Genomic DNA, 51,752 nt, shown 5'->3' on the forward strand with positions numbered 1-51,752 from the left:
AACTATTAATGTCATACTCAGGTGAGACTGCTGCCACACCTGCTCCTGCAGCAGTTTTAAGCCTCTGTCTATTAATTTCACTGAACAGACCGGTTACTGGGCTTGTCAAAATTACAGATTAGTATTAATACAAACGAGCCAACCTGTGCAATAAATAAGTGAGTATATATCATTCCCTTATTCGTTGTTTTAGACAGATAAGTCAAATGTATTCTTAAAATGTTGATTTTAACTATACATTTGCCATTTATATAAAAAGATTATGAGCTGCAAGAGATATTTTTCTGTTTCAGCAATACATTTCAGTCTTTTTTCTGAGTCTAGTGATATTACATCTACATTATAATCTGCAGATCACAGTGGATCTATAAAGGCACAAAACCTTCATATATTGAGTTTCTGATAGAAAACAACAGTGATTTATGTTTGCATGATGTATTTATCCATAGAAATAATGGTGTCACATCACAACAGCAAGAATTGCTTTTAATGGGAAAAAAAATTAACAGTATACTTAAAACATGATGTCAAACTGTCTCTGCAAACTATACCAACAGGATGATGTGTCAACCTTTGCATATATGCTTTGACTGTTTGTGGCTTTACTCACAGACTTGCATTCATTATGGCTTTACAGTAACTACAGCCGTACACTGTCAATGGCTAGAGCTTTACAGCTAAAACATTGTTTGCTTCGCTAAGCCTTTAGAAAAGAGTCATGACAAATGCATATATCTGTAAATTAAACTTTAGATAAATGTACATTAAATCTTCAAAAGGTTTTGAGGGATTTCAAAAATAATGCTGTGCAAATTTCATGTAGTGTGAGGTAGGAAGTATATCCACAGTTTGCTGTGGAAACACCAGGTGCCATTCTTTAAATAATCGTAACCAATTTAAAAAAAGAAAAAGAAAAAATGAAAGCAAAATCAGTGGCATATTTTGCTCTTGTCAGAAACATATGGAAGGACAATTTGACAAACAGACAAAAAACAAACTAAAAACCAGCAAAAAACAACTTAAAAATAAAAAACACAAAGAAAGAACAATACGGTATCCTCAACAGCACCAAAGAATAAAACAGTCAAATGTGGGTTATTTAACATTAGGTCTCTCTCTTCCAAGTCTCTGTTAGTATATGACTTAATAATTGATCAACAAATCGATTGATTCTGCCTTACAGAAACATGGTTGCAGCAGGATGATCGTGTTAGTTTAAATGAATCAACACCCCCGAGTCATTCTGACTACCAGCTTTGGTTGTGGTTGGAGTAGCTGTTGTCGTTGTTGGAGCAGCAGTTGTCGTTGTTGGTGCCACCGTTGTTGTGGTTGGAGCAGCTGTTGTTGTGGTTGGAGCAGCAGTTGTGGTTGTTGTTGCCACCGTTGTTGTGGTTGGAGCAGCTGTGGTTGTGGTTGGAGCAGCTGTTGTTGTGGTTGGAGCAGCAGTTGTGGTTGTTGGTGCCACCGTTGTTGTGGTTTGAGCAGTTGTTGTTGTGGTTGGTGCTGCAGTGGTTGTGGTTGGAGCAGCTGTTGTTGTGGTTGGAGCAGCAGTTGTTGTTGTTGGTGCCACCGTTGTTGTGGTTGGAGCAGCTGTGGTTGTGGTTGGAGCAGCTGTTGTCGTTGTTGGAGCAGCAGTTGTGGTTGTTGGTGCCACCATTGTTGTGGTTGGTGCTGCAGTGGTTTTGGTTGGAACAGCGGTGGTTGTGGTTGGAGCAGCTGTTGTTGTTGTTGGTGCAGCTGTTGTCGTTGTTGGAGCAGCAGACGTTGTTGTTGGAGCAGCTGTGGTGGTGGTTGGTGCCACAGTGGTTGTAGTTGGAGCGGCTGTTGTTGTTGTTGGAGCAGCTGTGGTTGTGGTTGGTGCTTCAGTTGTTGTGGGTAAAGTACAGGTTGGTCCACTTTTTATGGTACCAACACTCTGCATGAAAGGTAGAGAACCCAGGCTTGAAGCAGCTGCACACAGGTTGCTGGATGCACAGCCGTAAGCTGGAAAATCTTTGGTACCATCGTTCACTGTAGATGAAAAATCCCAGTTTCAACAATTTCACATATTTTTAGACATACATGACTGTGTAGTCGCCTTTGAAAATCAAGACATACTTCTATAAAAATATAATATTAATGGGAATAAGTTCGAAAAGTTTTCGAGGCATCATTTCAGTAAACTATTTCCATTTAGCAAACATAAATATCTTGTACATAAAAAGTAATCTAACATCTTTTTAAATCTGTTCTGTTTGCTGACAATGCTGAAACTTGAAATCTTACTGTAGTGACTTTTGGGTGTACTCTAAGACCTGAGTTGTGTGTTCAACATTTCTAATGTATAATACCATACCCACCAGTAAACAATTTTTAATTAGACACACGAACAGAGCCTGATTTTCAGTCAGTTGTTTCGTGACTTTCACATTGAAGTTATTGAAAACATGTACTCACAATGTCAGAACCCAAAGTGATTTCCTTTTAATGAACAGTGTTCCTACACTCGGTGTTCTATTATCACATATGTTTTTTTTTTCCATTTAAAGCAGGTAACTGATTTTTCCATCATCAAGAAATCAAAGTGCTCCTCTTGATGTTTTCATGTGTATTTTCTTTACTTTGCCCTTTTTGTGATGGACATTTATCTCTTTGTTTTCAGCTCTTGTTTTATACAAATGATTAGTCATGACAATAACTGACAGATTAATCACTACCTCCATGCTACAAATATTGATTTTTTTTTTAAAGTTTTGGGAATACTTCTTAACTAATATATTTATGTGTTGTGGACAAATATGTATCATTTCCTACACTGATTATCAAATCTTCATCTTTAACGATTTAAAGTACAAAATCACATTCATTACAAATATGGATAAAATGCTTGGTAATGGTTTTCCTGACTGATTGAAAAAAAAGAATGTTTGTTGAATTTATTTTATGCAAAAACAAAATTTAAAGATGCTTTTTGTTGAAGTATGCATGAAGAAGACTCACTCATTGATTGAAAGCATTGGTCCTCCACTCCCTGACATTGCAATGGTGTGTTGCACTGAGAGGTGGAACAAGAGTTACATTGTAGGCCGTTACTTGACTGAGGAGTAGGGGCTGAAACAGAAAAGAACATAATTTCACTTTAGAACAGAATATTTTGGCAGATATCAGAATATTGTTTCTTATCCCTTTCTTTCATGTCTGTTCGGTTATGTGTCTTTAACTTAACTGATTTCTACTTACCAGCCAGAGTTGCTGAGTTGCAGTTATTCGTTTTGCAGCACGTGGCAGTTGCAAGAGCACTTTGAACACCCAGGTCAACTGAAAATGTCTGAGAGCAGGTAGTTGGACACAGGGAGGAAGATGCACATGCCTTGTAGATTTGTGTTGCCGTAGTTCCAGATGAGGTAGCTGCAAAGTAATTTTAATATTTTTAATGATAAATTTTATTAATGTTGATGGAAAGCACACATAGCTTCACAGGTATTTGAAATTTACTGAACTGTATGAAATAATATGAAGAAAAGATTACCTAAAATAGTAGCTGTAACACACATGGTCTCTGAAGAACATGTTTTTGCTACTGTGGTTGAACACGTCTGATCTGTGCAGGTTTGACACTGAAGGGCTCCAGCTGCAATCAGGAGAGAAACAATGAAAGGACTGAAGTTAAAATGAAAGATTACAGGTTTTTAAATAACCCACTATACTAGTATTATTAAAGAGTCTTTATCTCTTCTATTTTTTAAGCTGTTGCACAGATTGATGAAATGCTGTTAATCCCTTTAACATCTGTATAAATATATTTTTTAATAAAGTGACATGAAACACTACATTAGTGTTTATTTAAGGTTAATGAAATAAGGATCATTTAAATCACGGAGGCCTGCTCCAACAACTGTCAACCATTTAACAGTTTCTGAGTCTATATTTAAAATATTATAATTTTTATGGCATTGTTAGCACCAACTAGTGCAGTCCTTCTTAAAGTGTGGGGCCCGCCCCCTGGGGGGCGCAGAGCCATTGCAGGGGAGCGGAATGAAAAGGGGGGGGAACAAAACGCTTGGACGCTGCTAACACGGGGCGCCTACAGAAACGCAAAGCAGGGGATGCAGCGTCGCTGAATATGTTTCCAAACCAACTTCATTCTAAGCCAAAGACTAGAAAATATGGTGAAGCATATCTTCCCTTTGGCTTCACCTGCACAAGTGCCAAGGTAGGTCTCCCCTGCAGAATTGATTTTCCCTTCGTAGGGAGCAGGGCTGGGCTGTTTAAATCACGGACAAACAGGATCCCACAGTTGTTTATGTTTTTAAACCCATTTTGCACAGTGAGGCATTTTTTGAAAAATGTATTGATAGGAATGTTGAATATTATTACACATGAAAAAAAAACAACTACACATAAAATAATCACACTGTGACGCCTCTGCCTTTCTAAATGCAGGGACAGTAACTGCGTGTGTATATGTAAGCGGCACATACCTTTGATGTTGAGTGACTAACTCTGTATTCCTCGTCCACACGTAAACGCAAAAAAGGGTTTAAAACATCTCCGTTTTCGGTGATTTGAAACGCAGTTTATGTGTGGACGAAACAGCTGCGTTTTCAAAAATACCCGTGTAGGTGTGGACATAGCCTAAAAGAGTTAGTAGTTTATTTTATTACTACCTGTAATTTATTGCAGATTACTTGTATTTGTTTTAACTGTTTACTAAATGTTTGAGGTGTGAAATAAACCGCAATGGAGCAAAATATGAGTGTGTGTGGTTGGAGGATGTGTTAGTGCGCGTGCGTGCGCGCGTACACGCGCGAGAAGGGGGCGGGGGGCGCGAACATTTTTCTTGTAAAACAAAGGGGGGCCTAGCAAAAAACGTTTGGGAACCACTGAACTAGTGTAAGAAAAGAATGTTGATTACAGTTCAGCATTTAACTCAATAGTGCCCAGCAGATGGTTCACAAAGCTGAGGGATGTAGGACTCAACAGCCGTCTGTGTGCATGGGTGCTGGACTTCCTCACTTGCAGAACTCACGTGGTGAGGGTGGATAGATGCGTCTGTAACAGCGTCACCATTAACAGGGGTGTTTCCTCTCGCCACTGCTCTACTCCCTCTATACTTCAGACTGTGTGGCCACCCATGGCTCCAACACCATTGTGATGTTTGCTGACGACACCGTGGTGTTGGGCGCCATCTCCAACAACGATGAGGAGGCCTACATTGACGAAGTGAAGAATCTGGCATCATGGTGCCAGGATAACCACCTCCAGCTGAATGTCAGCAAGACCAAGGAGCTAGTGGTGGACTTCAGAAGGAGTCAGCACAGAGACTAAAAGCCCATTATCATCAATGGACCTCCAGTGGAGAGGGTGCAGTCCTTCAAGTATCTCGGTATCCACATTTCATCAGACCTGACATGGTCTGCCCACATTCAGGTCTAGACCAAAAAGGCTAGGCAGCGCCTGTACCACCTCTGACAACTGAGAAAGTTCAGGGTCTCGCCAGTGATCCTCAGGACTTTCTATGCAGGCGCTGTGGAGAGCATCCTCACACAGAACATCACATCCTGGTTTGGGAACAGCTGTGTTAAGGACCAAAAAGCTCTTAAGAGAGTGATCCGTACAGCAGAATGCTGCTGCAGGATTGCCCCTCCCCCCTTAGGGGAGATGCTGGACTAGAGCAGGTCAGATACTGAAGGACCCATCCCATCCGGGCAACAAACTGTTCCAAGGTTCCATATCATCCGGGCAAGGACAGAGAGACTCAAGAGGAGCTTCTAGTCCCAAGCCATCCGGGCCCTAAACCTTAACAAACTGAACTAAGATTTTCAACAAAGTACTAATCCTAATATCCATCATTATGTCCTTCACGTATATTTGGTAATCACTTTTCCTTATTTCTAGTATGAAGTAGACCTAATCCACTCAGTAAAATAATTTGAACAAAATGAAATATTTCCACATCAGTTTGCCAAACAGATTCAGAAACAGATTTTATAAACTAAAAGTCTGGCATATCTTTCTTAAAGGCTCCTGTTTTTGTTTGTTTGTTTGTTTTATTTTAATTGGGTCTAACACATGCAATAATCTATATTCCCTACGGATATGCTGACAGATATTTGATTTCCTGTCAATACTTTGGAAAGAAACTTAGTTATGTTTGTGGTTCGATCCACCACAAACATAACTAAGTGATCCTCTTGTAAAGTGTTTGGATGTTTTTTGGAAAAGACATTTAATATATGTATAAAATAAATTTTAACAATTTTATTTTTTGTTTGTTTGTTTGTTGTTTGTTTTCTTTTACTGTTAAATTCGAAGTGTTTTAGTGTTAGATTTGAAATGCTTAAATCAAATCCTGAATGATAAGAAAAAGTGTAGTTACCTGTGCTGGATATTCCCAAGAGAAGGATCAGAGCAGTCACCTTCATAGTGATGAACAGGTCAGTTCTACAGATTAGTTTCCCTGGACTGATACTAAACCTCAGGAGCACTGCTACACTTTATATACTGAACAGGTGAATTCAGGATTGGGTGTGTTTAAATTTTTAAAGCATGAACATTTAGAAAAATCATTTGTCAAAGGGTGTGGTACACTATCACACCCTTTGTTCAATTGTACATTGATACAAAAAGGGTATGCAGCAGCGTCCTCATTTTCTCTTTTGCTATGTAACATTATTTTAGTTACATATTCATGCATGTCTTGCATTTCGTTACTTACTAAATTAATGTGACTCCATTAATACTGGTCAGAGTTGATAAAACCTGGTAGAGTATGGAATGAATAGCCATGGTGAGATAATTCCTACCTCATACTACATGAAGTATTGCAATGCATTAATGCATTGTTTTTTAAAATCCCTCAAAACCTTTTGAAGATTTAATGTACATTTACCTACAGTTTAATGTATATGTATTCCTCATTACTTTTTTCGAAAGGCTTAGCACAACAAACAATATTTCGGCTTTAATGGCACGAGCCATGGACATTGTCCGGCTGTAGTTACTGTAAAGTCATAATCAATATAAGTCTGTGACCTGAGCTAGAAACAGTCAAAGCACATATGCAAAGGTTGAAACACCATCCCATTTGTATAGTTTGACATCATGTTTTAAGTATACTGTTAAATTATCATGGTACATTTCCCCCCCCGATTAAATGTAATGTAATTCTTGCTGTTGTGATGTGACACCATTATTTCTATGGATAAATACATCATGCAAACATAAATCACTGTTGTTTTCTATCAGAAACTCAATATATGAAGGTGATTTGTGTCTTTATAGATCCACTGTGATCTGCATATTATAATGTAGATGTAACATCACTAGACTCATGAAAAGACTGAAATGTATTACTGAAACAGAAAAATATCTCTGCAGCTCATAATTTTTTTATATAAATGGCAAATTTATAGTTAAAATCAAGATTTTTAGAATACATTTGACTTTGTCAGGGAAATATCTGTCTAAAACAACGAATAAAGGGAATGATATATACTCACTTATTTATTGCACAGGTTGGCTCGTTTGTATTAATACTAATCTGTAATTTTGACAAGCCCAGTAACCGGTCTGTTCAGTGAAATTAATTAGACAGAGGCTTAAAACTGCTGCAGGAGCAGGTGTGGCAGCAGTCTCACCTTGAGTATGACATTAATATTTGTACAGGGAAGGAACCGTAATTTTACTCAGCTACTGTAGAGAAGTATATTTTAGCTCAAACCTTTCTGTTTTTTTCTTTCATAAATTGAAATGAATATTTTGCACTTTGTATATTTTGCTATTAATATTAATAATATTAATATCAATGCTTTGACAGTTTGCACACATCACCAAGAACAGAAGAAGCTACAACTTTAATAAAAGCTTAAAATACTTGAAATTATTTAGTGTGAGTAGTTATGCAGTGCTAACAAAGGACTGTTTTTCAATGACTTTTCTGCACCCTCTCTTGTTGAGGTATAATCTATTTATATCTTAACAATAGCAAGGATGAAACATAAGGTATTCTTTTTATCAGGTCTGCCACACACACCCCTTTCCTACACTCTAAGAAATAAAATGTTGCATTTACTCCACCCAGTTATGTCAACCGGTTCCACATAACTGGGTTAGTGAAATATAAAATGTATGATACACTTAATTTGAACAACAAATTTTAAGTACATCTGTCAAGCTTTGGCTAATTAAATGCAAATCACAAGAATGGTGTTATATTAACTAAATATCATAATGTTGATCTAACTAACATGTTGACTTAAATTGACAACACTAAATAAAATCTACTCAACCAAAACAAGCCCTACTTACTCTATAAAATAAGATGTTGCATTTACTCCACCCAGTTATGTCAACCGATTCCACACAACTGGGTTAGTGAAATCTAAAATGTATGACACATTTAATTTGAACAACAAATTTTAAGTACATCTGATAAATTGACTAACCCTAAACGAGCTCTACTGAAACTATAGGATTAAATTACTTACTCTATTTAAAGTAAATTGAATAAATCAAACAATTTTATTCAGTTAACCCAACTTTAATAACACTTTGTGTAAAATGTGCTGAAGCAAACTTTGAGCTGTTCAAAATTCTAGATCAATGCCTTTTTCCTAAACAAAAATATCTTCACATGTATGCAAGTGCATATTAAGTTCAGGAAGACATAATACAGAATGTTAAAATCAAGTTATTAAAACTGGAAAGTGTTGTGATTCCAACATTTTTAACATTAACATGACTTGATTTAAACTTGCTTCGGGTACAATGGAAAACTCACAATACAGACCTATAAACAACAAGTAGAAATGACTTTAGTGGCATTTTTGTCCATATTTAAAAAACCTTTTTTTTTTTTCAAAACTTAAAATGAAGTCCAAACTTAGGAGCAGTCTTGTTCAATGTAGCTGGATGGTGGTAAAAGTTCAACATGAACAAAAAGTATGAGGTCTTGCAGAAGTTCTTGCGGAATTCAAACCGAACAGTTTATAAAGTGCAAGGAGATGGGTTTGAGAATCTTGTAACCAGTTCAGTGTCCTCTATAGTTCAGTGCAGACTGTTTCACTCAAGCAGTTTGTTTTTCAGAACTTGCACCTTCATGGATAGGTTGTTCCCATCCAACTCCATCAGCACCTTCTGAAGAAATTCAAATATGTATTTCAGGTGCTTTGGGTACCTCAGATTTAGACTGTAGATTAGTCCAAGCAGGAGGGCACACCCCTTTGCCACATCACTAAGAGCTTTCAGCACAGTGTATCCTTCTATGATGACACCAATGTCCTCAGGTGTATCTGCAGAGTCTGCTCCTTCATGTCTGACAACACAGACTCCTAAAGTCAGCTGCTCCGTTTCTCTTCTTGCACTAAGATCCACATCCTTAAAATGAAAACAAGGGGGGGGGAAAGATAATTGCATATAGATACATATGAACAAATGAGCCCACCTTCAATTTACTATCCCAAATTTTAAAAAAAACAACAAACAAACTTTCCCCTTTTCTAACTTACCAAGAATTCCTTGAACAGGTCATCTGGCCTTTTTATTTAAGTAGACATAGATAGTTTTTAGGACGCATTCCCGTCGAACATCAATGCTGATATTCTGGTGGAGATAAGAACTCAATGTGAGACAAGATTTTGGTTCTTTTCCACCTCTTCCCAAACCAAAGTCAAAAATATTAACAGATGAGTGATTAGCGATGAGTAATTAAACAATGTTTGACAACTCACATTAGTGACATTCAGTGAGGTTAATGATTGGTTAGGCACTGACTCTTCTGAGTCAGATCAACAAATATGTGAACACAAAACTAGAAGCTTTTCAATTTTGACAATACATGAAAGCTTTCACTTTTGCTTTAATCAATTCTAGACTGTTCAACAATATAATTATTAATTGTACCCCTAAAAATGTTAAAATGAAATAGAAGATTAGAACTCGGCAATATGGATTCAAAATACTATCACAATATTTTCTGGTATTTATTACGATAACAAGAGTTACAATAAAAGATAACAGTAACCACAATCACATCTGAGCCACTTTTGTTGCATCTACTGACAGACAGAACTAGCTGACCAACATAAAATGAAGGGGGGAACACACAAATTGTCACTTTGATAATCAATGGAACTGATACAAGGAGTTAAATGCATTACATATAGCTGTATTACACATAATGCTGCATTTTAATGACACAAGATAAATGCATGTCTTACACTTTAATCACTGATATTAACACTAAACCAGATATCAACACGGGGTAGAATTCCTTCAAACAATGTAGCAACTTATTTGATGCATGTTTCTAAAATACACTATACATATATTTCATTCTTCAAACGGATCGGATCGCTGGCGCTCCTGGTGCTCATTACTGACACCAGGGAGCATGCGCGGTAGATGTTGGGAGTAATTTTAAAGCTGCAGTTCTTAGTAGGCAAGTTGCAGCTTAACATGAATCGTAAAACATTTTGGGAAATTACACCGAAGTGGGCCCAATAATATTTGTTAAATGCCTGACTACTAACACCTGTGAGAGGCATACAAGCTAGAATGCTAAAAAAAATTACCAGACATCATTTGTTTTAAAATAAAACATACAGAAGTACTCCCAAAAATGTCGGATGTTTATCATTTAGTACACATTAACCAAATTTGTCATCCTTAAATGGTTGTACTTACCAAATAATCCTCAAATGGCAATGGATTTTATCCAGGCTTCTGAGCATGATGCAAGTTTCGGTTGAAAATGGCAGTTGTTCAAACTTCCACACTGCACATGTGCAAACTGAGAAGTACTGAGAGCCTGTTAGGGCAATCCTCTTCAAATTAAAGTGCTGTTCATTTTAAATGAACTTTTTACGTTGGATTTAATGTACTGCATTTTGTTGTATTGAAATATTGTGTTATTAACTAAAATCAAAACAATATCCTTGTGTTTAGAGTTAAAAATCAATTGGTGACATTAATTTTAACATAAAACGTTTACATAATGCTAGCAACATCAATGTATCATTTCTTAGAGTGCACATCATGTTTTGTTTTTTAATTCTGGCTTCTCTTCTGTGTGTGTTTCGTGCATTGGTAAAAGGACAACAATGACGGTTGATTTTCATGCAGGATATTTTCACTTTATATTCTGGTTTATCTCGTTATTCAATAGCTAGTTTCATTAGACTCCATCTGCACTCTCTGAATTGAAGATACTTAACTCTTTGCTGAATCCAAGATGCAAATTTACTGATCTTGTATTGAACTTTGTGCCACTGTGGCGGGGGTCACACATTTACCTTACCTGAAAGAGGAGTGAAAGAAGACATTTATGTCCACTGTGAGCGACCATCTTTGAACAGAGGCGGTGGTTTACGACACCAACTGTCTACCATCTATAATTCAGTTTTGAGATGCCTTCCCAGAAGCCTTAACGCCCACTCACACCCTGGGCCATCTGACCTCAGGAAATCACATGATAGGGTGGGGATGGGTTTCACAATGAGCTCACCCGAAACCCTGGCTGATTGTGACCCACCCCCGTTTTCACATCTTGGCTCATGTGATTAGGTGATCATCAGGGGGTCCTTTCGTCCCTCTTTTGGGGGGAAACTCCCACTGGGACTCTCCACCATTTGACCCTAGAACTGAAGAAGCTTCTCGGATGAAAGGTGAAACGTCTTCAAGCAACTTGAAGAAGTCCAGACGCTTTTCTTTCCAAGCTCCTTAGACTACGATGACCTGGATGGCTGAGAACCTTCACAGACATTTACCTTAACCTTTTGCACATGACTGTGCAGCTTTAGCAATTTATAGCCAACAGCCTGTGTGGTTCATGTTCTTCCTTGAAAACAATTTTCAAGGAAATGTATCACTTTCTCTTGTATTTAATAATTGGATTTATATAGCGCTTTTCAAGGCATCCAAAGCGCTTTACAATACCACTATTCATTCACTCTCACATTCATACACTGGTGGAGGCAAGCTACAGTTGTAGCCACAGCTGCCCTGGGGCAGACTGACAGAAGCGAGGCTGCCATATCGCCCCATCGGCCCCTCTGGCCAACACCAGTAGGCAGTAGGGTAAAGTGTCTTGCCCAGGAACACAACGACCAGGACAGAGAGCCCAGGGATCGAACCGGCGACCTTCCGGTTACAGATGCAATTCCCAACCCCCTGAGCCACGGTCGCCCGATTTAGAGGAAAAAATTATTCGGATGTTATTTTCTGTTTTTTAAAGTGAGCCACAGCACTCTTGATTTTACGAATAGCTCCCCTACAGTAAGATGATTCAGTGGCTCCAACTTTTTCTGTGTCTCTGGTCTGTAGCCCCACTCTAAAAGCAATCTTGCATCTACATATATTTGATTATCAGGAAACAACTTTCCTCCCAGTTAAAGACACTCTGAAGAGGGTTTCACTTACCAGTATAACTTTATGCACACTTATGTTGCAATGTGCATAAAGAATGTAGTTACATAACATCTGTCATAATGTATGTACCAGGAACTAATAGTGCTCTTGTTTTCCAGTTAAAGTGAATTTGCTGTGAAGACCGGCAAGTGTTTTCCTTGAATGTTTTCCTTTTATGAATAATATTAATACACTGCAGAATGATGGACTTGAACTTGGCTAGAAATGTCCTTTTAACACTTGCCAGATTTATGAACAGAAACATGTATGTATGTGTTATTTATGTAACACATACATACATGTATGTGTTACATACATGTATGTATGTGTTACATACATGTATGTGTTATTTATGTAACACATACATGTATGTATGTATGTAATCACGGACATACCTAGGAGCCTAGGAGATCACAGACTTTGCTGATCTCCTAGGCTCCGTTCTTTTTAAGTATAGTTGTGTTCTCATTGTCGGTGATTTTAACATACACATTTGCTGTAAGGATGACCCATTTGCTAAAGACTTCCTTGCTTTAACGGACTCTTTTAACCTGGCTCAGTGGGTTAATGACCCAACGCATGTTAAAGGACATACTTTGGACTTGGTTTTCTCATATGGTCTGGACATTTGTATCAAGGATATAAGTGACGCTGGGATCTCGGATCATTTCCCAGTTATATTTGATACTGGCTTATGCACTAATGAACTACATCCTGCGGCTCCCCTTCGCCCGCTACGTGTAATTAATGCTGAAGCGATGTCAAACTTCTCTATGTCTTTCTTGGATTCTGCATCTGTCACTCTCGACTGTTGTTCTTTTCGCTCGGTTGATGACTGTGCTAATTCCTTGTTATCGCTATTTTTTTCAATCCTTGATACTGTTGCCCCCATTAAGATGAAGCGCCCTAGAACCTACTCTCAGTGTTGGCTTAATGACACTACGTCGCGCTGAGAGAAGGTGGAAAAAAGATAAACTTAGAGTTTCTCATGACATGCTACGGACTAGCCGCTTAAAATTCCAAAGTGCTGCTAAAACGGCCAAAGCGTCCTTCATATCCAAAATCATCCTGGCCAATGACCAAAACCCCCGTATCTTATTTAAAATTTTTAACTCTGTGGTTAACCCTTCCCTGGACATGCCTTTAATTTATTCTCAGGCTCTTTGTGAGCGATTTCAAATTCACTTTTTAGAGAAGGCCTCATCTCTTAAGTCCTTCCCCCTGTTTTATATCCTCTCCCCATTCCTGAGTGCATTTCAACTTTCCACCAGTTTGAGCCTGTGTCACTTTTGACTCTTAAGCGGCTAGTTGTTCAAATGAATAACACCAATACTGTGCTTGACATTCTTCCATCTCGTTTAGCTAAGGACTGTTTTGATGTAATTGGACCTAGTATTCTATTTCTTATGAACTTTTCCTTGCTCTCAGGCTGTGTTCCTTCGGCCTTTAAGCATGCTGTAGTCCACTCGATTCTTAAAAAAAGAAACTCTGACTGTTATGACCTTTCAAACTACAGACCAATCTCTAAGCTTTCGTTCTTGTCCAAGATCCTGGAGAAACTAGTTCTCTCCCAGCTCCAGGCTTACTTGGACACGAACAATATTGCTGAGAAATTTCAATCTGCCTTTAAGCCATTGCATAGCACTGAAACAGTGTTGGTTAGAGTTCTTAATGATACTCTTGTAATCACTGATACTGGACGCTCTATGGTCCTAGTTTTACTGGACCTCTCTTCGGCCTTTGATATGGTGGACCATGACATTTTATTACTAAGACTTGAGCACACTGTGGGTATTAGAGGCACTGCCCTCGACTGGTTTAAATCATATCTCGCTGATAGATCCTTATCAGTTAACTTAGGCACCTTCTCCTCTTCCTCCGCTCCAGTCTGTTGTGGTGTTCCTCAAGGATCAGTTTTAGGCCCTATTCTCTTCTCATTGTATTTGCTCCCTCTAGGCGCAATCTTTGAAAAATACAATATCGCCTTCCACTGTTATGCCGATGACATACAGATCTATTTTGAACTTACTGACGACCTTGCTGTGTCCCTGCACTACTTTTAAGAATGCATGCGGGAGGTCAAAGAATGGTTCCTGAGTAATTCTCTTGTTTTGAATGATAAGAAGACTGTGGTGTTCAACAGTAAAATCCCTCGTGCCCAACTCTGTGCTGCCCTGGGTTCCTTTGCTAGCTCTTCCTGTGACTATGTCAGCAACTTGGGTGTACAGCTGGATAGCTCGCTCAAACTCGATAAGCAAGTGTCTGCTGTAGTGAGATCTAGCTTCCACCAACTGCGCCTTATCTCTAAGGCTAGGCATTATGTTCCGCATGAGGACCTGGAGAAGCTTATTCACGCTTTTGTGACCTCCAGGTTGGATTATTGTAACTCTTTGTACTACGGTCTTCCCTCTTCTCTTCTTCTTAGACTGCAAACAGTCCAAAATGCAGCAGCCCACCTCTTGACTGGTACCAGGAAATTTTGCCATATTACTCCTGTTCTGGCTAGCTTGCATTGGCTGCCCATAAAGTACCGTATTCAATTTAAAATATTACTCCTTACATTCAAAACTATTAATAAATTAGCGCCAAGATATCTTAGTGAACTTCCCAAACCACATACTCCTGCTAGAACACTCAGATCTGCCACTCAACTACTTCTGACCCAACCCAGATCTCGGCTGAAGTCCCGGGGTGACCGTGCGTTTGCTCTGGCTGCCCCGGTACTGTGGAATACCTTTCCTCTCGACCTCCGCGCATCTGATTCCATTGCACTGTTCAAATCACGACTAAAAACCCACTTATTCAATCTTGCCTTTCCCTCTAGTTAATATTTCTTTTATGATTTTATATCATGCACTTTTATGCGCATTTAAATTCTTGTTTGCTCTGTACCTGTTGGTTTCCTATGTATCAGTGACAGCTGCTTGCATACTTAGTACTTGCTTTGGTCCTATTTCTATTATCCTCCTCCTATTCTCTATCTTACTTGTTAAGCACCTTGGCATACCCTTGGTTTTTAAGTGTGCTTTATAAATAAAGTTTATTATTATTATTATTCTTATTATTATTATTATTAAGTGTGCCTATGCCAAAAGGCACACTTATTACTATTTCTCGGATTTATTATTCTTATTCTTATTATTATTATTTTCCTTTTTCCGCCTGAAATTTTACAGCGTAACTCATCCCACAGTTTTGACACAAGCTTTATATATGTTGTATCATTTTGTGCGGCTGGATCAGGAATGGTGTGCTTTATTTTCCTTTTTCCGCCTGACATTTTACAGCGTAACTCATCCCACAGTTTTGACACAAGCTTTATATATGTTATATCATTTTGTGCGGCTGGATCAGGAATGGTGTGCTATGACTTTTGGTGTTTATTACTTCTATAGTTTTTTAAATATGAATATTTTAATGCAAGTTTTTGCCCATTGAAATGAATGGGAAGGAAAGTGAAACTTAACTTGAAACAAAAGTGAAACTTAATTTGTGGTGTGTTGGCTCACTCACTTAATTTGTGGTGTGTTGGCTCACTCTAGTGGTATGCCAGCAGTAGTACGGCCTGTCTACCCTTATTTGGATATTTTTTTTGTAGCCGTATGAGTGGCAAACTACACTCATTGGCAGCAGCATAGGCACACTTAAAATTTCTTCTGAAATTTTCGCTTTCTAGTTATTATTATTATTATTATTATTATTATGTATTTCCTCCTAGGCATTGTGTTAACACACATACCTGCAAACTGCCAAAACTTGTGCTTTTAGAGATTTGGTCACACTCGCGGATGATCAGTTCATTAAATACATCTGATTAGTAGCACTTGAATGTTACTTACCCTCTCAATTCCTATGGAAGCAGTAAGAGCATCATTTTTCAAGTCCTGCTTCCTCATTTTGGCTTAAAATTTCTTCAGTAAACACATAATGAATCATCTTTTGTTGTTCATCTCATGTTCTATTTATCTTATTTTAACACCTGCTGATTATGAGATTTTAACTTTTAATTTTTCCTAATATGTAAAATCTTGGACTTGAAAGAGGGCGTACTTTCTACATACTATTAATACATAATAGACTATTACGTTTCTTGTATTAATTCAATTTTATTTATACAGTGTCAAATCACAACAACAGTCGCTTTATATTGTAAGGTGAACCCTACAATAATACATACAGAGAAAAACCCAACAATCATATGACCCCTATGAGCAAGCACTTTGGATAGGGTGGAAAGGAAAAACTCCCTTTTAACAAGAAGAAATCTCTGGCAGAACCAGGCTCAGGGAGGGGCGGCCATCTGCCGCAACCGGTTGGGGAGATAGAAGGAAGACAGGATAGAAGACATGCTGTGGAAGAGAGCCGGAGATTAATAACAAGTAGGATTCAATGCAGAGAGGTCTATTAAAACATAGTGAATGAGAAAGGTGACTAAAGAAGAACAAGTAGGCCTGCAGCGCGAGAGCAAAGTGCTCTAATGGGGTGACATGGTACTACAAGGTCATTAAGATAAGGAGGAGGATTTTGAATTCAATTCTGAATTTAACAGGGAGCCAATGAAGGGAAGCCGATATAGGAGAAATATGCTCTCTCTTTCTAGTCCCTGTCAGTACTCTTGCTGCAGCATTTTGGATTAGCTGAAGGCTTTTCAGGAAGTTTTTAGGACATCCTGATAATAATGAATTACAGTAGTCCAGCCTAGAAGTAATAAATGCATGAATTAGTTTTTAATAGATGGATGGAAGAAAGCAGTCTTACATATTTGCTTAATATGTGTGTTGAAGGACATGTCCTGGTCAAAAATTACTCCAAGGTTCCAAGGTAATCCCATCCAGAGTAAGAATCTGGTTAGATACCATATTTCCCAGATTTTCAGGGCCGAGTACAATAACCTCAGTTTTATCTGAATTAAGAAGCAGAAAGTTAGCGTCCATCCAGGACTTTATGTCTTTAACACATTCCTGTAGTTTAACTAATTGGTGTGTGTTATCTAGCTTCAAGGATAGATAAAGTGTCATCTGCATAGCAGTGAAAATGTATGATATGCCTTCTTCTGATAAGGGAAGCATGTTTAAAGTAAACAATTGGTCCTAGCGCTGAACCCCGTGGAACTCCATAATTTACCTTAGTGTGTGAAGAGGACTCCCCATTTACATGAACAAATTGGAGTTTATAGATAGATATGACGCAAACCACTGCAGCACCTGCGGTCTAGCAGGACAAGCACAGAGATGAGTCCACTGTCAGAGGCCATAAGAAGATCATTTGTAACCTTCACTAAAGCAGTTTCTGTGCTGTGATGAGCTCTGAAACCTGACTGAAACGCCTCAAATAAGCCATTCCTCTGCAGATGATCTGTTAGCTGTTTGACAATTACTCTTTCAAAAATTTTTGATATGAAAGGAATGTTAGAGATTGGCCTATAATTAGTTAGGCCCACTGGGTCTAGAGATGGCTTTTTAAACACTTGTGGATACAGTAGCTGAGCAGAGATGCACCTCCTCTTTTCCTGCACCAGAGGGAGACAGAGGCTGTGTCTTAAATGACTCTTAATTTCCATCTTTGTACTACAGTGAGTTCTCTTTATGATAACATATTAAGTGCAGTTTTGCACTATAATGTTTATTTAAACACTCACATATTCTGCAGGTTGTAGATCTACAGTGCCTAGAAGGGCTCCTGAAGAGATGCAAAATGGTTGGTCAACAAGGTCATTAAACTTGAAAACCTGCAGATGGCAATGTAGTCTCATAGTTTTCCACGTGAGGCTGGAGAATGTAGACTTTTGGATCACCTGTGTGTGTGTGTGTGTGCATGTGTTCGATCTAGCCATCCTGAGCAGCTTTTAAAAAGAGTGCAGAGCAACATTGTTCCACAGGAAGCCACAGACGATTGCTGTGTGTCCTGTGTTTGCATCAGCTGTGTTGCTCAGTGCACGCTCTGACAGAAATCTGACAGCCACAAACACCCAAAACGAGTCTCAGTGAAGGTCACCTCTATGTGAAATATGTAAAAATATAAATGTGGTAGACTTTCAGCTATATACACTTTTAATGCAAAGACTTCACAATCACTGTAAGATAAATATAGCTTCATGATAATGATTTGTCTACCGTGACCTCCACACTTGAATGTCTTCAGATGTTCAACTGCACAGGGAGAAGATATAATGGAAAATGACTTTGAAAGGCAGAAAACTTGGACCCTGATGAGTTAATCAATGACCTTCTTGCCCACTGCAGATATAGTGTTACACTCATTTTGTGGTGTGAGGCAATAAAAAGAAAAAAACTCTTATTGCTCTTTAGTGCCTCTGAGAAAAAGTGCTCTCGTAAAATACTCTCATATAACCTCCATGAATTCCTCTTATGATGCATATATATTTGCAAGGAAACCTGTGCAGATATCTATCTATATTTCCTGATTCAGCCTATAACATAATCACATTTGTACATACAACACATTGCCTCCTGCGAACTATGGTAAAGGTTAAATTCTTTGCTCAGAGTTCATTTCACCCTGTGGACTCAAAACAGAGATCGAGGATTGGATGGGTGAACATCCTGCTAAAACACTGTGTAGATTTTCAGTGACACCTAGCTTATCTTGTGAGCTTAAAACCTTTATCCTTCATCCCTGGTATGCAAACACACTCTGGATTTAGTGAAGTAAAAGTTCGGCTACAACCAATTGTCTGCGGCGTGAAGCCGAGATAAATCGCTTTAGTGAAGTTAATTGTTTTTCAAGAGGCAAATGGAGCGCTTTACAAAATCTCTCCCCCTGCCTTTCTTCAATTTTGTTCTCTCCCTTGTCTCTTCTTTTTCTTAACCTTCTCTGACAAGATTAATTAAATGTCACTCTAACAACCAGCTGCATGCCATAGGAAGGAGTGGGCCACAGAATGGCATATGTGGGTGGGTCTGTGTGACCTCAAGCTTTTTATTATATATTTACTCCCCCTGCTACTCGGGCTCAACAGATCCAAAAATCAAAGGTTTGCTGTGAGGGACATTCAGTGTGAGACTGTGACTAAAGTTTGAACTTGCATATATGTCTTGTGGGACTTTTTTTTCTTCTTCTTCTACCTTTAGTGGTTGATTCAGCCCAGACCAAACTGAGAAAAATAACAGCTGTTAATAGCAAGACCTTCTACTGTATAAGTTAAATGCAGACAGCACTCACACACCTTAGAGGTTTTTGCAGTCATCCTCTGAAACCCAAAGACTGTTTTTCCCCATAGACCACAATAAAAGAAAGGTGTGTAAAGCTGTCTACATTTAGGAGAGAGGGTTATGATGTCATTAAAATGTAAAGAAAATCAATCAAGTGCACCATGGAAGACCTAATTTTGTCGCCATAGCTCCTTTGACAAAAACGTGAGTTGGAATTTTAATGGACTTCTCTATTATTGCAGAGAATAAGCATCAGATACAGAGAAGACACTCTTTACTGTCAAAACACTACAACTGCTAAGCTAACTGTCGTCATATTTAGCCCTCTTATAGGACACATAAAAAGCTTCAAAATATAAGATTATAATTTTCTAACTTAGATATTGCATGTTGTAGAGTGAAATGAGAACATATCTTTAGACTTAATTTTAGGCACAGTACCAAAAACCTGTTGTTATAAAATCGAGGTAACTCGAAGCTAGCAGCTACGAAGCTAACAGCTAGTGAATATCCTGGATATCCTTCCTTCTTGCGCTTAGAATAACCAACATTTACAAAGGGGAATTTATGTTTTATACAATGTTTAAAGACAATTTATGTTTTAAGACCATCTCAAAGTCCTTTCAGAATACAAAGATGGATGTAGTTTGTAGGTCTGAAGAGTGGAAGCGCTTAGTCAGTCGTTTTAACTGCCTACCCTCTTGAAAGCTTAGCAGTAACTCTTAAAGCTTTTTTCTAAACTGAGTGGTCATTTTGTAAAACAACATTTTGTGAAACAAATGGACTAGGTGTGCATCAAGTTAATGAGGGTAGCCTCTACCTATGCAGAGACCACCGTCATTAACTAGGTTGGTAGTTAGGCAGAAAACCCGGGAAACTATTCTGATGGTCCTCATGCTGATGTGTATATACTGATGTGTCAAAACGCGTCGTTAAGGGTACTTTGGAGAGTTTGCCAAAAATTGTCTTTATGAGGAAAAGACTTAAACCTAGATTCCCTTTAATGGCCAGCAGGGGGCAATACCTGTGGTTACAAAGAGACTTCTAGTTCTATAGAAGTCTATGGGAAATCAGCCCTCTGTCCAGACAGCTGTGACAACTCGTTTCTGATCATACAGACAAAATCAGTAAGTCCATTTAATACATTTTGGTCATTCTAAGAGTCAGAAAACAGGATTGTCAAGGGTTTGCTCAGGTATGTCATTGCCTAATGAGGTTGCTGTTTTACAGTCAGGTGGGAAAAAATAGTAAACTGACTGAAGGGCCTGATGACTAGCTTCCATCATCCTTTTGAAGGTGGATGTAGTTCAGCTGAATTATGTTGTAAATAAAGTAATTTTTAATTAAAAATTTATAGAGAGATATTTGTCAAGCATAAAGTATACTTTTCCAATAATAACATCTGTGGCATTGAATATGTTGCAAATGCTTTGCTGTGGTTTATGCTGTACATAATTACATAGAAGTATTCCATCAAACCAGTGTCCACAATGACACTGGTCCTTAGCTCCTGAGTTAGTTTAAAATGTGGCTAATACTGTGAGTGGATGAATGAGGGAACTGGTGGACAATTGGAACTCAGCCCATGATTTCACAAAGGAAAGTTACAGTTAATGTTTACATGCAGTGGGTCTTGTGAATGTACAGTGATGTGAAAAAGACTCTCTGCAAACCTGTGAAAAGTAAGTACAGCGCCATGATTCAAAAGCTTGAACCAACTTAAGCAATTACTGTGTGATTTTATCAGTCTCTTACATTACTGTGGAGGGATTTTGGCCCGGTCTTCTTTACAGCATTGCTCCTGTTCATCGTTTGCAGCTTTTATTTATCAGAGCTCTCTTGAGGTCCCATCACAGCATTTCAATCAGGTTGAGGTCAGGACTTTGACTGGGTCATTGCAACAGTTCCACCCATTCTGTTGTAGATTTGCTGCTGTGCCTGGGATCAATGTCCTCTTACATGACCCAGTTTCAGTCAAGCTTTTGTAGAGGTGCTCACACTTTCTGATTGTCAGTTATTCAAGTGCCTATGATTAGCTGCACCAAGCTATTGCTTACCCTCTCAATTCCAGGAAGCACTTGGACTTAGTTTCCAACAGGAGTGCATAGTTGCATGACTGTGAATGCCTCTTTTGGTCTTAGACAGAATCAACAGTTTAATGGTATTTCCCCTTCTGCATATAATAGAAAGCAGGTTAGCTGATTAACTATGATACATTAAACCAACAATGAAAACGAACTGTAACAAGGTTGTGATCTTAAAAAACTTCGCAAACAAGCCCATGCACCTGATTGCCCTGTGAAGTATGTAACACACCCTTCCTCCCGGAGGATCCAGACACATAATTCATCTGGGTGAGGTGCATCTTATTTTGTAAAGGACTGACTCTGTCTTTGTTAGCAGGGATTGTCTTTTTTCTTTTCTACCCAAATAGGTAGTCTGATCCTGTGCCAGATACTTTCTGCAGCACAGTGTCAGCTGATACTATAAACTGTAGGGTCCCCAGAGTACAAGAGAACATGAATCAGAATCAGAATCAGAATCAGAAAGGGGTTTATTGCCAAATGTTGAGCAGGTTTACAACATTAGGAAATTGCTGCGGTGCTTCAGTGCAAACATAGTGTCATAAATAGCACTTAAATAGACATGAAAAAATAAAAGTAGGAATAAGAATTAAAAGTGCTACGTAGAAAGATATGTGCATGAGATATACATGAGATATATACATGAGAATAAGAATTAAGAGTGCTACGTAGAGTGCAGGTGGTGATCAGTGCCAAACATGGAATGATGCAGTGACACAGCGTAGGGTCATGTGATAGTGGCGGGGACAGTCATATGGTTATTGTTCATGTGTCCAACAGCAGAGGGGAAGAAACTGTTCTTATGGCGAGAGGTTCTGGTGCGAATGGACCGGAGCCTCCTGCCTGAGGGGAGCAGGTCAAACAGACTGTGTCCAGGGTGAGAAGGGTCAGCTGAGATCCGAGCTGCACGCCGCAATGTCCTGGAGGTGTACAGGTCCTGCAGAGATGGGAGTCTGCAGCCAATCACCTTCTCAGCAGAGCGCACAACACGCTGCAGTCTCTGTTTGTCCCTGATAGTGGCTCCAGCGTACCACACGGTGATGGAGGAGGTGAGGATGGACTCGATGATTGCAGTGTAGAACTGCATCATCGTCCGTGTTGGCAGGTTGAATTTCTTCAGCTGCCTCAGGAAGTACATCCTCTGCTGGGCTTTCTTGATGACGGAGGTGATGGTGGGCTCCCACTTCAGGTCCTGGGTGATGGTGGTACCCAGGAAGCGGAATGAGTCCACAGAGGTGATGGGGCGTCAGTCAGGATGATGGGGGGGAGTGGGGCTGTGTGCTTCCTGAAGTCCACAATAATCTCCACTGTCTTCTGGGCATTCAGCACCAGGTTGTTGTGGCTGCACCAGGACACCAGACGTTCAACCTCCCTCCTGTAGGCAGACTCATCCCCGTCCGAGATGAGCCCAATAACGGTGGTGTCATCTGCAAACTTGATTAGCTTGACAGACTGGTGGGTGGAGGTGCAGCAGTTGGTGTACAGGGAGAAGAGCAGAGGAGAAAGAACACAGCCCTGAGGGGAGCCGGTGCTGATGGTCCGGGAGTCCGAGACATTCTTTCCCAGCCTCACATGCTGCTTCCTGTCCGTCAGGAGCTGCTTCCTGTCCGTCATGAGAGAGTTGCGTTTAATGAAGTCTGTGCGTTCAGCATCTGAGTCCGTGGTGTTTTATACCTGCTGTTCCCTCCCTAAGGAAAGTAGTCAAACTGAAGTCAGGTGATAAAACTACTGGGCAGCTAAACAATTGTGTGATGGGATGAGCCCTGCAGCTTCTGCAAGCTGCTACCGCTATTTTTAATGCTGCTTCAAAGAACTGAGCACAATCACACCTATATTCTCACTAAATCTACAAATGTTCAATATCTGTGACTGCAGAGACACTTTAAAATTAGACATTTTTATTAGAATTTGCTGCTTAAAGAGAATATTAATCCACTGCAGGTTGTCTCTCTAGGGGTACATTTAAATCTTTATAATTTAGTTGGCTTAGGCTATGATTTAGCTGGTGAATGCAGAAAACAAATAAGTCATATAGTTTGCAGTCAGTCGTCATTGGCATGATGGTCATTGTAATTGTGGGCCTTTAATTATTTCTTTTACTTGCTCTTTTTCCAGGATGGAATGACTGTACAGCACACATCTTTAATGACTTCAAAAACAAGAACTGGGTGTACAATTGGAATTTATTTAGGATTTTCTCTCATCCACCCATGGTCAAAAGTGTACATATAGACTCAAATTAGTGAAAGGTGGATTTGTTTGACAGCACTCATCAATTTGACCAACACTCAGAACAATGGGAAACTAAAGAACTAAGTTAAGATGTAAGAGGGAAAATTTTAACTCTACACATGTTGGGAAAGTCTCTTGGAGCCATTTTTAACCAACTGCAGACTCTGAGATCATCACTTCAAACAACTGCACACAAGTAAAAGTTATTCAGATGTGTCATCACTTGTTGTGGATATTCAGGAATAACCCAGGTGGTAGCATCATAATGGTGGTAGCATCATGCTTGTGGCTGTTTTGCTGCCAGTGCTACTGGTACATTGCATAAAGTGGCTAGAATAAAGAGAAAAGAAGACTACAGCCAAAAAAACTTCACCTTAAATCAACAGCTAGACGGGTGAAACTGGACACAGTTGGGTGCTCCAGTAAGACAATGATCCTAAACACATAAACTGTTTTTTGAATGGATAAAGCAGGCAAACATTAAGCTTCTGGAATAGTCTTCACAAAGCCCTGACCTCGAGGACTATGCTTGAAAGCCAGATTCATGCCAGGAAACAACCGATTCAAATTAACTCTACCAATTGTACCAAGAAGAGTGGTTAAATATCCAGACGGAGCTTTGGCAGAAGCTTGTCGATAGCTACCAAAAGCATCTGGTTGAGGTGCAACTTGCTAAACAACATTTAATCAGACATTAGTGGGGTATATGTACATATTTGAATCCATGTATACTTTTTACCCTGTGTGGATTCAAGAAAATCCAAAATAAATTCAAACCTGTGCACCGTGTTCTTGGTTTTTAAAGTCATTAAAGATGTATGCTGTACAATTATCCCACCATCGGAAAATAGCAGTTCAGAGGAACCATTAAAAGCCCCGATGAGTGGATGCAAATGTCTCACCACAACTGCCATCTGCACAGCCTTTTATTTCTTAATGTGTCAGTACTTTGTATTACGTGTATCAGTGATAGGTTCAATGAAGTGAAACATTTTCAACAAACATATTTCACTATCAGACATTAGTATGTCATCATCCGCTGCTGCTCAGAAAGGATGATATGAACATTTCTCCAGCTATTTAAAGAACCAGAGGATTACTTTCCTCTTCATTCACACAGCTGATCCAAGAGTTAAACAGAGACACCCAGAAAAACTGAAGCTTACATCATTAAATGACACGTGTGTCCACAGTCGAGTCCAAACTGGCTAAAGGGACACTTCATTACACAGAGGGTGGGCCGAGCATGAAAAGGCACTAATTACAGAATTACTCGTGTCAAGTGTCAGAAACGTTTGGCATCAAAGGATGTCTCGAATTAATCCCCAGGTCACCTGCACCTTACCTTGCCCACAGACACAAGACTCTCAGACCTGTGCATCTGTACAGCAGTGCAAACAATGCTTTCATTTGTGTGTGTGTGTGTGTGTGTGAGTGGGACACTTGGCAGCTAAAGGGCCCAAAGCGCTGTACACAAAGCAGTGACCTAAAACAGTTTTGACTCAGTGTGTGTGTGTTTGTGTGTGTGAGAGAGAGAGAGCCCATTGTGTCATTCTTTTCTGTGTTGCAACCTCTGAGAGTAAATCTGGCATTTTCATTTATGATGAGCTTGGAGCGATCAGCTGAATGGATGATGTTACGCTGACTTCTACGCTCTCGCGCGCGCCTGTGTGCGTGCATGTTCACCATGTATTCAAGGCTCTCATCTCCATATAAATAGCCAAGAGGAGAGTGGATGGTTTCTATTTAAATTGTGCGTGTGTGTGTTTCATTGTGCATGGTGTGCTATTCTGGGACTGAGCCATCCCAATCTTACACTCATCTACAAAAACAAAACCATCATCATGACAGTGCTGTCGCATGTTTGAGGGTGTGTGTGTGTGTGTGTGTGTGTGTGTGTGTGTGTGTGTGTGTGTGTGTGAGTGAGTGTGTCTCACTAAACAAAAAAGATCTGGATTATTTTTGAGCTGGGCAGAGAGGTAATGAATAAGTCTTATGCGTAGGTGCTGATCCCAGTTAACACTGCACAGCTTACTGACAATATAGGTTATGTATCTGGCACACATTCATGTCGCTGATGCATTTTTCTTCTGTTTCGTTCCCCTTGGGGTTGCTGCATGTCTGAACCATCCAAACCCCGGATCCACCCACTTGCTTAGATCCTAATTTTCTGGCTTTAGTCGAGATAGCAACAAGCAGTGAACACAAAGTCAGGATCAGATCATCTAGCATCACAAGTAGATAACATAAAAGATGCTATTTGCAAGCTTATGGCATGTTTAATTGAAACACATTCTTATCCTAGAGCATTATATAATGTTGTTTTATCAAATTCCAACTACATATTGCCGTTATGCACAAGGTGTGTTTTGGCTTCTGGTGCCTGGGCGCCTAGCCACCAAGAGATAGTGGTCCTGTTTTAAGTTGTAGGTTTATCAGCCAGGAGGTCTTTGTTTTTGTCTTGTTTGTGTTTTGTTGTTTTTTTTCCTCACTTTGAACAAAAACTGGTGATGATTTGGGGTTTTTGTAGCCACAGGACATGGGGAGCTTGCAGTCACTGTGTCAACCATGAAGTCCTTTGGCTAGCGAAGAATTCTTGAGTCAAATGTGAGGCCATCTATGTGACAGCAGTCCAAACTCATCCAGTGATCCAAACACAGCAGCAAATCTAGAGCAGAATAAGTGAGAAAGATAAGAATCATGGTGTTGCAATGCCCCAGACCTCAAGTCCGGACCTCACCCTGATTGAAGTGCTGCAGCAGGACTTGTAGATGTAGATAAACTAATGCCTGCAAACTTCATGAACTGGCCCAAAATTTCTCCACAACGATCGGAGAGACTGATAGTCACATATAAACTGATTAGTCTAGGTCATTGCTCCTGAAGGTGGTTCTGCAAGCTTGTAAAATGATGGGATGCACTTATTTTTTCACAGGTCTGCAGGTCTGTAAAAACTTCATGACTGTAGATGCATCAAGTTTCAAGAGCACTGTGGTCACATGCACAACAACACAAGTGGCACGTGGAAGACATTCACATTCGCCTTGTCACATGGGTTTTGACCACCTGATTCGTTTTAAGTTTGGATGCGTGACCCAGAAAACATTTTTAAGGCATATTGCATATCGAAATGATGTATTATTTTCTTTTATGGTTTTTGTAATGTTGCTAAAACTTGCATATAGACCACATTAACCTTACATGATCTGACAGGACAAATGTACTATTCCAAAATACTGTGTAATTACACTTTATTGCATACATACTGTCTCAGCTGAACTCTGGACACGCACACATACATATACACTGATATGCACACACTCATCCCCCCTCCCTTCGACGCTTATTCCCTTCCGATGCTGACGGTGGATCAAGGAGACCAGCGCACAGGCTGCAGGCCCGGATGTACTGTCTAAATCGGCGGTCTCTCACCCTTTATCCACCCCTGTCGCTTGTCATGTGTTTCTTTGGTGTATTAAGAGTTTTTTCATGTGCTATGTGCAGAGGTGTTTTTTTCGGTTCTCAAACTGATCTCCCTGTTGGAGCTCAGTCTGGGGGGAGTTATTTTTTCCTCCTTATCTTTCCTCATGTGGTGCATTTTTCCATTGTTATACCCCTCTGACCTGTCTTCCCCATGTGATGTTTTGTGTAATGTATGTATGGTCGGAGGGTAAGATGGCACCGCCATTGCGTGCAATAGGTCGGCAGCCTTATGAAATTTCCCCTTGTGGGACTAATAAAGGTATATCAAACATATAATCATCTAATCCTATATTTTTCTATGAGCCATGTGCTTAGCAAACAATGTATTTTTAAGTGAAAATATGATTCAACAAATGCGTGGAGGCAAGCCACACCCAGGACCTGACCTCCAATGACTTGTAGCATGTGAAACCTAGTGTAGGAATGTGTTAGCGTGTTTGCACGACTGCGTTAGACGTCTCCTGTTACTTTCCCTTCCTCTTCTTATCTAAAACATGCAGAGCAGTGTCATGGATCATTGCATGCCTTTAACGGAAAGAAGACTTAAATTACATGCCTCACATTTCATAGATTAAAACACACATATTTCCCAGCAGATTTTCATAACTCACATAACTTCCTTTACTTTGTTGTCAATCTGAATATTAATTGACAAAAACTTTGTCACGGTCTAGAAGAAGATCCAAACTGTCACCCACAGATGAGATGAAATTGGAAGCAACTCAGGAACCACCAAGGCTCAACCCTGCCATGAACTGGAAACAGCTGGAACACCAATGTCACCATAGAGAGTGAAATAAGTTTTATCTCACAATGGAGTGCAAGGTTGTTGAATGAAATTTTCTGAAGCTGCTCACTTGGACAAGCCAAATGTTATTTAGAGAAAATTCTTTAGTCAGACAAGACAAAAATTGAGGCATTTGGCCACAATGACAAGAAGGGTGTCTGGAGGAGTAAAGGGGAGGTTTTCAAACCTAAGAACACCGTAGCAGCTGTCAAGCATGGTGGAGGTATCATCATGTTTGTGGCTGTTGTGCTCCTAGTGATACTGGTACGTTGTACAAAGTGGATGGAATAATGAAGAAGCAGGGTTTCCTCCAATTTATTCAACTTCACCTCAAATCAACAGCTAGACGGTTGAAACTTGGACTCACCTGGGTGTTCCAACAGGACAATCCAAACACACAGCAAAACTGGTTTTGGGCTGGATAAAGCAGGCTAACGTTAATGTGCTAGAATGGCCTTCCCAAAGCCCCGACCTAAACTATCATCTATTTAGTCTTTCATTTCTTAATGTATCTGTACTTCATGTTACGTGCATCAGTGATAGTTTCCTATCCAGTGAAACATTTTTAACTATAAGATGTTTAATTATAAGATGTTAGTATGTTGCTCAGAAAGGATATTCATTTTTTTCCAGCCATTTAAAGACACAGAGCTTTATTTTCCTCTATTTGCATAATTCAACCCTTGCTGCAAATCTGAATCTAATTTGAAGTCAGAAATATGGTGACAGCTCATGACCATATGTGTAAGCTCACATGAAGTGAGCTCTGAAGTCATGCTTGCAGATGTCTACCTGTCTGCAGTGGATTCAAAAGAGCTGAATTCATCTTAAATCTATGTAAATCCACTACAAACACACCAATGTGGACACTTAACAGTTAAATACAAAATCTTTGGCAAAGGCGTAAACATGCTGCACATTCATTAAAAATGCATTGTCCATTAACTATAACATTACAAACAGAAGATGCTTCTTTATTTTATTTATTTATTTATTTATTTTACCATCAAACGACATATGATATTTGTGATTTTTAGCATCTTGGTCATCCTGCACATTTCCACTCTCATTTGGAAAAACCTGTGCATTATCTGGTGCATTCCTGCAGCAATTCTTCAGAACATCTTTATCTGTCTTCAGAGGTAGCAAGTCTGTTGGCACAGTCACTTCCAGGACAAAAATATTAAGAATCTAAAAAAATACTTTTGATGTGAAAAAAAAGAAAACTGCTCTTTAGCCTTTCAGTGTAACAATACCAAATGACCTAAATAAAATTATAATTCTGTTTTCACTTTTTTAACATGCACCCCCTTTTTGAATGTACAGATATACAGAGGAGAAAAAATATATTACAAATTCAGGACAAATGCTCCAGATTGCTGTAAAAAAAAAAATTCACAAAATGCTGAGCGTTTTCTTTATTAAATGTAAAGTAATGTTAGATAACAGCCGGAACTCTAATATGGTATATAATATAGTCCTATGTAAATGCAGTTAGGTGTGTACATTTTAATAAAAAGAAAAATGTGATGGGACCAGTTTTAAACACTATTAACGTACATTTTCATCAATCCCCATTAATCAAACAGCAAAAATTTTAAAAAATAGAAAACACGATATTAAAGCCGTACGTTAATCCACAAAAACATATGGGAGTCATCCAGTAATGCCAATAATATATTGTTTTTCTTTTCGCTTTATCCGCTGTATATGTGCAGCATGTTTAAATACAGTAAGTCAAAGAGCTGATTGATGTAAGAGTTTTTGGTTTTTTTGACTGACGCCCGAGGTTGGAGAATGAAAACACACTATTTCAGTTTCCTCATCCGAGTTGTTAAAAATGTATGCAAACTCTGGTCTAGTCTTTTTATTGCACCTGAAGTCATGACCTCCCAGGGAAGAAAGCTCGCTGTAAACTTGGCAGGCAGCTGGATTTAAATATGAAAAATAAATCTCCACGAGTTTAAATGCAGACATGAAAAATTAGTCATACAACACGAGGAGTCAAGAAAGAGGTAACAACGTGTTGGTATATAAACATTGGCCCAGTGGTGATTTCGCCTGACGCAGTAACATTAAAAAGACGTGATGACCAGTGACCACGTTAGCTGGTGGTTTTACTCTCATGTGCTGGAGTGGCCACGCTGCCTCTTTTACTGTGTGCTGGAGTCTTGTTCACTTTGCCATTCATCCCCTTAAGGTTGTACAGCCGGCTGAAACTCAAGTTAAATGGAGTTCTCCCATCCTGCACTTCCGGTCCAGATGCTGTCTGGTTGTGAGACTGAGTACTGAGCTGGATCTGTGGGTTCATATGGAGTAAGGAGGAGTTTGGATAAGGAGTTTGGTTCTGTGCTGCTGAATCCTGGCTCTGCTGGCTTTGGGAGACCCGTTTCCGTCCGGCTATAGATCCCACAGTACCCGTCACCAGTGGTTGCGGTGGTCTGGTTGACGTTTTGTGAAGAGATGACATATTATCAAAGAAATTCGGATTACGTTGGACCCTCTGTTTTTGAGGTTTGGGTGAAGAGTGTGAAAGCTGCAGAAAAAAGAAAGACAGAGGAGATGTCTGACTCAGGGTGTGTGTAACACTTCTGCAGACAACAGTTTCTCATATTTAATCTATCATACGTGGGGCAACTTATCTATAATGCAGTGTAGGATTCTTACACTCACACACGCATTAGCAAGCGACATATAAGCTTTGTTGCAAATGGAAAAGAGAGGGTGCAAAGTGTCTGTGTTATTTTCACGTTCATTAATATTACATGACTGAAATAAGCTAAAACATGCAAACAACACTTCACTGACTCAGACTGAGTACTCTGAGATGAAAGGCAGTGGATTCGGGGCAAGAGTGAGTGAGTTAAACACCAATAAATGTGAAACCTATTCATCTTTTAGACTCCTTTAAATACTCTATCAGTGCAAACACCCACAGCACGTCATTATAAATATGCCACCTTTATTCGCACGAGGCATCCTTCTTCAATAATAAACAAAGCATGGTTGTGCTGCTGTGTTTCAACTTAGTGATGCTCTGCTGGTGAAAGGTTCATGGATCAACACACAAACACAGAAACAAATGCTGTAAATTATATTACATAATTATATACAGTACTGTGCAAAACTCTTGATCCAACCCTGAATTTGTTATATATTTTTTACTTTTTTTTTTTTAAGTGATCTTGAGCAATAGTTCTTGAGGCTTTAAGAGTCTTTCTTTGAACAACGGCTACTTTTCACATGTTTAACAATAATGGAATTCCTAAAGAGCTATAAGCCAAAAAAGAATATGGTGGGCAGTGTGAGGAACAGTATCTGAAAGTCATGTCCTTCAGAAACGGGGGGGAATCCAGCATAAACCTGAGAGAAGCTGGGCCTTCAATGATCTACTGTTCACTGAAGCCTCATCAGAAATGGCCTCAATGGAAAGGTGTCTGTCAAGAAGCCATTCTTAAAGAAGGGAAACAGAGAGAATGGGCTGAGATATACAAATCACATAATAACTGGACTGAAAATCAGGGTCAGCAGGTCTTATAGAGTGATGAATCCAAATTTGAAAATTTAGTTTAAATCATCATGAGCCAGCTGAGGTGCAAGGTAAAACAGTAAGTCTACACGGTGGAGGCGCTGTCACGGTTTGGATCTGAATTTTAGCTGGTGGGGATCTTACTGGAACTGATGGAATTTATGAATGTAGAAAAAAAATCCACCATGCATTACCTTCTGGAAAGCATTTTATTAGCATGACAATATGACAACGATCCAAAACACACTACCAAGGCAGTAAAAGAATACCTGGTTAAAGCCCAGAGCTCACACCTTCAAGTTATTGAAGCAGTATGGGATCATCTTGACAGAACAAAAGAAAAGGCAGCCAACATCCAAAGAAGCCTGGAGAACTATTCCTGAAGACTACTTCAAGAAATTGCAGAAAGGCTGCCTATCAGACTTCAGACTGTGTTGAAAAAAAACATGCAGTCATATAAATGTTCAAAATTAGAATTGTGCAAACTCTGTTTTTGCTTTATATACTTTTCCTGCCCAAGCATAAAGAAATGAGGGGCGGCTCAAGACTTTAGCACAATACTGTATGTTATTAAAGCCTTTCACATTCAATTTTTCTAAACTTTGATGAACCTTAATATAAAAAAAACTGTCAGTGAAGAACAAAAAGACACTTTGATAAATGCACTATTTCAAGTTTCTTTATATAGCACATTTCATATGACAGGCATAGACTTAACAAGCTTCAAAGCAGAAGGAAAAAGGACATCACACATGGCAAAAACTTCTAAAATAAGAGATTAAATGGTCTGTATTTGTATAGCGCTTTACTTAGTCCCTAAGGACCCCAAAGCGCTTTACACATTCAGTCATCCACCCATTCACACACAGGTGCACACAGCACTGACAGCGCCACCGGGCCCTCCACCACCAGTAGGCAACGGGTGAAGTGTCTTGCCCACGGACACAACGACCGAGACTGTCAGAGCCGGGGCTCGAACCGGCAACCTTTCGATTACAAGACGAACTGCCAGCCCTTGAGCCACAATCGCCTTTTACACTTTAAAAAGGGATTTTGATCAGCAGGATAAAAAAAATATAGGAATAAAAATAACACTGATCCTGAAAAATTTCCCCATTGATCACACACGTGCAAAAAGAGATACGCTTTGAGTCTCTTTTTAAAAGAACACACTGGTGTAGCAGTAGTAGTTGTAGTTGTAAGTGGTAGAGTGGGACCATAAAACTAGATGATTTAGAAATCATTCAGTATTTGCTTTGTGATTCAAGCGATGCCAGGAGGTCTAGATTCAGTAAGCACATTGACAGAGTGAAAAGAGGCTGTCATTCATCGATTTTACAAGCAGTGAGAAATTATTTTACTGGGAGGCGAAGAGAAGAAGAAATAAGAAGGATGTTTAAACTTTTTGGTTTTATTTAAGACTCTCCCTGCAGCACTGCCGTCAGCTTTCAGGCCCCACTTCTGTGGAACCAACTCCCAGTTCAGATATAAAAGACACCCAGCCTTTGTTACAGCTTATAGTTACAGCTGGATCAGATGACCCTGAATCCTCCCTTAGTTACACTGTAATAGGCCTAGACTGCTGAGGGCTTCCTATGATGCACTGATTCTTCTTCCCTTATTTCTTTTCATTCTGTGTGTTTAAACACATCTCTGCATTTAATCATTAGTTATTAATCTCTTACTATGGCTCTCTTCCACAGCATGTGTTTTATCTTGTCTACCACACCTCACCCCCAACCTGTCACACCAGATGGCAGCCCCTGCCTGAGCCTGGCTATGCTTGAGTTTTCTTCCTGTTGAATGGGAGTTTTTCTTCCCTGCTGTCGCCAAGTCAATGTTTGACTGTTGGGGTTATTCCTTTGATTTGGTGAAATATAATTATGCATATATTTACTTAATACCTGCATTGTTACAGTAGGAAAAGGTGCATAACTTTCTATTGAAAATAAAAGCATCAGAAAAGGCTGAGACTGTGGCAGGAAGCACCTACAACTGTAGATATGTTGTTTTTAAAGATGATAAAAGGCCGGCTTAGAGATAGTGAGCATGTGCTTCTACAAGCTAAGATCACACCCACATTTTTTGCATGCTTCGGGTTTTTTCCGTCACGCAAGTTAACACGGAGTGAAGCCTTGGGATCTACTAAAACATTTATTTTGCCCTCATTTAGTTGTAAAATACATTTGGGCATCTAATTATGAACCCTGGCAATGCAATGGGTGCGTTTCTTCAAGAGACTAAGGATGTTGGCGGATACAGATATGTTTACCAAGGCTCCAATGGAAGATTGACACCACTTTCATGTTTGCATACTAAACAGTTTCAGCTGCTTAGCTCAGCTTAGCACAGAGACTGGAAACGATGGACATACAGCAGCAACTAAGTGTCTCAAGGTCACCAATTGAAAAACTGTGTTTTTTTTTAAATTAAGTTGTCAAAGAAGGAAAAATGTGTTACCTTAATTTCAATTAATTAGTGTCATGTTTTTGTTTTTTAACAAAATCCAGTTGTATATATACCCATTTGGATATGATTGGCAAACTAAAGAAACGTTTTGTTGGTTTTAAATGTTATTCTGACCAGTGCTCATACCTTCTGTCCCTCTGTCTGCCTCTTTGACTGGGGGCTCGCTCTCCTCTCTGTACCCCTGGGTCTTATTTCCACCTGGTTTGAAGCGTTCTCCCTCCCCTCTCTGTCTGGTCTCCCTCCCTCTGTTGATTTAATGTCACCAGCGGACGATCGCTTTGGCTTTGATCTCTCTTCACTTGACCCTCCTGCAGTCATTCCTCCATCCACCAGTCTGTCTGCAGCTGACTGGCTCCTTGCCACCTTTCTCGTAGGCGTTTGGACCTCTTTGTCTTTTCCTCCTGTTTCAGTTGAATCTTTGCCTCGTTTAATTTGCACCATTATTCTATTAGTATCCTCACTGCCTCTCATCTCTGTCCCCTGGGATTCTTGCTCTTCCCTCGTCTCAGCCACACTCAGTTTCCTCCCATGTTCGTCCTCTTCACTCGCTTCTTCTTCACTTGCCTTGTTCTCTACCTCCCTAGTTTCCACTTTTTTTCCAAGTAAAGAAGAACTGGGGACTTTAGCGGCCCCAGTCAAAGTCTGTGTTTCACTGTGTGCCATACCTAATGTAGCATCACTTGAGCTGTAATTTATGTGTGCAGGACCGGTGCCAGTGGCGGGAGAATTTAGACTATTTGTGTGTGCGAAATTAATGTGATCCGCTATCATCCCCTGGTCACGAGAAGCCATGTGGTCAAAAACAGGCTCGTTAAAAAGCGAGTCGCTACATTCATAATACTCTTCAGAGGTGGTGGAGAGAGTGGAGTCCTCTCGTGAGGAGATATAACCATCAAAAATGTCTGGCGATAGAGAATCCAAGGCTGGTGTGCGTGGAGAAAATCCATCAGGAGTGGGAGTGTGTGCTTTAAGCGACTGTGATCGGTGCACAGGTGTTTGCGAACGGAAGTCCGGCAGGTGTGTTTCGGTGAGGTGTAAACGCAGGGCTTTTTCGGGCGTGTGTGTGCCAACACGTCCTGTAGAAGTTTGTTCTTGAAAGGTGCTGTGCGTGTTGTGATTTGCAGTATTTCGCATATTAACCTCATTGTCTACATGTGTGAGTCTTACTTGTTCACCTTGCTGGCTGTGGGTGTCTGTAGCAGATGTGTGTGTGCCATCGCCGTTATGAGGTCGCAGACATGAGGTCGAGAACACTGGCGCTGTCGAAGAATTCAGAGCCTCCATCTGATCCATGTCCTGTGGTTTAGAAAATGATATCCTTTGGGGTTCATGTACTCTTGTGAGAAATGTTCTGCACTGTGTCACATTTTCACCTTTTTTGTCTGACACGTCACCAGATTCAGAGCCTGTCAGAGTCCTTTCAGGGCTCGCTGTATCTGCCTGCGCTGTTGCTACACAGCGTGCGTCCATCTTCCCAATAATCCTGCAATCTTCGGAAGTTTCGAGGTCAACATCTTTTGGAATGATTTCTTGAATTTTCAATGCGGCTGCCTTTGGTGCATCATTAATCAAAGCGTCTGACTTGTGCAGCTCGCTTCCAGCGACCGTCTGGGATGCTGCTCCGTCATCGTCTTGCTCATCTGCTTCCACACTTGTCTCTTTAGATTCTTGCTTTGAAGTTTCTTCAGGATTCCCTGTGTTCTCTGTGTCTTTTTGTGCCCCTGCCTTACTGGTACTGTCGTCCTGCAGCTCAGGGACAGTTTGACACTCTTTTACCAGAGATGTCTGCTCAACAGCTGCCACATCAAACGCACTGTGGGCCACGAGGGGCCCTGTGCTGGCCTCGGGCCTCCTAACAAGACGGATCTCCAGCAGTTTCTGCCCATTGCTGGTGCTGCTGTCACTCATAACTATCTGTATGGTACGAGGTTTAGGGATAGGGGGAGCTGGGGTCAAAGAAGAGGATGCAGGGAGGGGTGGATTTGGTGTTGTAACGGAAGAAGTAAGAGGAAGAAGGGCAGAGGAGCTGGTGGAGGGAACAGAAGCGCTAGAAGATGTGCTTGAGTGCACTGTAGTAATAGGAATGTGGTTATTTTTAGACTGTGTGGCAGAAACCAGGGAGGTGGAAATGTTACTGTGGACAGTTGGAGTCTGGATGCTAGAAGCCACTTCAGTAGAGATTTGCGGTTGCTTGTGAACAGCTCGTGTTTGTGAATCCGCCTGTGGTGGTGCGGTCTTTTCTTTCGTACCTTGTTCTGTGTTTAATTCTGGGGAGTCGGGAATCTGAGGGGTGTGTGCACCGTTTGGTGTTGGGGTGTGTGTCCTGTGTACAGCAGAACTTTGTGTGCTCAATCTACTTGTAGGTTCTGCTTTCTTTTCTATGTTTAATTCTGGGAGCGAGCCTGACTCAGCGTGACTGTTTGATGAGACGGGTTGTTCTGCGTGGGAAATCTTCCCCTCTTCAGAAGCGGGTGCTTCGCTGCTGGATTGGGGAAGTGTTTGTGCACCGAGGGGAGTATCAAGGCCTGCCTCTTGGTTAGTGGTTGTGCTTAAATCAAATTTATTCTTGGCGCTGACAGAATTAGCGGCGTCTGACTGCAGGTCAGACTTTTCCTCAGATGCAGGTGATTTCTGTTCAGATGCCTCTTTGTTATGTGTGACATCACTGAGTTGTGCTTGCTGTGCTTTTTCTACAGCATCATCAACCATGGATTTAGCCTGTGCTGGTTGGAGTGCATTCACCTCCTCTTGTTTAGGAGTCGCCTGTGTGGGCTTGGCGACTTCTTCCTTGGATTCCTTTGTGCTGCTGAACGGACTGCTAAACCTGATCGCCTGGCTGGTTTCAAACATCTCTGAACGCTGCAAGTGGACTTGAGTTGGTTTTTTGGCATCCCGAACATTAATGAACCCTATGACATCACTGGGGGGGTCAGGTTCTGGCCATGTGGGCAGGTATGCGATTAAGCATGCTTTTTCTAGATTTATTAATCCAGGATGGAGAGGAGATTCTTTTGTCGATTCTTCACTAGCCTTGCCTCGCCTCTTCTTCTTGGAGTTCTCTGGATTTTGGGGTTCTTTGGGGCTTTCTTGGTTAACAGAGGTGGTGGGGCCAGGGTTGGTCAAAGCAACCAGGGCATATTTTGGGCTGTACAACTTCCTAGCAATCTCAGCAGAAGGGGGTATGACAGGGGCGGGCTGTGGGAGGGGTTCCGGCTCAGGTTCAGGCTCTGTGATGGTCTGCCGGAGGTCAACAGAACTAGAGGACAGATAGAGGAAGCGAAACAGTCGGTCGAAGCCATCCACAGCCTGGCCTGTAACCACGGTGATGAGATTCCTATCCAGACGTGAGGCCATCCAAGTGAAGCTGCACAAAAAACAAATATGAACAAATAAAAAATGCAAATTCAGACTTATTTAAACTGCACCACGATACCACAAAACAAACTACACTACACTGCAAGCATAATGAAGTAATCAGCAATGACTGCAAACGTAAAAGTATAATGATCCAGTCACTTAGGAACTGCACGGTTACTCTGCTAGATTGGATACATTTACAACCTGTTTGTCTGCTATGTCGACAAGGCATTGTTTATTTATCTATTGTGCCAAGTTGGCAGTTTCAAAAGCAGGTGGAGCACAAGGCGATAATCTTTTTCTGACACATTCTCCCTCCTTCTCACACACGTGATGCGCACTGACCTGTACGACCCAGACACAGCTTTGTCTCCATCAACGAACATGAATCTGTGACCCATTCGCCCTCTGACCTTGGTGCAGGACCTCGTGTAGAACTCCGCTCCTTCTGAGCAGCGGACACGAAGGTGCTGAAACACAAACAAACACGCAATTTTTGTACATATTAAAGACCCAAAACTGCCTTCATAACCTGTGACCTGCATTATAGAATAAAAGGCTGCCAAACAATGTGAGTAGAGACCGTGAGTCACACTACGTCAGCCAAAGAACAATAACATCCACAAATAATAGTAATATCAAACATTTACAACTCAAATGTAGCCAATGTAGAATTTTCTTTGTTTGCTAACAAACAACTGTTTGCCTTAATAATAATCCCTAAAACATAGATACAGAAGTCATTAGCAGTCATTTTCCACTTACTGCCTTAATCTAAGGCAATTGCTCCATGTGTTCAAACATCTAAGCAATTACACAAACTACAGCCAGTGTAAACACTCTGCTTAAAACTTACACAACCCACATTATGATGTCTGGCTTGTCTTTACTTGATTTGAAAACCTATATTCCCCACCTTTGTTGGAAACTGTCTGTTTTTCATGCCTCTTAAAAGCACAGCATATGTGTTATAAAATAAGCCTTCTGAGTCAATTTTCCTGCACCTGCTTTTGCCTATTAATGTGTTAAGGCTCAAAGCCTATAATGAAAATAATTATTCCTTTCAACAGAAAACATGTTTTCCTTCCATCTGTCCATTGTCATTAGCCATTTCTGGGTCCAATCACTTCTTCTGATCTCAAAATCAAACAAATGTTGAAATACCACTTGGGCTATGTTCACACTGCAGGTCTTAATGCTCAATTCCGATTTTTTTGATCAAATCCGATGTTTTTGTCTGCTTGTTCACACTACAAAATAAAAGGTGACAGCAAACGCGCTCTAGTGTGAATCCTCAAAGCGGCCCGCATGCGCAAAAGACGACGTCACACACACTGCACTCTGTTTAGATCCAGACCAAGCAGTATGGTTTGACTGATGGCTGTTAATATAAAGACTTGTTTCGGACTTTACGTTTCCCAATTTTTGCTTCAAGTTATTTTGTAAAATGTAATAATTATCCTTATTGCTGTTTTAGAGAGGAGCGGTGCTTCAAAGGATTATACAGTACAAAATAAAATGTTCACGTTTCTCCAACGTTGTCTTCTCAACAGTTTCACTGACATCTACACTGGATAACCAGGAAGCGTTCGCGATGTCTTCTCGGGCGCTTCTCCGGAGCTGATAATTGGCGTCTGTCTTGTGTCCGTGACGTAAAAGATGGATTTAATGCGACATGACCGTTCAAACAGCAGTCGCTTTCTAAAACATCGGATATGTATCGGATTCAGTACCACATACGAAAGTGACCCAGATCGGATTTAAAAATATCGGATTTGTGCCGTTCACACTGTCATACCATGATAGCAAAAAAGTCAGATTTGATGCGCTTTCGCCTGCAGTGTGAACGTAGCCTTAGTGTTAAAAAAGTCTGTACTGTTTTTAGGTTAAAACAAAATGATCCATGCGTTTATTCTCCCAGATGTTACAATAAAGTTTAACGTTCAGGTATCTATGACGAGGATTTATAAGGTTAGCTGTGTTATAAGCTAGCACAACATTAGCTAGCTAGTTTCTAAAGATGTTCGACCATGTTTTGACAGAGACAGAAAACTAAATAGTAGCAACATTTGGAGGGTTAGTGAAGTTGTGCTAGTTGGCACACAATTATGTCCTACCTCTGTGGCTAGCTACAGTGAAGAGGATTAGGCCCACCGGGGGGGGGGGGGGGGGGGGGGGATGGCACATCTTTTTCTTTCTTTCTTTTTTTTTGCAGAATTCTGAGATTAAAGTCAGAATTCTGGAAAAGAAAAAAAGAAAAAGACATGTCCACTTTTTTTTCTTTGTTTCTCCTGTGGCCCTAATCCTCTTCCATACTACAGAGTTATGGTTAGGATAATATAAAACATTAGCACAGGGAAGATGGAGGATGAGTTAAACTGTTTTCAGTAAAAGTTCACGGTTCCAGTTAGTAGAGACAAATGTCATAATATGGCAAATAGAAGATGACGAAAATGTCTGAAATTATTCATCCACAACAAAAGATTAGCCGTTAATATCCCAAACACACTGAATAGCAATCAACTTTTTCTCAGCAGCTAGTGGTGGCTGAAAATAAAAAAAAATAATTCCAAAATAAAAGTTGAACTGATGCCTTGGTTTAAGGTGCTTCTTAAACAATATCTGGATGTCCTTGTTAGACTTTCTATCAACAGTAATTTTGTGTTCAAGGATAGTTTTCTAAAACCTCTTCATCAATTAAAATTAAATTAACGAAATTTAAAAATGAAATGAATGAGAACTATATATATTTACACAGACTGCTGTGGTGACTGAAACCTGTGACCTCATCACTTATCCTACTCAGCTTAATGGCACATTTGAATAATATCATTCCTGACTGTATGATGCTAACATTGTGGAAAGAGCCTGATGTTAGGTTCAACATGCAACAAATGAAATACAACAGAGGTATACAAAACTGTGACTACCTTAAAAGTGTCTATTTCTTAAAATCAGGTTGCAGTAATACTAGTTTGTGTACATGGAGAAGACCAAGTTGCATTAAAGTCTCATCACAATCATGTATTAAAAAAGAAAAAAAAAAAACAGAGACAAATGCCTTTCATTTCTTCTTTGCAGTAATCTGATCTACATTTCTTACTTTGTAAGAGACGGGCTGACGTAACAACTATTCTACGTGACACAACATCAACATCCATATATGTACGGTTCAGTTTCTGGCATCAATCATTGACAAGTTTTGACCAAGGAGATGACGCCGCAGTTTTAATCATGTTTGCTGGGTGTTGCTGCACGGTTTGGATTACTCACTAAAACAAACGTCTGATCCTGAGCTTACTTTCACTTTGAAATTTTGTTCAGACTGAAAGTGATTCCTTTCTGAAACGTTCAAATATTTGGAGTCTGGGACACTGTGAAGCCTGGGAGTTTTTAGAAACAGCTTAAAAACATGCTGTACATGAACAGTGCTAACAGAAAAACTGGAGCGCTTGAAAGTAACCACAGTAACTGAATCCTCACATCATCATCTAACCCAATGCACTTTCAGAAAGCAAAAGACAAATAGATACCAACTAAGCCTATGCAATCTCTGTGCATATGCATGTACAAACATGACCTCTGTGAAAAGCCTGTTTTCAACTATACACCAAACATATAAAATAATGTATGTTGCAATGCTAACATTTAAAAACATGGTTTCCTTCCAGCACTTTTCTACATCACTAGCTGCTTGTCAACTCTGTTGTCATTGACCATTTATAGGTCCAATTGCTTCTTCAGTTCTCAAATATTAAGATACCGCTGAGTGTTAAAAACAATTTATTTCGTTTCAGCTCCAACAAAAAGATCCCAGTTGTTACAATAAAAAAAATAAAGGTTTAGGTATCCATGAACAGGTTTACAAAGTTAGGCAGTGCTATAAGCTCGCAGGACGCAAGCAAACTCTCATTAAATCAACTGAACTGAAAGACCATCTGACAGACTTAACCTCCTAATTTGCAACAAGCTAATACCTAAGTTACATGATTAAACATAGGACATCAATCTCCTTGCATCTACAAAATAAGAAAAAAAAAAAAAAAAAAAAAAAAAAAAAAAAAAAGCGTGGCTTCCTGGTGACAATATTGAATTTTTTCACATTCTGCGACCGAGTGCAACTTGTGGTGACTCAGTGGTTGCCCAGAAATTGAGGGTGTTGCACTCATGACCATGTGGACTGACTGAGGTCACTCTCAGAGAGATTGTTGGAGGTTTGCAAAGAATTGCTGTCTAATTTATAAATGCAGACAGATTGCCAGCATGTTGCCATCAGTCTGATTGAGTTTTTGTCAATGAGCGCAACTTGAGGGACTCGACTCAACAGGCTGCCAGCTGGTTGGATTCTGGTTATATTCGTGTAGAAGAAGAAATGTTCATGTAATAGTTAAATGTGAATTTCAATCTATGTAGACAGCAACACATATATATTCATGGATGATTTATCACAGTTAATCGTTGTATTATCCAAAAAAGAATGCATGGAAGTGTTAGACTGACAATCTCATTTTACAAACATAATACAGTAACGTTGGAGAGAGAAAAAAAAAAAAAAAAAAAATCACACCATTACACATATTGACCATAAGTTGTGTGGTTCTTGTTGTCGTTACTCAGCAGTTCATAAATAAGCTCCATAAGCCCAGCAAGGTGTGTAACAGACCCTCAAGTCACCTTGACACACTAGTCCTTTGGTTTGTTGTAAGTGTAGACTTACACTGTCTGATCTGGGGATTTTCAGCCTGCCCTTCCGGATGCCTTGACACAACTTTAAGTGCTAAGTCTGTCTGAAAGCCACATGATGCAGCCAAAACATCATGCAGTCAGTCTTCTTGTTTCAGCTGCTCCTCTTTTCTTTTTTTCTGGCATGCTTTGTCTCAGAGTAGAAACACTTGTTTTCCTCCTTCGTTTAGGCACACCCTAAACTTTCTCCCTCCCCCAGTGCATTCCTTTGGTTAACCGATTCGATAAATTGCATTGCATGCTCCAAGTTCACGACGACGAGCATTTGAGCAGTTGTTCAATGCATTTTATGCGGAAATAAAACCACCTCCGAGTGCACTGTGGTTTCAACAGTCTCTACAGTCAATGTGCACGCTTTGCTAAACTACTTAAATTAAGCTCTGTCAGCTTGAAGTGTGGCAGTTGGATATTTTCCTAGAAAACCTTCCTGAATAACTGATGGGTAAGAAGAATTTAGTACCTTATTGCCCACTCAGGTGCCAGATTCCACTTACTCTCACTCACTTGGCAACTCATTTCACCACTCATCTGCTCCTCCTCCCATCCCTCCCCTCCAGCCGCTCTATCTCGTCACTTACGGCTTGTGGTAAATTCCCAAACTATCACCCGTTTCCTGCAAGTCATCCTCTCATTGTCTTTCTTGACAGACTTGTCGCTTTTAGAGATGTTTGTGTTAGCTGCTCATCGTCGTCACGTACTCCTGTCTCCTGGCTCTTCAGATTTTCCACATAGATGAGCATCTATTGGTGCACTGTTAATGTTAATGTCATAAATGGCTATGTAGTTTTACTTGGTGAAATAGGCCCCACACCAAAGGTTGCCTGCCAGTATAACAAAGCAGCAGTATATGACACATCAGGGAGTAAGCCCCTCCAGTGCACTTCATAGGAGAACCTAACAGACTCGCAGTGTATGACTAAGAGAAAGGAAGCACGCTGGCTGTCAAACAAACGAGATTGTGTCCTACTACACTGGATCCATTTCTTAACAGCGTTGTTTTACTTGCTGCAGAGCCACCGTGGATTAAACAGAATAGCAGCTTTGCATGTCATTTTAAAACTCTCTCTCAGGTGTACAGTGTACGCTGCTGTTGGCTAAAACCAGAGAGTGACCTACCTGAAGGAGATACACTTGTCTCTCCATAAATATTAGAAGAAACTGTGGCACAGAATGTCTTTTCTTCATACAGAGCCACTGTGCTATCAAATATTTAATTTAGCAGAGCAACTTCAGCCTGTGTGTCTACTGTGAAGCAAGTAGGAGTCAATCTGTTAAAGACAGATTCTCAGTGCTTATGAATCTAACGCAAGAAAAAGGTCTGGGACGTCTTAGTAGGAAATAATAACATGGCATTTAATTCAAAAGGCAAATGCAGCGAGTATGAATCGCATATGAAAAACTCATTAAACCGAGCAACCGCTTTCACTTATCATGTCATGTGCCACACAAACATGTGCTTTTGTTGACAAAGCAAACACTGCTGCTATTGAATTTCTTGGTGTTTTGTTGGCAAATTGGATCCAGATGGTACTGAAAGACTGTCAAGCCTGTTTAACTTTAGTTACTCTGAGGCATAAAGTGACAAGTGTGAGTGTTTGTGCATCTTTTCTTATCAGCATGATCTGCACGCATGCATGCTACTTTAGATATTTTGAAATATTTCTGCAGTATTACAGGGACCACTAAGCACACAGGTCGAGCCAATAAGGTACAGCTGCAGACGGTAGGCGTGGTCATGGCTCAAGTAAATACCCTAAAAAAAATTATTCTTCAATTTCAATTTCAAATTATTCTTTCAATTTTGACCAAACTGTAAGTGAAATACATGAAATCAAACATTTATTCAATCAAATAAAGAGCTGTTGAGGACAATGTGCTTGGTGTAAACTGTATAACAATCAGGTAAATTTCATTTTGCCAATTTCATGGAAAATTTCCATTAAATTTTCTTCTGTACTCATGGAAAATTTCAATCCTTTACAGTTGAACCAAACACTCCAACTGGAAACACCTTGCGTTGGATGTTTTCAGCTCCTTCTTCCACCTGTCAAGCAAAACTGTGTCCAAGTGAAACAAGCAGACCTTGTGAGAGGCCCCATCTAATGCTGACTAAGCCATTAAAAAACACTACACAGTGAAGTAATATGAGAGAACATTAATCCTGCACAATGACACTTTAACCAGTAATCTATCCTAAACTGTTCTTGAGAAATGATCACACCTAACAGAAAGCAATTGTTTCTTTTGGTTGACTTGAGTTAAAATGATTGTGTTTGCTTTGGCAGCTTTCTACAAAAGATTTATGCCCCGAGAAAACAGTTCAGTGAAAACGCATTTTTATATTCCATGCAACTCCCTTTTAACATGTCCCGGCACGAGAAAGATCTGTTTCATATCTGTGTTTTGATCGTAGCTAGCTACTTACGATATGTAACAATAAAGGTAGGCAGAATGGGATTTATCTGCGTTGCAGTACCAGCTGGGTGGATCTACTGGTGGTTGTGTGGACTCTAGCGTGTGTGCGTGTGAGGGAGACAGCGAGAGACAAAAGAGAGAGGGGAAGCCGGCATGTGCTTCTGTTTATCCGTGCATAACAGAAGTCTCTTGACTTCAGTTGCTTATTTTGCGAGATAATCTGTCCTTGTGTTCTACATCAACAGCCTTACAAAGTTATTTCAGGCTCAAAAACACAGCAAGACTTTCCATTTTGTCCCAAAGGTTTCAATGCGCGTGCGTTTGGGGCCAACAGGCAAAGATGCTCAACTCGTCAGTGAAACATTTACCCTGTAACACTTTGACCTCACATGTCACACAATGAAATTTCGCTTTCCATCTCATTATCATTTGAGTCGTAATCACCTTTTATTGCCTAGGTGGAGCGCTTTGAATGGCGACGTCTGTCCAACAGCGTGCTGTGGGAAAACTGAACGGCTGACTTTTATGACTGTTTTCAGCTTTACTTAGAATTTGGACTCACTCTTTCATGATAAGATTCAAATTGCTATGCAAAACGACAAAGTGGGTGGTACCGGCTCACCTTGAGGTGTCCGGCGTGCATGTTGGCCCTCCGACACATGGCCAAGAAATGAGGTAGCGTTGCGCGTTCCAGCAGGATGTAAACAGAAACTCTCCTTTTGAAACCAGCATCAAGCAAATCTCTGAAGATGTCGACATCAGTGAAGACATCCATCACCACTGCGATTACCTGGAGACGCAGAAGCACAGGCACAGAACCTAGATCAGCCTCAGATACTCCTATGTAGTTCATGCATGAAAATGAAAACAAAATTCATTACAGAGCAGAAGGATAAAAGCCTCAGCCTTAAGGTTACTGCGCGAACACATTTTTATGCCAAAACAAATAACACTCAAGTTGTTTTTCAGGTTTAAGTAAAATAAGTGTTTCCTATGCAGAGGGAAAGTTCTCCCAGCTCTCACAGCTACTTATACAACCGATAACTCGTTTTCTGTCTGAAGCTCTTGAGGAAAATGATCCAGCGAGCTCGTTTCAGGCAAATAACACGTCACAGAGAAGTGATGCTAAGAAATAAGACATGTCATAAATTTCTGCCTCCAGATGACTCAGCCGCATAAACAGACACAAACACTGACTGATAGGCATGAGCGCTGCAATATACCCATGCAAATACCCCACCTAGCACACATAGTCCACTGTTAGTGGCATAGCTGATAATGGCCATAAATCAAGCTGCACTTTACTCATTTGGTCAGCAGTCTGTAGTCTGACTATACTGACTTCTTTAGACTTTATGCCAGCACTGTGGGTAATTTCTGGACTATGCACAGCTGACTAAAGAAAAAAAAGTTAGTTAGATGGCTAGAAATCAATATTTTCGGATTTTTATTCAGTCATTAAATGAACTCAGGTGAGTAAACATTAGCATGCTTTGAAGATGAACCAACACACAAGTCATCCAGGAAGCTTAAACACACATAAATATTGATGAGAAAACAAAGTTTTCATCCGCACTTAAACATGGTTATTTTTATATATTATTTAATGCATAATGTGATGATGAATAGTGCCATTTAATATTATCATAACTGCATTGGCCCACCTACCTTTTGCGCCTGTGCGATCATTTTTCTGACAACCTCTTTGATGTGAGCGTGACCATCCAGCGGCGGCTGCGTGTACACCGTAGTGCGCGTCACCCCCCGGTACGCATCGCTGTCGGGCCAGCCCAGGTCCATCTGCGGGATGGACGTGTCCGACAGCTCTGGCCAGTAGTGAAGCGACAGCGGGGTCTGCACGTCTTCGGCATCCCCCGAGAACAGCTCCAAGCCCGGGTCATAGGGTTCGACGGCGCCGGTGAGAGCTTCCAGCTCCGGGTCTGAGAGGAAACCCCGGAGGCCGCGAGCCTCCAGGTATTTAAAGAACGCCTCGCGACCATCCCGCAGGAGAGCCTCCAGCGCGAGCCGCTGGTCCTCACAGTAGAAGAACTCGGGCTTGGACTCGTGCGTCCGCGGGTTCACGTGGTTATCATCCAGGCACTGAAGCTGGGATAGAGCCATGTCTCGAGCCCGAAATAGTTAACTGAAAAAAACCAATACAACTTTCATGAACCACCCAGTTCTACGAGGCAGTTCTCCAAAACGTCTCCAGACTTTGGCTGAAGACAGACGCACCTGTGTGCTTTAATTCCTCGCGTTTCTTTAGAAGAGCTGAGCAGCTTAGCTCGAGGTCTGGTAAATATCTTTCATCGTGTCGCCTGCTTCGGTCAGCGCTATAATTCCGCTGGTCAGCCATAATGCATTAACACTGAGCCATTGTTACTACCAAGCTGAAAGGCTACCCGGCAAGAGAGAAAGTAAATAATGAGCGACATGCTGCCTGCGGCACCGCCCGACAGGTGTGACCTTAACAGGCAAAACACACCTACCCACACGCTTTCAGAAAAAGGCAGACCTTTATCACGTGACCTCCGGGGCTTCCCAGTTTTATGAAGTGTTGCAGCGCTGGCAGCAGGAAGATGTCCATCCCTCGATTTGTCCATTAAATCATTTAGATGGCACCTCATGTGAAAACCATCAGCGGATCATACATAGCTGTTTTACCTGTTCTGTCATGTTTTTTTTTTTCTTATTTAACTTCCTGCCAGGATGGAAAAGCCCCAGCTTGTGTTTTGTAAAGATCAAATTGAAGCACATAATTACTTTAAAGAAAGACTAAAATATGACGGTGAGATCAAAGCGGGATTAATAAGATGTAAAATATTACCTGGGGGGCAATAGGTACATGCACCATTAAGTTTTTGTTTTTGGTTTGTTTGGGGTTTTTTCTCCTGGTGTCTATGTTTTCAACCACAAACTTCAGCGTCTCCTGCCTTGTGCACTATGTTTCTGACCTCTGACCTGCACAGAACATGTTGAATAAGAGTTTCAAATAAATTCCCGCATACAATAATTAAAACATTTAGATTTACGCAACCCTTTACAAAAAAAAGAACAAGTCTTCACAACCACCGCCAATCAAATGTTTTGCCTCAAGACTTTTATGATCGTTATATCTCTTTTATCAAATAATAACTTCATTTGAACTGCATCTAATACCAGAAACATAGTACCTCGTTGTCAGTAGATTATAGTGACAGGGCAGCCCAGTTACATCTATAAGCATGCATGTGATGTTATTACTGTGTAAGAACAAAGAGATTGCAGTCAAGGCTGAAATTTACTTTTCAGCAGGGAGGTGTTCTCGCCTACAGCTCACTGTTTCTGTTTTTAATGCAGAGCAGGCCTGATGCAGATGCTCAAACTAGAAGTCTGCACATTGCAACCTAAACAACAATGACGCTTAGAATCAGGCAATGGCGGTATCGCAACATTTCTGGGCACGAAATTTAAACCACTGCTTGTGGTTTTGGGAGAGGCTATACCGTGAGATATTTAGCAATGATTTGTTGATAGCGCTGCAGATTCCACACACAATTTTACTCCAACTCTGGCTAATGATCAGTTTTCAAACCTCTAAAAGCTTTATTATTTTAGTGAGCTAAAATGAAATAAAATTGAAAGATTGGACAGATGGATAAACTAAACAGTGTTTTTCACGCCTAGTTTTAGTTTTTAGTTTGGTTAACTGCAATAACATTGATGCAGTCAGAAAAAGAAAGTACACCCTCGGTCAGTTTTAGTATCAGGACACAATAAAGTCAAGAGTTAATATTTATTTATTTTTTTAAACGGATCTAAAATGTTGCAATAATGTGTGAAAAAACAAATGCGCCCCACGATTCAGTAGCTTGTATAACCACATTCAGCAATAACTTGAAATAATGGTTTCCTGTATGATTTTATCAGTGTCTTGCTTTGCAAGTCCACTTTTGTTTACAGCAATGCTTCAATTCAGTAACCTCATGTTGACATTTGAACTTTGAGTGGGTCATTGCAACACCGTTAGTAGAAAAATAGCCTCATTTGACTCCAGAATACCTTGGTATACAAACAAGTTCATGGAGTTCATGGTCTGCAACGTCCCAAATCATCACCCCTCCACCACCGTGCTTGACACAGTTCATTTGTGCTGTTTGTGCTGATATGTTATGTTTACTTTTCTCCATACATAATGCTGTGTATTACAGTCAAACAGCTTCATTTTAATCTTGTTGTGAAAAGAGAAAAGAGGCTTTCTTTTGGCATCTCTTCCAAACAAGTCATACTTTTTCAGTCTTTTTCTAATTGTCCTGTCATGAACTTTAACATTTAACATGCTAACTGAGGCCAGTAGAGTCTGAGAGGTACTCTTAGGCCTTTTTGCAGTTTCTCTGAGCATTGCATGGTTTGACCTTGGGGTGAACATGCTGGGATGTGCACTCCTGAGAAGACTGGCAACGCTCTTGAATGACTTCCACTTGTGAATAATCTTTCTCACTGTAGACTTCAAATTGGAACCCTTTCCCGATTGATGTCTAAGATCATCACTGATGTGTCAGTGCAGCACCTGAAAAACTGCCCGAACTTCTGCTTTCATAGGGGGGCTCACACTTGCTGGCGAGCAGTCGATCAAAAGTGGTTTTTTAGACCTTTAAGGACAGGATGATTTTTAATTATTTCCTACATTTGATTTTGCTCTGAATTGCAGTAATTTTAACTGACATGGACTCTCCAGGTGTGTATAAAGCCTGATATTATCCCTGCATGATTTGGCTGTTCCAAAGAGCTCAGAGTCATCCACTGTGAAACGCCCGTCTGCCTTCTTGTTCATTGTGGCTGAGGTCATGTGACTGTGGAGGAAAATCAGCGACAGTCAGCACTCCTTGGTCTTCGTTGGTGTCAAAGTTGGAGTGCAAACCAGGCGTTAGAGCATGTCTCTGAAGAATGGAGAGCTACTTCTTGTGGGTCAAACTTCAGAGTATAGTACAAAAAACCTGCAGACTTGAATATCATTCACTGCAGAGTAGATATGCTTCATTCTCTCCCCTTTACCGATCCATCAGTCAATACAACATTACAACATCCACTGTGAAACGCTTGCCTGCTTATCATTCCTTCCTTTCTTACTTCATGAGATAAATATTACATCGCATTCACACTTCTATCAGTGTTTTCATATAAAGACGGTCTCACAGGTTTTTTATATTCTTTTCAGAGGTGGGATTTAATCCTGGACAGCATTTTAAAAAGGCAATTTGTAGCAGAACAGCTGTGTTACGGTTGGTTGGGTCACTAAAGAAACCGTATACTGTATAATCCAAGCTTTCTTTATGCCGGACTGTCAGGTGGATGTCAGGTGTAAAGGTGAGTAGTGAGTGATGACTCATCTCGTCTTTCACTCCCAGACTGGCTGCATTTGACCCATTAGTTTAGTAAACAGTTTTTCTGGTTCGCAGGATGTTTGACCAGTTTCCCTTCACTCCGTGGTCTAACCGGCCAAGGGCCAGTAAGTCAGTCAAACTGGTTCCTCTGTTTCAGTGTTTTTACTATTCACACCTGTAAATAGCTTTGATGTAAGAGCTCACACGCCTTCTTCAGCCGTTTGCTGTTTAACCATCAACCTCGACTGAGAGACCGACACACTTGTCCCTCACACTGCCTCCTCATCTCTCATCAGTAATCTGGTTCATCCTGTTTTCTTTTCTACCATCTATCTTGTCCCGTTTCACCGCCATCTCATAAGGTTTTGCATTTTTATTCTGTGTCACCGTGACACAAATATGTCACTATAGAAATCTTGGCATCTCTCTCACACACACTTACACACAAACCTTATCCCTTCATCCACAACTCAGACACTTCAAAGTGACTCAGCAATTTTAAAAAAGATCAGAGGGAGAAAACAGCAGTGCTATTTCTGGTACACCTTTAACTCCTTTTCTTCTTTCCCCCCGTTGGATTGCGGTAGCTTATTGACTAACTGTCAGTGACAAGCCAGGGATGACTCTGTCAGGAAGAATGAAAATAGTGGTTTGTTAGAACAAAAGCAGTGACAAGAGAGTGAAAGGCAACAGAAGTGATTGAGAGCAGAGGAATGGTCAAACGTAACCCAGTTTACCAGCTTCATGTCAAACATTACAGTGTGGTGAGAGAAGCGGCTCTGCATTCCTTACATAACGGCGGCCGAATGTCAGCGCAAAACTGTCCTTAACATCGGTGACGTGATGCGTTATCGCACAGATCTATTATTATGTTAACAGAATTACATGCCAGTGAGGCGTCTCCTGGCACAGGATACAATAAGACCATAAAATGAGCAAGTGTTGTAAAACTCTAATTACCATATAAGTAACATGTACATATTTGTTGACACTTTTATAAAATACAGCTAAAAGACAAGTAACAACTCTTTTAACTTGACTAGAATTTCATGTTTAGGTTGTGTGGATATATACATGGATATGTTTTCCTCTTTAAGAGAGTTTTAGACACGTCTAAAGTGATTCTAGTTTTTTAGTTCCTTTTTGTTAACCAGGGTTTGATTTACTCAATCATAATACCAATTTTTGTTTAATCAGAGAGATCAAGCTTTATTGTATTTGCCCGTTGTGCTCAGTGTCCACTCAAAAATGTATTAAGATCCATGAAAAACTAGTAGATTGGCACGCTACAGTAGCTTTTCCTGTTGATGCAGTTAACAAACTGATGTACTTAATCAGACTGAGAAAACTTTAAAAAAGATAGATGTTGTTTATATGTTAAAAGCGGGTCATTATATTCTCTTGCAATAGATACCGACCTTCGGGAGCCCAAGATGTACCTGTGTGCCAAGTTTGGTTACTCAGCTCCTGATGGTCTATGAGGAATTAATGGACAAAGAAACAAACAAACAGAGAGACAGCCCTTATCATTATTATTATTATTATTATTATTATTATTATCTGAATTTAATATAATTATATTCATTAATAATTATATCATTTAATTTACTGAAATTGTGATGAATATGCTGTGTACATATGAAAAATAATGCCCCTGGAATTTTGCTGTTTGACATTAAACAGAAGAAAGACTCATAGTGGACTCTATTTGACCGGGAGCATTTCCATAAC

General features: G+C 40.2%; 2 protein-coding genes across 7 annotated transcripts; both read right to left on the bottom strand.

The window, feature by feature from the left end:
• Nucleotides 1-697: 697 nt before the first annotated feature.
• Nucleotides 698-6,479, bottom strand: LOC120717749 (integumentary mucin C.1-like). The gene is made up of 6 exons (XM_040005969.1): nt 6,359-6,479; nt 3,509-3,610; nt 3,220-3,387; nt 2,980-3,090; nt 1,694-2,010; nt 698-703 (listed from the first exon to the last, which is right to left on the bottom strand). The coding sequence occupies exons 1-6, from the start codon at nt 6,402-6,404 to the stop codon at nt 698-700; spliced, it is 750 nt and encodes a 249-aa protein (XP_039861903.1). The 5' UTR covers nt 6,405-6,479.
• A 22,660-nt stretch (nt 6,480-29,139) lies between these two features.
• Nucleotides 29,140-47,232, bottom strand: LOC120717722 (protein FAM83G-like). Of its 6 annotated transcripts, none has more exons than XM_040005928.1 (6): nt 46,894-47,216; nt 46,327-46,801; nt 45,281-45,448; nt 37,846-37,970; nt 34,270-37,507; nt 29,140-30,681 (listed from the first exon to the last, which is right to left on the bottom strand). In XM_040005928.1, the coding sequence occupies exons 2-6, from the start codon at nt 46,777-46,779 to the stop codon at nt 30,250-30,252; spliced, it is 4,416 nt and encodes a 1,471-aa protein (XP_039861862.1). In that variant the 5' UTR covers nt 46,780-46,801; nt 46,894-47,216; the 3' UTR covers nt 29,140-30,249. The 6 variants fall into 6 exon arrangements, 5 of the variants coding, with proteins under 5 accessions (XP_039861862.1, XP_039861863.1, XP_039861861.1 ...); XR_005692270.1 differs by having other exon boundaries at nt 30,568-30,681; nt 35,311-35,439; nt 35,517-37,507; nt 46,327-47,232; XM_040005931.1 differs by having other exon boundaries at nt 30,569-30,681; nt 35,319-35,439; nt 35,517-37,507; nt 46,327-47,232.
• Between the last annotated feature and the right edge of the window lie 4,520 nt (nt 47,233-51,752).

Source organism: Simochromis diagramma, unplaced genomic scaffold (assembly GCF_900408965.1).
Source record: "Simochromis diagramma unplaced genomic scaffold, fSimDia1.1 OVJJ01000510.1, whole genome shotgun sequence".
Lineage (NCBI taxonomy): Eukaryota > Metazoa > Chordata > Actinopteri > Cichliformes > Cichlidae > Simochromis > Simochromis diagramma.

Coding starts and splice junctions, on each gene's coding strand:
- LOC120717749 (XM_040005969.1), bottom strand. CDS start 6,404: ATGAAGGTGACTGCTCTGATCCTTCTCTTGGGAATATCCAGCACAG. Junction 3,091..3,219: donor CAACTCAGCAACTCTGGCTG/GTAAGTAGAAAT, acceptor TTTCTGTTTCAG/CCCCTACTCCTCAGTCAAGT. Junction 2,011..2,979: donor CCAATGCTTTCAATCAATGA/GTGAGTCTTCTT, acceptor TTTCATCTACAG/TGAACGATGGTACCAAAGAT.
- LOC120717722 (XM_040005928.1), bottom strand. CDS start 46,779: ATGGCTCTATCCCAGCTTCAGTGCCTGGATGATAACCACGTGAACCCG. Junction 45,449..46,326: donor TGATCGCACAGGCGCAAAAG/GTAGGTGGGCCA, acceptor CTGCGTCTCCAG/GTAATCGCAGTGGTGATGGA. Junction 37,971..45,280: donor TGCACGCCGGACACCTCAAG/GTGAGCCGGTAC, acceptor TTTGTGTTTCAG/CACCTTCGTGTCCGCTGCTC.